This window comes from Calypte anna, chromosome 1 (genome assembly GCF_003957555.1).
Source record: "Calypte anna isolate BGI_N300 chromosome 1, bCalAnn1_v1.p, whole genome shotgun sequence".
Lineage (NCBI taxonomy): Eukaryota > Metazoa > Chordata > Aves > Apodiformes > Trochilidae > Calypte > Calypte anna.
Window position 1 is genome coordinate 60402525 of NC_044244.1, and position 72089 is coordinate 60474613.

Below are 72089 nucleotides of genomic sequence, written 5' to 3' on the forward strand. Positions count from 1 at the left end.
TTTATTTCCTCAGTTTAACTACTTTTCTTTGATTGTACCTTTTCAAATGTTTCTCCTTAATTCTTGGAAGAACCTCTTCCATCAGATAATCCTCACCACTCCAGTAGCTGAATGATTGCAACTCATATTCATGCCAGTCTTTCTTCTGTTTTACACTTTATTTTCATCAGATTTGTTCACCAAATAGTATGTAACCATTGTATAATGCAAGTTTTTTTTAATGTTTCTAGTAGATTTCATAGATGTCAGTCTCCATTGTGTGTGCATGCTGATTTTCCCATGAAAAACACTTTCATGAGTTCCACCACCTCTTCCATAAAAAATACAGATATAATATGATACATTCACAGTCTTACTGTTCTCTCTAATGAGCTCAAAACACCTTACTATATAGCAATTATATAATTTTCATTTATTTATGATGTGGAAAAATTGATACAAAGATAATTACTATTTAGGTTTGTTCTTCATATGCAACGTGGATAACATAAACACAAGTGTGTTTGCAAGTGTGCTGACACATGTATTTTATTATTTTATTAAGGTTGTTCCAGTCCAGCCTATTCTAGTTTGGTCTTTGAACAGAATTGCCAGTTCTTAGAAGGCACATCAATACTCATTATAAGTAATTCTACATAACCATGCAGCAATACCCTCTGGATCTGACAATATACTTTGGGTCAGTTCTTCAGTCCAAACTCCCACAGCAGCTTAGCAGCCTAAGGAATCTTTGGTTCTTCCTAATTGCTCTAAGACATTGGCAAGCAACACCTATAACATTTGGGTCCAGCACGTGGGATCAGGGAAATGAACAGGCTGCCAAAAAAAGATAGTTCCCTTACTGAGAAATGGCTGTAGTTGCAAAGTCAATATATAAACAGCAGTCTCTACACATTTTGGAGCTGCCAGCAGCAACGTGCTGCCCACCTAGGTGCATGCATGTGCAAGACATCTATTATTTTTTGACTCTTAGGTTCATGACACCTTCATGAATCAGTTGCTCATTGCATGGACAGCTAGACATTGGCAGGGAGCTTTAGAAAATATCTGGTTCAGTCCCATTAGACAGATTTGTCAGAGCATGCCTTTTCTTAGATCATCCAAGCAACTTAAAAAGCAGAGTGTTTCCTGCTGAGGATGGGCAGTATGCAAAAACAGTCTCAGTAATTACTAATCTAGTTGCTATAACAATCTTATGGCCCACAGTGGAGACTCTGCTTACTCTCTTGGGGCATGGTTACTGCAGAGCAAGGGAAACTAGGTGGAGAAAACATAAATTGTTTTAGCCCTGCCTCCCAAATTAGTCCCATTTCCACACAGTTTTCAGCCCTACCATTAAGCAGCTACTCTTGTGCCTTTCTATGTCAGTCTGCCAAAGCACACAGTATGTGCAAGAGGTCAGTGGAAGAGTTCTGGCTTCACAGAAGACGAGTAGCTGAAGGAGAAGGTTATGCAAGGGGACTTCAAGACTATCTTGGCCTGCGGCCTTCGTCACGGATGATGTTAATCAGGGGACTGAATCCAAGCACCTCCATGAGATCAGATTATGTAAGGAACTGGGAGACTACTGAAAGGGGAATCACTTTCCCCAGAACTTCTTGTTTCTAAAGTTACAGAGTATACTGCAACATCTTGATGCTTTCTAAGGCTGCTCTTATCTTAGAAGACTGAAACTCCAAATCGCAGCATTGGACTTATTGTATTGCACTGGGATTCATGTGCCTGTCTGAGCTGGTCATCTCTTCACAGTCAGTGGAGAAGTATACATATGTTAAGGGATTATTTTATATCATCTTAAATTAAATAAGTAAGAGAACTCAGATAAACTGTGGTACAGTGCCCACTTCTGTCCATAAGCTATAAATGGATGACAGATGAGATACATGCATCTAAGCTGTTAAATAAGCAAGTGGAAGTGTAGGCGAGATGTTTCTTACCCATAAATTCTTCTACAATTTTATTTTGTAGGCCTAGGCCTTAAAGACTTGTGAGATGTGGTTTCTAGCTGATCTTGAGCTCATGGACTGGCTCAATAGAGTCACAATTTGTTAATGTATTTTTTAAAAAGCTTTTAGCAATAAATAAATAAATAAATAAAAAGTTAAAACTCATCAAAACATGAATACAGTAGCATTCTAACAGCTAGACTTACAGCTGGCATCTTTGTAGACTCCTTTCTACTAAATAAAATTATGACTAGATATGGAGAAGATATTGGACATATTTTTAAAAATATGAGAGGTCACTCTCTACTGGTAGGGGAAATGTCTACAGTGCCATGCCCAGAATTCATGTAAAAGCATGAGTTTGTGAGAAAGCTTGCTTTCCATTTTTATTCCTTTTGCTTTAAAACCTGCATTTTTAAAGTTCAGCTTCTCAGAGATCTGTTCCTAAGAGCATAATTCACTGTTAAGAAAGGAAAACTAAACAATGTTCACAGTTATTTGGCAGTGGTTTTACCTTAAAATTTTAGCTTGATTTCTGAATTTTACACTGAATATGAAGATACTACAGTATCTTCCTATTAGAGTACTCCAGAGGTTTTTTTTCCAGTAAGTTAATATCTGACTGATTCAAATAACCATTTGAGATAAAGATATATTTTATCATTATGTTTATTGTCTTCAACTGTGTGCATTGTAAACCATTTGGGAAAAGCTCATATTTTTAAGAGAAAAAGTATTTGTGACAACTAATTCTGAAAAAATGTGGGAGTGTCATTTGCAGGTATAGATTTTCTCAAGGGACTTTACAGGTATTCTATGAACGACATACATATTATGACACCTTCCTGTAATGACACAGAGACAAGATATTAACAGAAGATGCCTGTGAAAGTTAGTGAACCACATGTTTTAGAGACTCAGATGTACTAGCAGACTGTTTGGCTCTGCCCACGCTCCTTTAACTTTGTGCCTCACCAGATTTTATTTTTGTATATTGTTCATATATCTCTACACAATGATTGAATGAAAAGTTAGAAATCCTGATATGAAATCTTAGTAAGAATATTCACGATTCATCCACATTTGAAACATGGGGCTTTACATGCCTGAGTTGTTACTATGGTTATGCTGTCCTGCATCCTGGTCTGTTCCTAAATCTGTGTGTACATCATAGGACTCCTATTGGTGTGGTGGACCAATGTGACAGAAAACTCCAACAAGCCAAAAACTCAATTTTTTACATAATAATTAAACAAAAACATAAAAGAAAATTGCCCTGTTAAAGACTTCACAATTATAAATAGTTGTGACCTCCTGTGGCAGGTTCTGCTGCTGTCAGTTTCCTTAGTGCTCACAGATTAAGTCAAGAAACTTATAAATATTGTACTTTGGGCTATGATATTTAATTCCAGATGGGTAAGCAGAGTTTGGGGTGGGACAGAGGAAATAATCTTTCCTGGAATTAGTGCCATTTGCAAAACTACAACTATTGTTTGAGGAGTCCACAAGGAAGGCTGACTTCCCTCTGGCTAAGAGAAAGGGAAAAGGCAAACCTTCAGAGAGGTCCAGTGAACCAGACTTCTGTTTTGTCAGTCAGGGCTGGAAGAAAATATGTGTCATGGCTCTGTGTGCTCCCTTCCAAACCCTTCTGGGGAACCATAAGCACTGCTAGCCCACACCCCTACCAAATTCTTCAGACAATGGTGTCCCTGATTCCTGTTTCTGGCTTTTTCCCCTGACTATAAATTAAAGGCAGAGCAGTGATTAAGGGCTAAGAAGAAATTCCTGAAATGACTGATTACACAAAAATGAAGTTGTGTCAATTGGAATTATTAGTGATTAGTTTCTTTCTCTGACTTAAAAAAAAAAAAATTAAACTAGAAATTGTTCAAAAACATCCTGTTAAGCCTAGCAGAAGTTATTTATCATGATCTAGGTGGGAAAGAGGCTCTCTCAGAATCTGCACATTATGTATCACTTTGTGACTGGGCATATCACTATGGTCCCATGATCTAACCAAAGTATTATGCATCACTTGTTAAAGTACAAAAGCACAGCAGGGAGAATCTGACTAATTTTCAGTTACCTAAGGGGACAACTTTGGATGAAGATAGCCAAGGAGTACTGCATTCCTGCTGCCACCATCAGACCTTCAGAGAACATACCTCACCTTGCAAATAGCAAACCTGTCTCATACAGTAAGACATGTCAGACACCCTGTGAGGACAGCTCTCCTTTCTCCCCAGCAGAATAAGGGCAGGTGGCAAGGAGAGGGCAAAGATATCAAGGGTGGGACTGATTCACAGATGTTTATTGGCATATGTTCCCTGTACATTTTCCAGCATCTGCTGTGAACAAGGAAAGTGAATCATGAGCCTCTGGTTAAGAGCTGAGAAATAAGCTGTTCTGACACAAGTGAACAGAATTTCTGTTGTGAGTAGATGGCATTGTACCCACTTAAGTGAAAGATGAATTTGGCCAGTAATGTATACCAAGCTACGAACCAGTGATGACAGAGATAATTAAGAAATAATGGCAGTGGGATAGAACAATGTCACAGGATAAAGGTCTCCTGCCTCTCAACAAATGCTGAAATGAGGCTCATTTATCATGAACGAATATTGAGGCGAAGCTTGTGTCTTTTAAAGCTTTACTCTTTTGACAATGCTGAGTAATAATTCTTTGTTTCTATTATGTGGAACTAAATGATTATTATACATGCAATAATTTTGGTTCCGTGGCTATTGGTAGCATAGATGAACAGGTGTTCATAAATAGATGATCTATTTTATCCTAATTAGCACAGACAGGAGATGTCTTAATGTATAAGAGCAAAAGAGTGTAGTTCTTCAAAACAAGTGTTTTTGCTGTGTTAGTATTACCACAAATTATTTCAGTGAGTTTTGTACTGCCCCATTAGGACCTAATTATATGTATTTACCAAAGAGTGTCACTGTGAGAGGGGGATATAACATCATGGGCCACAAAATCCTTAATTTATTAGGCTTTTAAATCACATATTTTGAAAGCAAAATTTGGAGCTGTTATAGGAGGCAATCTACCATGAAGTAGAGAAGAAGGCTCCGAGGAGACGTTATTGTAACCTGCCAGTATCTGAAGGGGGCCTAAAAGAAAGGATGGACTTTTTAGGATGTCAGGTAGGATGTGATAGGATTAGAGGGAATGGATTCAAACTATAGGAGGGTAGATTCAGATTAGATGTTCGGAAGAAGTTCTTCACCATGGGGGTGGTGAGACACTGGAACAGGCTGCCCAGAGAGGCGGTGGAAGCCCCATCCCTGGAAGGTTTTAAGGCCAGGCTGGACAGGGCTCTGAGCAACCTGATTTAGTGGGAAATGTCCCTGGCCATGGCAGGGGGGTTGGAACTGGATGGTCTTAAAGATCCCTTCCAACCCTGAAAATTCTAAAATTCTAAGTGATCAAGTACTGAGGAAAAAAAAAAACAGAACAAACATGATAATCACCAAATAAACTTCTTGTGGCTGGAATCAGATGGCGATAGCTTTTGTAAACCAATAATTATCATGCTCATAGCCATCTCACTAGAAGGTATGTAGAGACATAAATTCATCTGATGCAGATGAATAGTATAAATTCATCAGCAAAATCGGACTGCACCCAACTATTCTATTAGCAAAACATATCTTATTTCACTAAGGCTTATGGCTGGCTTAAATTAGCAGAGACAAGAGTATTCTGAGGAAGCTGGCTTTGAGGAAATATACTGAAAAGTCTTCTGAGAAAGAAAAAATGCATTATTCTATTATTCTGAATTCTTCAAATCCATCCATTTCCCAAATTAAAAGTTTGGTTCAACATGACTTCTTATTCACAGCCGAGGAAACCTTTCTAGTGCCAATCAGAACCCCAACAAATGAAACTAAGAGAAAGAAGGGAAGGGAGTGAAAACAACAACAACAAAAATACCACCTTGTAGATAAAAAGGAAACAATTCACCATGGATTTACAACTCTGAGACAACAAAAAAATGCACCATCCCATGTATAACTTACAAAGCATGATTCCAAATTAAGAGAACAGTAATCACTTTGCCTTCTGTCTATAACCAATTATTCTTGAAGAATTACAACATCTTAGATCTTTATAAATTGTTCCATGCTATACATCTTTTAAAAAACATCACACAAAACTGCAAACATCTGCTGTTGACTCTCTAAAGCTGCTTCATCTGTCTGTGCAGATCCTATAGGACTTGAGACAGACTTTTTGCTCAGACTTGTAGCCTTAAATATCAACTACAACAAATTGAGTGGGAAAAAAATAAAATAATGGTTAGTCAGCATTTCTACAATCAAGGAATCATCTGTTTGGACTGATGACTGGAAGGTTCTCTTTATGATTATGTTTTTTACTTATAGTGAATCAGAAGTTGGAAAAAGTGACCCAGATGAGGTCTTCATTGTACCTCATTGATACTATGAAAGTTTGGGACTGAGCAGAACAACTTGAGAAGGATGGTAGGGGAAAAAAAGAAAAGGAATTGTAAAATTTTTTGCATTACCTATAGGATTCCTGTTCATAAGTGTTCAGATCTTACTTAGGCAAGAAAAATAAAGGATACAAGAAAGAGTTACTATCCTGGTGTTATGGTTTGTAACTCGAAGAATTAAGGTTCTATCTCAAAGTCAGAGGCACAGTCAAAGACCATTGGACAACCGGAACACTCCATGGCCTTTCACTGCTTTAAGTATGAGGCTTCAGTCCTCTTCCAAGGAAGAAGTTCTGAATATTCCAAAATGCTGGAAGCTCTCTCACAACCTGTTCAAGATTTGCTCTGGTAGCAAAATGATGCCAAGCATTTACCTTTTCCTGTCACACGAAGAAAGGTTATGATTTCATGTGTTGAGTTCCTTTGCTAGCCTTCTAAAGGCCCAATTCTGACCAAAATTATCTTGTCTTCACTCAACAGGGATGCAAAGAACAGAAATGTCCAGCTGACATAATCTTTCAGGATGTTATTACAGGCCCCTTTAGATAGCTCATGGCACCCTTCCTCTATAATTTGCAGGTTAGGAGTGTTCCACTTTGACTATCTCCTGTCTCCTGGATTGCTTTATAACTGCAATAATGCCTGTCAGAAAGAGTTTTTTGTATTTATTATTTTATTTTGATTTTTTTTTATTAGGAGTAAAAAGTACTTCTTGCAGTTAGAGAGTTGAAAAGATGCAGCTAGAATAAAGCAGCCTTTAATCTTTCGGGGTTTATTTTCCTTTTTAAAAGGGATGTAAAAGTTAAGGAGATACTATCAGGAAAAACAATTGTAATTGTAACTTTGTTACAAATAAAAAGGATATTTGTTACCTGTGTTTTCATTTTCTGCTTCCACTGGTAGCTCTTAAAAGTTGAATGATTAAGTGTTTCTTTTCTCTCAACTCTGCTGCTGTTTTTATACCATGATTTAACTCCGCAGATCAAGAAACCAAGGCCAAACCCTCAACTGAGGCAAAAAGATAAATACCTGACAGTTCCAGCTAAGGCTGGGTTGCCATATTATTAAAAATACAGAATGAGTCTTCATGCAAAGGAGTGATAGGCACGATGCACAAGAAGCACAGAAGGGAGCTGTTGAAGGCTGCACAAGTCAGCAATGAATCATGGTTCCCCCGGGGTGTATCTACAAAGCCTCCATTTGGCCTTAGCAGAACCATCAGGGCCAGACTCTGTTTTGCAAGCAGAGCTACAAATGCACTCAGAGCTTACTACCTGTTGTAAAGGTCTTTGGTACTGTACACTTCTACTCCAGATGCATTTCAGGCAGGCAAGTGGTGAAAGGTTATGAACTGTGGAGTTCACCATTGCCATGGCTATTCCTATACCTGCTTATCATCACCTGCAGCAGAGACTACTTTTGAGTTTTGACTCTGATATTCATCAGAACAGCCCATCCTCCCTTTGTAAGTGGATCCTCCCTTCTCTCATATGCAGCAGATAAGTTGTGGACTTTATATAGTACAGCTTAATTCTATAAGATATCTGAACATATCTCCTTTAGGCTACCCATAGTGACTAAATTTCAAAAATCTTAACACATTTTTTTAGATGATAAATTATAAAACTGGCTTCTTAGCCTATGTTTTTCCAGGCCAAAGTGTAGTACCCTAACCACTGGTTGGACATGGCATAGACAATATAGGGATGTGAATACATGCAATTAATGGGGGAAAAAAGGACATTTTCTCCCTTAGTCAACATAAATTACTACAAAGCAGTCAAGCCAACATGACAAGCAGTCAGCATAGCAAGAGTGGGTAAGGTCTGGTGTGGTTCCAGCAGCTGGAACCCATGAGGCAGCAGTTCATTGTGTTATAACAAATCACAAGTGGTGAGAGCCTGAGAGCATTCCCAAAAGGAAAATGGTCTTTGTGGATACAAGGGCACACAACGCAACTGCATATTCATTTAAAAACCACCAGGCTATTGAAAATCCAAGCTGTGGGAGCTGAAGCTAGAAAACAAGCTTTTATATTCTTTCATAAGCAGAAGAAGTAGTTTTCCACTGAAAGAACATATTGAATAAAAATGCCATGAATCCTAGGCTGAATTTACGTTTCTGACAAAATTACTCAATTCAAAAGTGAACAATTTCCTTCATCAATAATGATGAATAATAAGAATAATAAAAAAAAGGTATGTTTGGAGCTGATTGAAGATGAGATAGTAAACATACCTCACCAGAAGAGTCATCTATCTCCCAGTGACACTCATCTCACAGTATTTAAGCTAAGAAAAAGTATTCTGTTGATGAATTAAAGTTTATATCCATGCTACATAGTAAAGTACAGAATTTAGAATGGTGATGCATTTGATAAAGTGCAGTGATATGACTGTGGCTGATATTTTCTGTCTGCCCAAAAGCATTTTAAAAGTACCAAAGACAGCTAAAAGAGGTACAGGTATCTATCTGAACATCTGTCTTTTTAGTTATTTTTTTATTTTATTTTAATATATAGCTTGTATAGAATATACCTACTTGTGTTTTCTGTATCTAGGTACACAATTATTACTTAGCCAATAATATCAGTAGTAGCAGTTGTGAGATGGAATGACCTTCATTGTAATGAAGTTCTTGGGTGCAAAGCAAACAATATAACAATGTGCCAAAGTCTCTCTGCAAAAGTAAACGAGCAGGGGAGTAAAAAGATCTACCTGTGAAATTTTGACTCCATTATGTTCAATGGCAATACTGCCAGTAGTTTCAGAGACAAAAAGCACTCATGGACTGCGTGCTACATCCATGGGCACAAAGGCAGACTGTAGAAAAGTTCAGAAATACAAGAGCTTAGGTCTCAATCTTTAAACACAGTCCTTCCTCTTGTTAAAACTAGTTCCTATTTATGACCCTTCTTTCATCAGCCTGCATATGTAGCTCCTGTTAGCTTCTGCTAGAGCTCTGAATATGTCTCAAAGATAAACAGACTGCTTAATTATTAGTTGGTAGTGCATGACAGAATTTTAGGAACAGGACTGTAAATGTCACATGAACAGAAAATATGCTCATATTTTGAAGTTTGGAGGTTGGCATCTATTGCTTTCATTGTAATGAAAATATGTATGTTTTTTGTTTGGTTTTTTTTTATTGCAAGCCTATTTTCATGAGGTAATTATACAGACTTAGGTCCCTCTGAGGGTTAAATGAGTCTTCAACTAGTACTACACAGTTCTGTGCTCTGACTAGTTAATAGTCTAAACACTGTAGGATTTGTCAGAATATTTTTGAGAAATCACAGTTTTACAGTGCTAGTCTCAAGAAAAGCATTGTGTACGGAATAATTTCTTTAACAGCATCTGATATTTATGAAATCCCTACTATATCTGAAGAAAAGCTTTATAGAGGAGAATTTCTGTTCCATAAAGCAGAGTTTATTACTTTACTATGGTTTTGAAACCTACATGTATGGATACATATGCATAAATGTTTGAGCCTGCAACATGCCAAGTGGTTGATTTTTAGGACTACCTTTTTTTTCTGCAAATATCTCTACTAAAAATGTATGAAATTCAAGAATTAAAACTTGAATAATAATTTCTCTACTGTTTCACAATTTCAAGTTACTGACTGATGTTATACAGCTTTGAAATGTTAAACTTCCCAATTTGTTAAAGAGTTATTAATATTCAGGTAACAAGAAAAAAAAATCTGGAGGAAAAAAAAAAAAAAAAAAGAAGCACAGCAGTACACAAGTTAACTCCACATGCTTATGAAACCAAGACACCCTAGCAGCAGCCTACAGGCAGTGCTGTTAAGCAAACTGCTAGCAGACTTCTTTTCAACTATGTCTAAATAGAATTAAGGCTTGAAAGACTACATATGCCTTCGAAGTAGATGCATTTTTCTTCATAACTGCAAAGATGTATCAGAATTTCTGTAAGCATATGAACAAGTTAGCAGCTGAAGTCTTGTTTGGCTCTACAGCCCGTAAGTGAACCCCCCACTAGAAGCATATGTTGTAGTGATTTCTAGAAGTATATTTAAGCACAAGCAGTACCTGGAACTTTTTTATGTATTGAAAAAACCCACAACTTTGGAGAACTTGTTGAGGAAGTAGACTGGACAATCCTAAGGTTACTCTAAGTCCTTTCCAAGTTAAAGAAATAGCCAAAGTCAACTAATCCCGTTGCCGAAAAGTGTAGGGAAAATGGTGATTTGGTTAATGAAGTTATCTGAGGTTGCCCGTAGACCAAACTGAAGATTAATCGCCCAGGTCACCTAAAAAAAATATCTAACGTTCCGGGAAAAAAATCGACCGGAGTGGCGTGGAATAACCTCCGCTTCGTCCGGCCGGTGCCATGCGCGACCGAGAAGCTGGGCACGAAGGGCACCGATGCTAGCGGGGTTCGGGGGTCCTGCTGTGGGGAGGGAGCAGACTGCTCCCGCCGGCACCGGCTCAACCCCCGCACCTCTCCGCTCCTCCCCGAGCAGCCGCTGACTGAGGTCACCCCCCGCCCGCCGAGTTCCCACCGCGACCATCACCCCAGGAGCCCTCCGGGGCGCTGCTACCCTTCGACAAACCGCGGGACGAGGGATGGAAAAGTTTCCCCGGGGGACGCGCGGAGCCCCCCCGCCACCTGCGCCCCCCGCCCTGGGCTGCCATTGGCCGAGGTGCCTACCGAAGCCCGATAGGCACAAACAGCGTTGCTAAGTGGATGCTTATTCCACCCCCCCACCCCCTTTCTTTTTATTTTTTCCCAACCCCCCCCCATTTTTTTTGTCTGTCCCTGCCCCTCTTCCCCCCCCCTCCCCCTCCCCCTCTTCACTACTTCTTCGGATGAGAGCGCGGGTTCACTCGCACCGTGCCCGCCGCTCCGCTACCGCCGCTCCGCCCCGCTCCGCCGCTCCCCGCGGGAAGCTGCGCGGGTCGGGCGTGGAGCCGTCCCGCGTCGGCCATGGCCTAAAGTGGGGCCGGGGCAGAAGATGAGTTTCCCCGCGGAGGACGGCGTGGGCAGCCTCTGCCACAAGGCGCTGCAGATCATCTCGGAGCTGTGCTTGGGAGGGCAGGTGGAGCGGGAGAAGTGCGCCGGCATCTTTCCTTTGGAGACCTCACGTCAGGGCATCGGCGGCACAGGTACCGGTACCAGACCAGCTGCCGCCCCACCGGCCGTCACCGCCAGCGGGCTCGTCCTGCTGCCGCGGCGGGGCGGGCAGCACCGGCGTGGGAGGCTGGAGAGCTCAACTTTTTCCTTTTCCTTCCCTACGTGCGGAGGGGGCGGAAGGGGGGGTGGGGGGAGCAGTCACACAGCCCGGTTTAAAATTCGTCTCCCTCTGGCAGCCCGCAGAGGCTCCCGCGCCCCGGAAGCAGCGAGGGGAGGCGACGGGATCGCAGAGCCCCATCCGCAGGGTGACCCCAATGCTTGGGGTGGGGACCAGCGCGCCGGGAGAGACGGGGTAAAATTTGGGCGGCGGGCGGGGGTGCAAACATGGGGACAGGGAGCGAGGAAAGGCGCCTAGGGGAAAGAAATCGCCTCCGACGTGCAAGCCCCGCCGTCGGCTGGAGTCGGTCCCTTTTCCCCACAGCTCCCTCGTTTTCCCGCCGCAGCTCCGTTTCGACAAGGTTTTTCCCCGCGGTGGAACCTGATGCAAAACTCAGTCCGAGGGCGTTGTGGGGCCGTGCTTGCGGGCAGCAGGGCGGAGGGCTGTGTCCCGCCTGGGTAGCATTTCCCTCGTTTGCGCCCGGTCGCCCTTTCTCTTCTTCCCCGGCCTTTCTTCTGTGTCCAGCGTGACGGGGCTGATGCCTCCGAGCACACGGCGAGAGTACGGGGCGAGGGGCGAGGTGATCGGGAAGGTCCCCGAGGGACGGTGGGGCCGGCGGGAGGGTGGGCGGGAGGGCAGCCGAACCAGCTCGGGGTGCACCCCGGGCTGGGGGCACAGCTCAGCACAAAGCCTGACTCAGCTCAAGCTTTGTGTTTCGTCTGTGAGATGAAACTTGACAGAAGGGGGTTTGAGATATTTTGTGTTTCATCCGTGACATGAAACTTGACAGAAGGGGGTTTGAGATGTGTTGCAGCCCTTCCCGTTAATCGCTGGGGACCGTGGAGGAGCTTTCTGACAACCGGTCGGAACCTGTAGAGTAAGGGCAGCCCTCTGGTCCGGTCCGGTCCTACCCGGCCCAGGAACTGTTTGGGAGAAGTGTTTGTGTGTGAAGAAGGGCCGTTGGTGTTACTTTACCTATTCAGTAGTCAGAAAAATTGTCGAAACCAGGATCTCGACCCCTAACGGTGGCGTCTTTGGACACTGGTTTCAGATTGCCAAGACCTTTCGGAGCGGCTCCGCGGTGTTGTGTTGTTCTGTGCAGTATTCTCTGGACCCCTTGCTTATTGGGGTCCTTACTGGGACTTATTTTTGTATGCAGTGTAAATTAAATACATTAACACCGTCATGAAAAGCAGCAGGTCCTCAGCGTGTGCCCTGTTGCTACCGCCACAACTGTTACTTTGTTTTTGGGGTTTTTTTTCCCCTCTTTTTTCCTCATCCTCTATTTCCCACAGATTTACAGAAAATTCCGGGGTGTTAGTAGTATTTCGGAACTAAAAACTGTTGTCTGAAACAGACGAGTCTCCTGTCAGTCTCCGGTACCTGCCTGGTTGTCCCAGGGCTTTGCGCTAGAGGCGAGTGCTGAATTTCCAGGCTGTGAAGGTGGGCGCGTCCCGCCGCTGCAATGATGGGGGGGGGAGGGGGGTCATTCGTCCCCGGCCCGACCCGGTCCAACCCACCCTGGAGACACTCCTCCCGCCACGGTGAACCCTTCCTCCGACGGGGCAGCGGGTGGGGGGGGTGGCGGGGGTTTAAGCGTGCTTCCAGCACTACGGACCTTGGATTTGTTGTGCTTTGTGATGCCGAGTGTATTTTGACCGTGTACTGTGTTGGTTGCCTTGGTCGGAGTCGTGGAAGGTTGCATGAAAATTAAATAACCGCACGGACCTGGGAAAACTGACCTCTGAAAAGATTATTTTCTCAATATTATTTTTAGAGAGTAAGGCACAAGGAGTTCAGTGTTATGTGTCATATTAAAAAAAAAAAACAACAACAACAAAAAAAAAACCCTCAAAAAACCAAACAAAAAACCCCTAAGTTGATTTATAAACAGGTGGGACATCAGGGATACAAAAATGTCCTAGGAGGTAAGCCAAGGTTTGCTGTTTAGAAAATCTCAATCTTCAGCTCTTGCCTTGATATTGCACTGTGTACAGTAACAGCATCTTTTTAGACTTTTTGTTTGTTTTCTTGTTGTTGTTTCATTTTCATTTGCAACCTAAAAAAACCTCTTATCTAACTTTTAATTGTTGTATTAGAAAAACTCTGGTATTTAAGAGAACAGGGGCTTGAGCCACTATGTTCCACATCTCAGCTGAGTTCCTAAATCACACTTTTTCCCCCTTGGAAGGCACCCTGGTTTGGGCCAGGATAAAGTGAATTTTCTGTCTTGTAATTTTGCTTTCAGCTAAGTCTCTCATAAGTAGCTGTACTTGCTAAATTTAACAACAAGTTTCTCAGTCAATGTCTACTTCCAGGACAGATAACACCCAGTGTTTATAGTTATGGCTAGAGACTGGTATGCAGAACCAAGGCCACTACTTGTTTCTGAGGAATATCTTATGGTCTGGAAAGAGAAAGTGAGTAAAGAGGTCACAACTGTGACCCTTCTCTAGGGAGGAGCAGACAAGACAATTGACCAAAATGGACCAGAGTATTCCATTCCAAACCATTATTAGATGATGGGTGTCAACTTTATTGGCACACATACTAAATCAAACATTAATGGCACTTCCAGTGAGCATCCATTAACACTTTCTGGCTCCAGAAGAGAACAGACACACTGGCATTGCTGATAATTGGCAATATTTGCTTATCTAAACACTTGGGTAGACAAGATAGAAATATCACTCACATGAACATTATGAACTGAAAGATTGTAAATACAGTGTCTAAGCTGAGAGGAAAGTGGTCATGGAAAGGTGAATCATGCCATCTTTTCTGCTCTTCAAGTGCACTTAGAGTTTCTTATCCTCCCTACGGATAAAGTTAATGTTGTCCACAGTGCTGAACATCCATAGTTCCTGGTCATTAAAGGCAGAAATGTTAAGGGTTCTCCACCATCATTCTGAGAATGAAGCCATAAATGTTTTCTTGAAATACCAGTGTCTCATACCTAAGGTGGTAGCATTTGGTGTCAGAGTCCATATCATGTAGCCCTATCCTTCTGTGACTGAGTAAATTCTGAACAGCTCTGGAGTCGTGTGGCTATAACTGTGTGGTAGAGAGAAGAAATGGCTAATTTAGCCCTACCGGTTTTGCTGTATCTCCCAAATGATAATGCAGGAAGCATTTTCCCAGCATGTGAGCACTCTGGGTGATGCGCATCATGGAACCAGTTCAGCTCTTTGCTCCCTGGGTCTCCAGCTACAGCAGTGCATTGGGAATTAACTCCTGCAAAAAGCACTGAAGTGAGGGGAGAAGAAAATACTGTAGTTAGGGTATGAAGATACTTGAGTTGTAAGAAGGACTTCTGGAAGATGCAGAGGAGATGAAAGACTTATACAACTATTACTGTGTGTTGTTATGTTATAGAAGAACATATACACTTCCAGTTAAAATCTAAAAAGCAAATAGTCCAAGAGGCAGTATAAAGAGGACAGAAAAGAAAGTAATAGTTGGCTCTATAAAGATAACATATTCTCTCTAAATAGTGGGTTCATTCAGTTTTCCTCATCTCAAAAAGATGCCTAAAACGTGTTACAAAGGAAGCATGAAAAGTCACTAATGAGGTTCCCTTGGAGAAAAGAAGTCTAAAAGATGAAGAGACACATATTTAGAAAGAATAGCACAAGTACCAGTTAAAAAAGTAGGAGTACATGGCAAAAAGAAGACCATTTCTATTTACTACAAGAATAAAAACATATTTGGAAGTTGAAAATATTAAAAAGACAACTAGGACTGCTTTGTTATGGTTGGTTATGGTGGTAGGTGTGACAATTGCTTTCTGTGCAGCTAGACTGAAAAGCAGCCAAGCTTCTCAGGGGAATGAGCAACTTGAAATATAAGATGCACCACCCAGTCACAGGCTCAAAGTAAAATATTGGCCTCATGACCCATTGGCATAGAGGTTGGGCACTGATTTTTTTTTATAACATATGTGTCTGGGTTTGAGAAAGAAGTGCAACAAGTATAACAAAAATCAAACAGAGAAGAGGGAGCCAGAAACACGATCAGAATGAAAAATGGCAAATACAGCTTTGGGAAGGCAAAGTAAAAAAAAATGGAGCAACAAAACAGAAATGTGACCTACTTAGTATTGCTGCTAACCAGAAAAATAACTTTTATGTGTTTGATTCCCCTTACTCTAAGAGAGATCAGAATTTGGACATTCTTTGTTGACAAACAGGATTTCATCAAAGTAATGGCTGATTCTTCAATAGTCTTTTTTTCCCTTTCAGTGACAACACCATCACCTTAGGACCCTCAATTACTGATTACTGCTTGGGTCAAGAAGGGGTAATCATATTTAGTGTAATGCATAATTAATCTATGGAAATCTAAGTAATGAATCTTAGTGAGATAAATAATTTTGCAAATTTCTAAGAGCTTTAAACAATTAACAGATAAGACATCTGCTGTTGTGTTTTCTGCCCTGGTAATTACATGGACTATTAATTCTCTCAACCTAGGGTAATGCTCAAGAGAAAAAAACTAAGAAGCTGTTTACATTTATAGTACTTTCATATAGTCAGATGACTATGTAAGCCTTCTTCTAAAGAGTAGATATTTTTGGCAAAATACTGAAATAGATATGCAACTGTTTTGTTTTGGTTGCTGGTTTGGAGGTTTTTACACCACCTTTATTTTTGGTATTTGGGCAAAATGATCAAGATGTTTGTCAAATAAAAAGAATTGAGGTGGAAAGTGGTAGCTGCATGTGCTGGATTGTACCTAAGAAAAATTATCAAGAAGTGTCCAAAATCCACATACACAGCTTGGTAATAGCTATATTTTGATTCAGGTTATCAGATTAATAAAGGATTCTAATTAATATTTGCCAGTTGGGTATCCCTCATTTTCGAAGGAACCAAGCAGATCAAAGCCTCACTTGGGAGCATTTCTGAAGGTTAAGTCATTAAGCCAATTGCATTGAGTGTAATGAGAGGAGCTTTTGCATCCTGCTCTGGGGACACATGTTTAAAATTAGTTATATGTCCTCTGCAAATGGTGGGCACTTTCTGCTGTCTTTGCTTTTATTTTTTTAGGCACTACTGGTCCTGTGAAACTTCACTGTCTCATTATCAGTTCTTGTGAGGAACTGATGCTTATAACAGAGCTAGGAATCTAGTTTCTTCCCTGCCAGAAGAGCATATTTCAGCCATCTAGAGTGGCTAAGAGAGTTCTAGAGAGTGACATTTCCTCTTTTTCTGTTGCTTGTCAGACAACAAATATTTTTAAGTTGACCATAAAAAGAATATCAGCTTCTACAGGATATTTTTTTTTAATTCATCTATATAGTCACAATTAATACTGTAAAAGTTTAACCTAGAAAGTTTGTAACCCTGCCCCTGACTGACAGTTTACTATAGAAATATAGAGGGACTAAGAAAACACTGCAGCATCTTGTGCATGGCCATTCTATAAATTAGTCTCACTCTTCCCTGAGGAGCAGGGAATATCTTGTGTTTGCAAGTTCTTCTCAACTGTGCCAAAGCAAATATGAAAGGGACCAGGAATGGCTTGAATGAATGTGAAGACTGTTGTCATCCGTGTAAGACTGTCTGACAAGAAAGGAACATTTTTCTTCATGAGAAATAAAGTAACTGTTGTGGGAATCAATTGAATATTCTGTTATGGTGAAATGTGATTAAAATCAAATAATAAACATTTGGACAGTTAACAGACTGATCAAATTATTTGTGATAAAGCTCATCACCTGGTCAGGATAAAGTTGTTACCTGAGGAAAATACAGGGTTGGAGGGGAAAGAGTGCACTGTTACTGAAAAATATGCTTTCTAAAATCAGCTTTAACAAGCTGGGAAAATCAGAAATGTATCTTAATTCATCAGCATAAAGGTAGAACAGAGGGGTAAACATACCACAGAGACCAGATGTATTTACAGTTAATGTGAAGGCAGTCACAACAATGCAGAAGTGTTCAACATGCAGACATTAGTGATGCACAGTAAAAGCAAGAGTTTTAAAAAACTGTCTTTTTCCATACAGGTTTTGCAAAGCAATACAAACTAAAAATACCAAAATGGTTATAACAGCTGGAGGATAAATCTTAATGATGATGATAGAGACACTGTTTCTGCTGGGTCTCATCAGATGTGTGAGATGTTCCTTACATAATGCTGAGTAAGAAATAACATAAGCGTGACAATTCGAAAAATGGCACTTGAACTGTGTGAACCTTGTTACAGCTATGGCTTGCTTATGAATAATGGCAGTCCAGTGAGTTTATGATGTGTTTTGAGTCCATTTTTATGTCTGAAAGAGAATAATGAGGTCTACTTGCAGAGACCACCTTGCAAGTGTGCAAGCAGAATGGGAGCAAGACAAAAGCTGATTTTTTGTTTTCTGGAAAGCAGGGGAGGTAGTAAAAATGTTGAGAAGAGATGGGAGTTACCTCCTAATGAGATTAAATTAATACCTAGGAAAAAAACTAGGGAGTTAACACCTAGGAAAGTAGGTAAGTCAGAAACAGCTTTGGAAGCAGAACCTAATTTATATTTGGTGTGTTAGAGGGGAAAGTCCAATGTTCAGTGAAACATCTTTTGTTTCCTTCACTCTAGGTCAAACATAATGACCCAATAAGGCAAAACTGACAGCTATCTTTTCTAGTTACATATAGCTCCAAAGTAATTAACTGAGATTTATGAACACACAGCTGTTGTGGCTAATTCCGTACGATTTCTGGAAAGTGAGGAGAAACCTAATAAGCTCTTGAGAAACACCCTGTAGCTGCTTTACATCATGTACTCTCAGGTCCTCTACATGGAGTTTGAAATGGCAAAGGAGAGCATTCCATTTGTGGTTGGACAGATAGAGATTATCAGATTCATTAATAAATTAAAAAAAACCAAAAAACCTTCAATAAATTTATTCCAACATGAGATTAATGTTTTTATGTGCTGTAACCTTGTAGTAAACCACAGTGGTAGCTGATTTCATTTGATTTCCTTGCTGTAAATGCTGTTATCATTAAGAAGTGATATACCAGCCAGTAGATGGTGATGGTATTTTAAACAAATTCAGATACCAAGTTGAATTAACAGCATAGGAAGGAACATATTCACGACAGGACTAGAGTTGAAAGACTTGAGGAAGACCTTCAAGGTATGTTTTTTCTATCAGAAAAGGAGAGGAGATCACTTGTAGACTTCTAAGTGATAGGCTGGTTATGCCATTTGAAATTTAAGTCAGGTTTTTTGAGAGGTTCATGTTACGAGAGAAAACCCAAGACTCTGCACCTGCTCCTTTCTAAGGCATGCTAGAGCATTATATTCCCATCTGCAGGGATTTAGATGAAACAGAGGTAGTTGTGAAAGATCTGCTAATGGCAAGCAGTAATGAGCACCAGCAACTTTTTATGATCTTCAGATTTCCCCAAGGAAAAATGAACAGCAGATAGGATGGGTTGGACCAACTAGGTCATGTACATGGGAATAAGGGAGATTTATTGGACCCAGACCTTTTATAATCGATGAAGCTCTCACTTCCCTCTAAATCCTAGAAAACCAGAGACATTAATTTGTCTGATTTAGCTGACTCCTTATATTCCAGACACAGGAGTTCCCTTTAGAGTGGTCGCTATGGAAAGGGTGAAGTTCCTTGTCTCTGATGAACCAGAGAAAAAATTTAAAAGTTAAAGAAAAATATGCTTTAAAAAAGTGACAGAGATATTGTACTTCAAATATTTAGGAGAACTAAGATCAGATATAGACAGAGAGGTGGGTCAAAAGAAAATATAACCCCCTGTTATTACAGGTGCTCCTTTTCCCTTGTTCCTTTGCTACCAAGAGTATCTTTTCTTTCACAGGGTTCACATCAGATGTGTGCCTGCCCCTTATACACATAGGCAGCTACATCTTAGCACTGTCTGATCCCTCTCTATTCAAGGCCATGGATTTGTGGAGTATGTTTTCCTTAAGATAAGCATTAAGGGCTATATGCTCTCACGGAGGTGACTGAAATGTAAATGAACTCAATTTATTTCAGAAATGGAAGCCTGCCAATGCACATGTTTGCAAATGGATTCGTGGGCAGAACTTTTCAGAGGCAAGTTTCAAACTGCTAAGTGTTGGAAGCCTTAGTACAGAAGCCATTGTTCAAAACATTCCCTAGCATCCAGACAAAGAAAGATGAGGTTGCTTCTGAAGTACTTGCCTAATATAAAGACTATCAAGGAGCCTCTTATGATAGAAATGTTTCTGAGGATATTTCCAAAAACTGCAGATAGATTTTGAGGTAAATAGAATTCATGTACTTCTCAAATTGACTTGCCTTTCTCAAACAAGAAATACAATTTTTTCCAAAATTCCATATCTTGAAAGTGTAGTTTTAAATAGAAAACTGGATACTTGCTTTCAGTTTTTATATTTTATCAGGACTATGAAGATGACATTAAGGCAAGAGGTCAGTAAATGAAGACCAATACAAGGTAACTCCATTGAAGCTGCTATAAGATTTCCCACTGGTCAGAATGGGGAGGTGAAAAAGAGGATTTTCTTCATATTCCTGAGTTTACCCAGCTTGAAAATAGGAATGGCCAAAGCATAAGCATGGTTGTCCAGATGAATACATAGAAAGATATCCTGATCTGTGCAGGTGTGTACTATTGAAGACAAGCTGCCATTGCCAGTTCACAAAAGGAGTTGACAAATGACTTCTTGTAGTTCAAGATTATTTTTCTCTTTCTTCTACTAGGACCCATGAGAACACCATTTACAATGTTGGCAATTAGTGTCCCAGCAGAATGCCTATATTCTCCTTGTGCCTCTCAAAACAAGCATCTTTGAATTTGTCACCAGTTATACTTCTTTAAATAATATGTGAAAAATTTGAAATATGTAAAATGCAACTCTGGCCTGATGACATTTCCATTCTTCTGTACCTATCTTTTTTTCTGAGCCAGGTTCAATTGGCAGGGATGTGAAGAAACTCCTAGTCTGCAGAACTGTCTCTTAATTCTTTGTATTCTTAAAACAAGATTCCTATAAAATGTTAACATCAGATAAATAAAACAATAATAAGATAATATAAAATGAATAAATAATAAGATAAATAACAAACAAAGGGTCTGAGATGCTCAATTTGACTGCTTTTCTGGAGATTATTTCGGTATTCATATACAGCAAATATCTTGTAATTGCTCAATTGAGGAGGAAATGAACCAATATGCTTTTTATGTCAATTGCTATTTAGCAATTATGGTAGTAAATGTAATTAAATACTTTTTTTTTCCATAATGAGCTGTTTTTTGGCCAAATTCCTGGCAATGAAAATATTTAATGTTTCACTTCAAGTATTCATTGTATTATGAAATACAATGTCCAAAGTTTGTTAATTTATTAGTAAAATTGCAAAAATTGAAACTATAATTTGGACACCTGTTTGCAGAATTAACTCCTTTTCTTAGCTCTTGACATTTCAGGTATGGTTTTTATGGTTGTGAGATATATTTTCTGTAAGATTCTGGGAATGAATTAGAATTGGAAATAGTTCAACGGAAATACGGAATAATAACTTAGAGAAAGCTAAAGTATGGGAGTAGTCATTGAAAGGAGACACCAATTTATTTGAAGGGTTGAAAAATGTCTTGCAGTGAACAACTTGAAATAGAATGGGATAGAGGTGCTTTGATGGAATGTTTTTTCAGCTGATAGTATCTATTCATCAAGTTGCAACTCTGCTGGAAGGGATCAATTTTTGTATTTCTGGTTTTGATATGTTTCCAGCATTTTCAAAGTTGTTAAAACATCCTGTTCCAACATTTTCTAAATGATAAAGAAACACAATTTTCAGTTTTAAAATCATTCCTCTCAAACTGTAACCTAATGATACCAACCACCTCTAAGCTGAGATGGAAATATTTCAAGTGACCCAAAATTGACTTGCTTTTTGGTGGGTGGGTTGGTGGGTTGGTTGGGGTTTTGTTTGTTTAATTTGGTTTATTTCTGATAGATCAGAGTTCTGCTTCTTGTCAGGCTTCGAGAGTGGAAAAATATTTTGCCTGGCTTGACTGTAAATTTAGCTGGTTCAATTTATCAGAATGGTTCCTTTATTATCTCCTCCTGTATTAATACATTAAAGTCCCTGATGACCTCTCTGGAACCGAGGCCATCTCATCTGTAAGAGCCTCTCCCCATGATCTTAAGGTCTGTCATCTGGTGAAACAGAAAGGCCACATCCAAACCAACCATTAAGAATTATCATTGGTGAATTGTGTTACACGATCCATGGTTAGGAAGTGGATAGGAGAGTATGAACTGGCTCTATTTAAAATTGTCCCAGAAACTGGTAGAGGCAAATGAGTTTCAAGGACTGGGTTTGTTTCCCGGTACAGTTTATTCTACTGTGTTTTGACAGGCTTGTCTTCTGAAGAACATTATGTCTTTTAATCTCTCAAACAGAGATAGGAAAGAAGCACTGACTGCAAATTAGAACTACAAAATTATAAATGAAAAAATACAGGTTTGCAGCTGAGTGTTTAACCATTAGAAACAAGCTGTAAACTCAGCATCTTTTAATGTTGCCTCTTGTCAAGATGGTACAGTTTGCTTTAGAACACAAACCAAGTAAAAATTGCTGGGCTCAGGAAGGATATTGGGGTAAATGGCAGATTAAAACAAATAGTCTGATAATCTCTACTGAGGACAAATTATCTAGAAAAATTATATGCAAAAGTATCATTTGCTTGTGTCACATTATTGGATATAATTATGCATCAATTCATTGTATGGAAACATCTTAAAACTTAATTTGCCATGTGAGTTTCTCATTAGGCTGACACGTATATCCCAAGGGCTACATTTTGACCTTTAACTACAGGCAGAAGAGGACACCTATCTCAGGACTGGAAGGAAATATTCAAGGCAGGGCAGTAGTTTGTGCCAAACTCTTTAAATCAAGAAGCACATCCTCTGCCAATTCCCTCATGACTCCAGCTAAGATGTATTTGAAGTAAGGCTGAGCAGAACTGTATCTTTCAAATCTCCAGACTACAAACATTTCATATTTCCCTTTGCCAGTTCTCATGCATTTTCATACTGAATGGGCCTTAAGATCAGTGTTTATTACTGAGACAACTATCTCAATATTATATATTAAGGAAGAAAATATTCCCAAATTCTGTACGGGAATCTTCACCTCTTGAAGGAACTTGTGAGTTACATTTTGTTGTTCCATGGAGATAACAGATACATAGAGGACTATTTTTCTTCCTTTAATCCACTGGGAAAAATATGCTCAGATTCTTATTGCACTTTTCCACTCGTTCAGTTTAGTAGCCTGAAGCTAAGGATACAAAATATTAGCTGCTAAACTGTCAAAACTTGTTGTAACAAGCAGCAGCAGCCATTGCTTGAGGGACATTTAAGCAGGGTTTATTAAATACTTTTAAAGCATGCAAAAGGCTCTTTAAAAAAAAAATACTTTTTTATTTATATCATATATTATTACATGGTACTGGAAAAATCAAACTGAAACATGTCATGTTGAATAAAACTCCTAATTAGGGCTCAACTGGCATTTCTTCTGATCCTTCATCTCCTAAAATACAAATGTTTTCACAGAATTCTGTTGGTGTCAAATCCATTCTCTTATCTTTGGCTGTGCTATTGGATATGTTAACTAATTGTGGCAGAAGAAGACAAATACAGGGCAGGAGAGGTAGCTAAGTGTATAGTATGGTCTCTGTACAACTCTGGGTGTTGCAGAGTATGCTCTGAAGTCATCCACATTTTCAAAGCAGAGTTTTAGATACCAATGTACTGATGTTATGTTTTGGTCTAAGTCAGTCTTGCTCCAGAGCATAAAATTTAACCTTAGAAATTTCTTATTTATGACAGACTACATCCTATACCTATTTATGCCACTTGAATTTTAACATGCTTCTGATGCAGTTAACACACAGAGTCAATAATTTGGCAAGTATTGAATAAAATTTTGAATTTTGTATCAGCCTGGCAGTTTAGAACTGGTTTATTTTCATGTACACTTATATGTGAAAGTGTTGAGTGCCTTTAATAATAATGGCTGGGGGTATTTGGGGCCATTTGAGTAGTCTTTTATTCCCTGGGAAGTCTGAGTTCATGGCTATGGGGGACAGACACTGGTTGCTGGCCTGAACAGCAATTGATGAATTATTTGTGAAGTAGGTATTAGAAAGTGATAACATTATAAAGATACAGGCTTAGATATCAAAAGAGAAAAATAAAACAACGCATTAAATAGGACTTTAAAGCTTCATGTAAGAAAATTATCAAAATGGTTCTATCTCCTTACCTGTGTAATTTTTAATATTTTTTCTCTCTCTCTGTTTGTCTGTCATGATGATCTTTTTTCTAATTCCTTGCAGACATCTCAGTCAGTCTGTTAGCAGTAGTCGTCAGCTTCTGTGGGCTTGCCTTGCTGGTTGTCTCGCTTTTTGTCTTTTGGAAGTTGTGTTGGCCCTGCTGGAAGAGCAAACCCCTCACTTCCAATGCCAGTAATGTCCCACAAAGCAACTCCAGTGCTCCTACGGAGGTTATGGAGACCAGTGAGAAAAAGGAAGTTAAAGAAAATGGGAAGCCTACAACCAAGGTACTTGAAGCTGCGCTGAAAATTAGCCACACTTCACCTGATATACCAGCAGAGGTCCAGAATGCACTGAAAGAGCATCTGATCAGACATGCACGCATGCAGAGGCAGATCACTGAGCCCACATCATCATCAAGGTAAGTCCGGGGTGCCTGTGTATGCAGCACATTCCCTGGGAACAGGTAGAGCCAGAACAGACTTCTGGAAATTTCCAGGATCCTGGATTATGCTTTGGGTTCGTAGAAGTAATAAGTGAAAGAGCCTTTCACTTATCACATGAAGGCAAAGCCTCTGAGTCCTTTCAACAGAACATGCTGAAATATACAGTGTACATATGAAGATCAAATCTGTCTTCTACTACTTTTTAAAATATATATGTTACTACTCTAAGTGTTTCTATTTTAGGTTTTGTTTATAGAAAGGTCTATTTCATTGTAATTTTTTAAAGTACTGAAAGTTTAGCTTTTCATAGAGAGATTTTTGTAGATGCAGCGATAGGTTTAGCAGACAAGAATTTCTCTCTTCACTAAATAAATGATAGATTTGTTGTTGATGGCACATTTCTTTAAGATATGGTTTGCCTTACAAAGGAATTAAAAATCCTAGTCTAAGAATGTAGATCTTTATGGACTGATCTTAAAGTAATAAAGGTTTATATAGGTCCTTAAAAAAATTGGAAACAAATAGTATTTCTGAAGTGATTTCTTTGTATTAAAGTGAAGGACACAAACTTCTTTTGTCTCAGTTACTGTTTCGTATTGAGAAGCAGTAAGAATGTGTGCTGTGACCTGTAGTTTCAAATGACATTTTCTTCAAATACTGTCAGCAGATTTAATGCATGGAAACCAATCAGTGAACTGCAAAAATCACTTTCTATGTGAGAAAAAAAATAAAATAAAATGGGAGAGGCATACTTTAGAAAAAAAAGGAACTGGAAAATGAAGGCTCAAGGAGGCACCTGCAGTGTTGCATAATGCTAGAAGAACACAATCATGTATAGGAAGTAGCTTTACCCCTCAATAGAACACTTGCTAACAAAGTAAAACAAAACAAACAAACAAAATAAAAGCTCAGAAAGCTCACATTAATAATTGCAGGCACAAGACTGGAGAAGACACCTGCTTTACTTTAGTGGACACCTACTTTTCTGGCATTCTGTGAGTTCCTAAAATAGAGTTCTGCCATCGCAGTGTCACTTGTGGTATTGAAGTGGTTTTTCACATCTATCCCGACACTGTGGCACAGCCAACAGGCAACCACAGGAGGGTCCCAAAAATGAGAGGACTCCAGCCAGGGCAGATCTAACTGAGTATAGCAGCTTAACCATCTCTGGAATGATGAGACTGTATAGCTGGCTTTAAACCCCATTGCCTGGGCTATGCCTGGCTTCAACTACTGTATCCATCTGCTAAGAGAGGGAGAACAATATCCAAGGCACTCTAAGGAACATTTCCAAAATACTGAGAAGATAACTTTGAAATTGTAACAGTTTACTAAATCCTATACACAGAGGGGCCAAAACTGATACAGCTTAGCATGACAAAAATGTTACACAACTTGCTATTACCTAGTAGAATATTAATAGGAAGAGTTTTATGCATCATTTAGCAACAGGTGAATCTGTAGGTAATCAGACTGTCTGATTTCCTGAAGAGACAAAAGTAACAGCTGGCTGATAAATGGGCTTTAGTACTCCCTGTTGTACTATAGGGGGGGAAGAAGTTCCAGGGACATGATCCAGAGCTACTTCAGCCTGTGAAAGTATTCCCACAGATCTTTAGAGTGACTTGGACTGGGACCTAAATGCACATAAGGTGTCTCTGAAGCCAAGGAGATTTTTACAAAATTAAAACATACAATCAATCCCACTCTCTCTGCACATCTTGGTAAATTTTAAAGGAGCTTTTTCTTTTTATCAGCTCTAGATTACTATGGGCAAATATGTCCTGTGAGGGATGGTTCCTTTGCTTTGTGTAAACATGGTTGTCCAACCTTAGCCAATTTATACCAGGGTGTTTGAATGCATCACCTTCATTTACAGTTTGCTGGAAAACTATACACCCTTACTACAAAACATTTAGAATGAGACATATCTTTAAAATACCCAGAAACAGTCCTTTCTGTGTTTATAAATGCATTTTTTCTATACCCCCTGCCTGCTTTAAGTGAGTCTTAACCTTCTGACAACCCATATTAATTATTGCTGCCAAGTATGTCACGTATGAGACAAAGACTCAAGATTCTGACCAGCTTTCCAAATTTCTCTTACACTGTGTTGCATAATGCTGGATCACAAACATACTAAAAACTGTCTCTGATGACCTTCATTGAGGACCTCTAAATAAAGGGGAAACATTAGCAGACACAAAGATAGAATAACTTTCTCCTGCACCACCCTGAATTCAGCACTGCCTTGTATATGCAGGAGTCCTGAGGGACCCATATGTACCATCTCTTAGCTGTATTCCACTGGCAAAGGATCTAAGAGAGATCTTTGCTGTCTGGATAGCCTGCTTCACACTGGTCTCACCTGAGCTGTGACAAAGAAGAGGGTTATAACCTGTTCTCTGATAGGGTCTCAAAGCCATTAACTCTTGATAAAAAAAGATAGCATCATGTTGAGTCATTGTAATTGAAGCACAAGGATTTTAAGAAGCCAATCTGAGCAATAATAAAATGTGCCTGATCACTTTTTATAGGCACTCATATCATGAAGTGTAGTTAGTAGTAGGGAAATGAAGAATCTTTGCTTAACCAAAACTCTTATAATTTTCCTAGTTTCCAATAATATGAAAAGACCTGCTTGTTTGGTTGGTTTTTTGAAAAAAAAACTCTTTAATCCTTGATCCCAGTTAACCAGTAAACTACAACAGAAGAAGCCCTGTATCAGTGATGCTCAGTTACAAACATTTTTGCTCTGTGTTACTGACAATCACTCTTCCCAGTACTTTATGAAAGTGTTCTGTAGCATAGTTCATTGCTTCTATGATATTGCTTCCTTCAAATATTCATCTGTCTTTTCAAAGGACATGCTTTCAAAGGAGATGAGCTTGTCATTCAGCTCTGCAAACAGTAAATCATTTCCCAAGAGGCACAAATGTAAAAGTGAGTGGTTCAGGAATGTTAAGGCTATAGAAAACGAAGCAGATCTGTTGACTTTAGTGATTGCAAGGAGAAGATAGCAGCTTCTGTTCTGTCTAAGTACTTCAAGTGTTGGTATCTGCTCTTTGATTTGGTTCAGAAGATTGATCTAAGTTCATCTTGGACAGCTAGTCCAGTGCCACCACTTATAAATATCAAGTCATATCATAAATAAGCAGTGTGTCCTTCTTTTTTGTCTTATATGTGGCAATCTTAATGAGTTAGAAATCAGCTTAATGTTATCATTATTCCTGTGCAAGCAGAATTTTTTAATTACATATTTACTTACATATTTACATACATATTTACTTATATATTTACTGTCCCTCAAAATTTATTTGTTCTCAGTCATGGAAGGCATGTCTATTGCAGGACTACTACATACAAACCAGTGTGAGTTTACATACCTGGATTTGGACAAGTTAGTAGCTTCACAGCATTTTCACAACCTGGTTGCCTGACACCCTTGTACTTCATTATCACAGTCATTAGTTCCTTTGTTACTGCAGAACAAAGGAAGATAAATATGTTGCCATGACAACTATGAAGTATCTTAATAATTAACAGACCAATTAGCTATCTTGGTGAAATGATGTGACTCAGAACAGATTCTAGGCACTATGTAATTAGGACCTGAGCTCACTACAGCAAAAGTGCTGCTGGTTCCCAAGGGAAACAGCCATCCAGCTGCAGTTTTACTCAGTGACATATTGCAACAATGACTGTGCTCACAATAGGATCTTATGTGCATAAAGTTCAAAAATTGAAAAGAAGGTTGGGACCATTTTTTTTTTAAAATATGTTACTTCCACAAGTATTATCTCAGTTCTTCACAGTTATAAGAAAAGTCAAAGAAAACAGAATTTGTTGTGTACCTTTTTTCACTCAAGATGATAATGTCATACATTTGTCTTCACTGTTTCCCCCACATAGGCAGTTTTCTCTACTGCATGTCTAGGGCAGGGCTTGAACATGATTATCAGGGCATCGCAGTACTACAGATGCAAATGCAAAGCCTGTCTGCACAGATTTCATTACCACAGATAGAAATAGCAGTAGTGTAGGTCTTCCTGGACTTCATTATGAGAAAAAGATACTTGAGAGCTAGTGCTTAAATTGCTCTGTGCTCAAAGTTTAATGCCACTACATTTTGGCTGGAGTTAAGTTTCTTCCCTGTGTTTAGCACACTTATGAAGCTGGACTTATCAGAAGACACAGGCACAGCCCTGAAACTCCCGGAGGACAATAATGTAGTTTTTTGACTAGTTTAGACCTTTCCTCTCCTCACTCCATTCCAATGTATACATTGTATACAATGAATTTGGAGAGTTTTAACATTTTAGAGAAAAGAAAATCTTTCAACTGTTCTTCCTGTTAAAAAAAAAAAAAATTGGGTATGTTATGACAGTGGTATATTGTTCATCTAAATTTGAGATCAAAACACCTGGATTTTTTTTGAGCTGCTTCAGATCTAGACTATCTCCCTCCCCTCTCCCTGTGTAATAATAGTAACTGCTCCCTGCACCTACCAGTACTAAAGAGTCAAAGTGGAAATGTTCTTGTCTGTTATTTAATGGCTGCTGATTGCCCTCTTGTATCTCTGCTCAGCTGAACTTCAGTAGTTTCTTACTTCATGCTTTCCACAACCACTTCACATACAGAAAACTACAAATAATATCTATGAAATGAGTCCTGGTTGCTTTCAAATGGACAGTTTGCATTTCTGATTCGAAGAAAGAAACACACAGCTGTGGCACCTCTTGTTTTCAGAACACAGCACCACAGGGAAACCAAGCAATAAGGCAAAGTTGCATTTGGCCTTAATAAGCAATTGATTGCAAAAAACAGAGGAAATTCTGACAATTAAATTGTTTTTTAATGGGAACTAAGCATGCTCACAGAAGGAGGTAGTGAGCTTTGCCAGTACAGATTGTTGGTGTACTGAAGTACCAAGGAAATGTGAAAATGTCCAAAAAATAATCTGGACAGTGCAGACATAATGGCTTCTTCTGATGATTAGTTCTATGAAAGCTTTTTGTCTGGTGTTTTTCTAGTATTGTAAGGCTCTATGGCATACCAGAGGTCTGATTTCACTCTTAGTAGGGAAGGAGAAATTTTTATCCATGTTCTTATGTCAAGATAAGCCCATAAATATATATGCAACACTGTATGCAGAGCTGCAAGGACTGAAGCATGTTTTTTCTTGGTAGGAGTATGGGAATCAGCTATCTAATACACTACACAGCAGAGTGTGAGAACAGAAGGAAAAAACACCTATCACAGAAAAAATGTTAAAAAAAATTTGAAATGTGTTGCAGCAAGAACAAACTGTTCCCAGTGTTACTGGAGAGCACAGTATGTACCCTGGTGTAGCAAATACCAAGCAGGTGTATATAAAATGTTGTAGGATGGCAAAGCACTATGCTGAAAACCTCCAGACATAGGTTTGCATGGCCTTTTCAGGTCTTTGATGGTGATCAAGCATGGTAAATATCTTAATGAAAAAACACCCAGGAATGCCTCCCAACCCCATGAAGTACAGGTGACAATTCTGCAAGGGATTTTTTTTCTGCCTCATTACTTTACTCAGACTGTAGCACAGTGGGATCAAGCACTGTTGGAACTATCAGCTTGTTTAGTGATTCTATTTCAGCTGCATAGGCTAAAAACAAAGTTATAAATATACATATTGCCAGGACAATGGGTGTCTTTCAGGCCAACAGGTTCTTCTGAATTGTCATTTTATCTCAAGGAAGTTTAAACGTTTAGAAAATATTTGGAAGGGGGGGCTTTTTTTAAAGAGAGGAATCCTCGATTATTTGTTTTTCTTGTACTTTCTACTTGGTAATAGCCAGGTCTTTTCCTAGAGATAACCATGGCTCATTTTGTGTGTGTGTGTGTGTGTGTGTCTGTGTGTGTGTGCAGGCACAATTCTTTCAGGAGGCACTTGCCAAGGCAGATGCAAGTGTCCAGTGTTGATTTTAACATGGGGACAGATCCGATTTTGCAAAGGGGAGAGACAACAACCAGCATTGGGAGAATAAAACCAGAGCTCTACAAACAGAAATCCGTGGATTCTGATGGGCAACAAGAAGATGTGAAAACATGTGGGAAGCTTAACTTCACTCTCCGGTATGATTATGAGAATGAACTTCTGGCTGTCACAATTATCAAAGCCTTAGATCTGCCTGCGAAAGACTTCACAGGAACATCTGACCCCTACGTTAAGATTTATCTGCTTCCAGATAGGAAAAAGAAGTTTCAGACACGAGTTCACAGAAAGACATTAAATCCTGTCTTTGATGAAACCTTTCAGTTCCCCGTAGCCTATGATCAACTCAGCAACAGGAAATTGCATTTCAGTGTTTATGATTTTGACAGATTTTCTAGGCATGACATGATTGGGGAAGTTATTCTTGATAACTTTTTTGAAGTCTCAGATCTCTCCAGGGAAGCCAATGTATGGAAAGACATCCACTGTGCCACCACAGTAAGTAATGTGTTCCAAAAATATTAATATGATATTTTCATTTCTCTTTTGCAGTTTGTGGAAAAACATACTGTTTGTCAGCAGAGTCTGTAAGAAAAGGAAAAAAAAGAAAAAAATAAACAGTTGTTAATATTTCAATATTTTCCTTTGAGCATAGAAAATAAGATGCTTAGGAAGCTATAAAATTCAATTAAAAAAAATTCTTTTGGGACTATACCATCACCTTTATGGCTCACTGTGCAAATATATATGACATTTCTAAATTATCACAAAAAATCATCACAAAAGTCACTGCTTAATAAGAACAATTATAATTTTCCTGTTAGCAAAATACCCTGTCCTTCAAAACAGACATACATTAAGGAACAGGATCCATCTTGCTCCTTTTAGCTGATTTTCCTAGGTTGTGAATCTTGAGATGTTAGAGAGAAAGGTTACAAATTCTTGAAGTCTAAAATGTTATTTGCTGGCTGCCCTGTGCTTAGGGTCCCCATGAGATGCACCAGTGCTGCTGCTGGTTACTAGCAAAATTCAAGACAAGTATGTAGAGTTAGGAAATACAAATTATTTGATTATAGTTTCAAGCAAGGAAGCCTGTGCATGGATGATGAGATGCATCACTGGCTACCAAGAGGAAAACCTTGTCTTTACTAACATTGAAATCCAAAATCATCTTCCCTGGCTGGACTTTGAGGGCAAAAAAATAAATTAAATGGTGAGGTGTGTTGGCTCTGTTTGTTTGACTTTTTTTTTTAGCAGCTGTGTCATATGTATAGAAGTCTTCCCATCCCTTTCTCTGTGGAGATATACAAAACAGTCTGAATCATCCCTGGGTTTGAGCATGGGCTGGATTTCCACAGCAGGGATGAACAGAGCAGTACTAGACACTAATTCAGTGACAGAAGGTTTATACCATCCCCTCAAGAGAGCCAGAGACCTCCCATGCCTCTTTTGCCAAATGTTTTCATTCTAGACAGGCAAGCATAGGGCCGCGTGACTTGGAGAAGAAAGAGGAGTGGTATTTCCTCACCAGTATGAGCATAAACAGTGTGTTACCCTAAGAAGAAGAAATATTAGAGACTGGAGAATAGCAGAGATGGTTTTTGAGTGTGAATTCACACACACAAGAAAAGCTATGTATTTTAACTGCTGGATCTACTAAAGTGGTTTGACCAGCTTCTGGCACACCCCCAGAAAGGCACATCTGTATAGCTGAGTTTGATCAAGCTCAGATTGCAGGTAAATTTAAGAACTGTGTTCTCAAGCTTAAAGCTGAATCCATGTTTAAGGTCTTAGAACAATAGCCCAGTAACAGTTTTCAAAGTTTATTCTAGCTTTGTTATTATCTTTAATACTTTAGTAATGATTTATATGCAGACTAATCCTTTGCACCAGATGGATGTGTGAAAGTTTTAGCTGATAACTAGAATGGTTTCAGCAAATTATAATCCATGGACAGGTTTTAAGGAGATTAAAATGCCTTCCAAATTTTGCAGTTGGGAGACTTATTAACATAGAACAGGATGAAAATGGTTGCTAATCTTGGAGATGAAATCTAATTCAAGTTTCTTCTTCACTAAGGGTTATTACATGCAGCGATAGTGATTAAATCACTCTGCTGGTGTTTTTACTGTATTCGTAGTTTAAGATAAAGCATGAAGCTTTTGGATTTCAGCCTTTCAGCCAAAACAGCTAACAGTATTCCATGTATTCCATAAATTATGCCCACTTAAACCATTAACAATAACCACGTACAATTGACATATCTTCTAGTATTGGGTGACTGCATCAGCCTTCACAAACCTTTACTCTCTTCTCACAAAATTATGTAAGAAATTGATTGAATTTATTTTTTTCCTGGCAACATGAAACCCTCCTATAAGATGTCTTGTCACTATATGTGCAATGTACTGCCTTCTCTTCTGCTGTCTGATGCAGATCAAAATTCGTTGGTAATAAAGGTCTCTAGTTCTGCCATTTCAGAACCTGTAAAATGAGGAAGTCAGTCTTTCACAGGATGAAACAGTGCCTTAGATGTTAATCTATGGGCAATTATAGTCTTAAGCACCAGACTTAAAGTTTACTAAAGTCCTAAACTAGCAGTTAAATAGCTAACTAATGCTTGCCAAAGTCAATTGGACTTGGAGTAAACCCTGAAAACAAAAGATTCAGCTGGTTCTACAATTAGTGAAAAATAGCTGTACTCTAGGTAAGTATGCTTTGGTGTTCATGAAGAACCTTTAAAAAAGAAATGTCTCAGTGTGAAGGTCCTTTTGTACACAGTAGAGCACAGGAACCAAGATGCCATTCAGCAAAACTCTTTCCTGAATGTTTTTTTCCTTCTTCACCTCCACTCTCCTTTTCTGTAAGCTCTGTGAATTTTTTTCAGCCTGTTGTTCAGACTTGTTTCTTACACCCAGTGGTTTGCTCATGCTTTTTAAATGATAAATAGCAGAGAGGGGTAGAAATGATAGGTGAAAGGATTATTCCAAAACTTACAAAACACAGCAGAAGCAGCACCCTCTTACCTTTGGGTCTTTTACATCTCTTCTATAGACAAGAATTTTCCATTCAGAAGTTAGAGTGGAGGAAACAACCATTCCTATTGCCTGCTTGGAAAGAACCTACATTTCTGACACAAGACTCTGTAGGCTTGGAGTTGAACATCTACAGGGCAGGATTCACCCAGGAAATGAAGTGTAACATTTTAGCAGTGAAAGAGGTTACTACAGGAGATCCAGACATTCTCTGCTATGCAAATGCTCTCTGCCAGTACCCAACGTAATTTTTCAGAGTTGCTTGCACAGTTTTTATTTGGTACAGGAAATACAGTCTGAGCAAAATCAGACTTTATGATCTCACCGAGTTTTTTTGACCATAAAACAAATTATTGTTTGGGAATCCACACTTTTAATACTTTTTTCTTTTTTCCCCCCTGTAAAAAGAATTTGAAACTATCTTATGCAAGTGCAGGACTGGCCTCCCCACTTGTCCACGTTGATTGTTACAATTTTGAACTTTTGATATTTACTAATTTTTTGTAGTTTGCATTTCATTCCTTTAATTTTTCATTCATATCATTGTTTCTTTGATATATGTTGTGTTCAGAACCCCCAGCTGTTATAAAAGACATAGCAGGTACTTGTTATAAGTGTTAAAACATTTTAATTTCTCAATGTTAAATTATCAAGGTAAATTTGGTATAAAAATAGTTGTGTAAAAGTAATATTGTAGATATGTGGTAGCACTAATATCCACAATTTTTCAATAAATAATCCATCATTTATTTCTGCTTGTTTGATTAATAAATAAAAGAAACCAAACTTCAAGCAGCAGTTTTAGACCACCTGTGAATTTTGGCCAGTATATGGCAATATTTTTATTTTTAATACACTTTAGGAAATTAGTTCATAGCATCAGAGGTAAATAAATAATATTGACTGGATTATTTAGCCAACATATCTAGCTTCTCTTTCAGCAAAGCTCTTGTGAGATTTGCATATCTTTCTAAGGTTTTGCTACTGTCAAAATATACCACATACTTTAAAAAAAAAAAAAAAAATTAATTATAATCACAAGCACGTAAGTGAAAATATTCAGCCTTGTAGAATTGTTTAGACAAGCAGACTACCTCTTGCTATCCAGCATTTTATGGATGTACAGATTTATAACTTCCTATTACATATTTTTAAATGATTGATTGCTTTGGAAATCTCTGCCTCTAACATTTTATTTCTAAACATATTCTGTGTACTCTTTCAGTGTGACCAATTATAGGCAACTAAACAATAGGAAAGAAAAAAAAATAAAGAAGGCTCAGAGTTTAGATGAAAACTGTTTCCAGCACAGTTGTAGTCTCTTGGGGATGCTAGTCATGGAGCTGTCAGGTATTTGTGGCCACTTGCATTATCTCATGTAGATGGATGGAACTTGATTATTATTCAGTTTTCCAACACCAGGCATTTCAGTGCTGCAGTTTTCTCATTTGTGAAGTGGGATATAAAAGGTTTGTAAGGACACAGACTTCTGTGATGGACATGATGTGTGATTGCTGTTTCTAAAGCACATGAAACATGAGTAAATAGCTTTGTTTGGCAAGACAGAACTGCTTAGATACCTTTTTTAAAATAAATGTTACCGTAACATTAGTCTCAGTAGATCTATCTCAAAACACTTGTAAGAGGGGGATCCTACACAGGTAATCCTGCTTGCTGTTGGCCTCAGATATGGGAAGAAAATCTTCTGACTTCCTAATCCAACTAGAATGAACCCCACACCTGCAATTCTCCCAAAGACATTACAGCATTGTCTTTGTTTTAATTTTCTCCATATTTTGCTAACGTGTAAGTGGAAGAAAAAAAAAAAAAAAAAAAAGGGCACATTACACCTTACTCTAAGTAAGGCAATAGTGGTTGCCTAGTGGAGCTGAGAAAGATTTGTCTAACAGCAGCCAACTTTGAGGCCACATTGTAAGTACTGTCTTATTCTTTAGTGTTCAAAGAGCTGTGCTATCAGGAAATGTTTTATCACCAGTAATGTAGGTTGGTAGTGTTCTTGGAGAACAAACCCTATGAGGAGTATCTGAGGGAACTGTGGTTGTTAAGTCTGGAGAAAAGGAGGCTGAGGAGAGACCTTGTCACTCACTACAACTATCTGAAAGGAGGCTGTAGTGAGGGGGAGGTTGGTCTCTTCTCCCTACTAAAAAGTAGCAGGACAAGAGGAAATGGATTGAGTTGCACCAGAGGAAGTTTAGATTAGATATTAGAAGGAACTTCTAAAATGAAATGGTAATGAAGCACAGGAATAGGCTGCCCAGGGGGGTGGCTGAATCACCATCCAGTAAAAGACATACAGATGTTGTGCTTAGGGACATGGTTTAAGTTCTAGACTTGATAGAGTTAAGGTGTGGTTGGACTCAATGACCTTGGAGGTTTTTCCAACCAGAACGATTCTGTGATTTAGGGGACTATGCTCTAAAATTACCCATCCTTATCAGAAAGGACTTAGCTTATTGCTGTTTCTGGAAAAAGTTTTGACATAATGCTAACATATGTGAAAGAATGAAGGCTTGTCAGCACAGAAATGTTTATCACCCACATAATGGGAACAGCCCCTTTAAAGCCAAGAATAGCTGGCACCTGTCATTTCTAATCAGGGCTGGTGATATAAAGAATTCACAAATCACCTGCTGAATAGATGAAAGAATGCTCTGGGTCAGTCTTCTCAGGAAACATGTTGAGGTTTTTCATTTAGGTTTGGGATCACTTAGAGTCTCTGTGATAACTAGAAAAGACTTTTGAGAAAGGAAGGGTTTCTGTCCAGTTACAGAAAGGATTCTATCATTATTGAATGTTTCTTTTCACTTGAAATGACACATTATTTTAATATTCTGCTTTGCTAGAGGTAAACTGCTACCTTGACTCTACCTTAAAAGAAAGATTAGATGAATGAAGAATATGGTTTCCTCAAGGGAATTAATATCTCTGATTCCAGGTGCTACTGCAGTAGCTATGCTAAGGTTCACAGCTTGACTGACCTGTTGTGCCTGAAGTTCTCTCTGAGTTTCTCACTGCAAATAGTCCCTCTGATGCTCAAGAAATGCATCCTGATATGGGAAGCCATATACATTTTAGTTTGTTTGCGTGCCTGTAGATACTATGTTTAGTTCACAGAATTACCTCTGTTCTGAGCTGTTCTGAAGCAGAACTGCTTCTTGCTGTCTGGCAAAATGAAACTGCATCTCTGGTGCATAAGACAGATGGTTAAATACAGACAGAGTAAAAAAAAGAAGCACCCAGGATGCTTCCTGGGATGCTATTGAGAGCCTTCAGCCTGCTGGACCCAGCGTGCTGTCTCAGGGAGTTCTCTCTATGCAATCAGGACTGCAATCAGTGTCTGTGCATACCCTGAGCAATCAGGATGTCAAGCAGAAAACAAATGTTAGGCCTCCACAAGCAGAAGATGCAGTCATTATAGAGCAACAGGCCCCACTGCTTCTGTTCTGTCTTCCACAAGATGCAAGAACCTCGTTAATTCATTTCCCAGGACAACAGCCCAGACAGTAAGTGGTGCTGGGAGGAAGAAAAAAACCAGCTGGATTTGCTATGCAAAGAACAATGTGAGAGCAATATAAACATTAGCTGCAGGGAAAAAGTTTCTGAACTCAAATGGCCTTGAGAGGTGATAGAATAAACTCTCCAGTTGAAGCTTCATGTAACTTTTGACAATTTCTGTGAGAGCATAAACACTATCAAAATCTAAATGCACAGATGATAAAACAGATTGGTTCTGTACTGCTCTTTCCTACCATTCTGTTGACTTCTAAACTACGCATTAAAACTAGAAATGCCTCAGTAGATTCTTAGCTAAGTGCCAGAGGGACAAGTTTTCCTCTTTTTTCCATCCAACCCCCAAAATGTATCATTATGCTTTATTTTATCCCTGATTATTGAAGCCTAAGTTCAGTATTTATTATTGGGAAATGGGAATATCATGTGTTTCTAAACAGAGCAAAAAATGAGAAATCTGTCCTTTGGGGGAAAATCTTCCTGCAGTATGCAAGGAATCCAAAGCTCTAATTGTAGCATTGCTTTTTCAGAATATCTGGGTTCTGTACAGAAAAGTAATTTACAGTGTAACTAAAGAAAGCTTCTAGAAGTCTAGGGATGTAAATGTTTGAATAGCTTATTTGATATCTAGAAAATTATTATTAGCTAATAGAGATGCTTACTCAAAATACATCATGAAAAGGAAAAGAAAAAAATTTATGGATAATTTGCTTAGGAGTCAAGTACAAAATAAATACATGCCACCCTTAGTAATTTTTATATTGTACTCTCATGCAATTTTTAAAACATCATTTAAATTACAATTAATAGGAAAGTAGTTCAGGATATTAAAATTGAAATTACTAGTTACTATGGTTTATTAAAATCTTAATGATATTGAAGGTAACAAGAAGGAAGTTTTTGAGATAATTTAATTTCTAATACAGTATTAATTTTGCAAAACCACTTTATTTTTACCATGAGAATAATGACACACTAGTAGCAATGAAAGTCTATAAATTTTTTAGTTCCAGTGATTTTACATAGTTCATTATAAGAATCCATAATGAGTTGTACTTCTAAGACTTTGAACTGCAGAACTTGAAAAACTAGAGGAAAGAAACAAACATAAAAAATAAAAAGCTTAGTGTTCATTTTTTATTAAAAAAAATGCAAAAGTGACACCTAACTTGACATATCAGCTCCCCCCCAAATTTTCACTCCTTCTATGTAGGAAACCAGTTAAGATCTAGGTGTATAGGGAGAGATAATCATGAAATTGCTAACACTGCTTGTAAAGAAATTTTCCAATTCAGTTCACAGCTATGAGTAGTGATATATTAGGAAAACACCCAAAACATGGAAGGATCTCTATTGGAACTCCCTCATCAAGTCTGTGGATGTTGCTAACTAAAACTTGTCCCTTCTATTGAATTTAGTGGAAAGAGCTGGGAAAATTAATTGGAATAAGAGACAGCAAAGCTTTCTCCAGCAATAATGATTCTAAAAACTTTTTTCAGTCTTAAGTGATGCTCCTCTACAAGGGCTACAAGCTTCTTCTCACATCTCTCTCTCTTTTATAAATATTGCACCAACTCTGTAGAAATGCTCCTACTTCAACAAGTATAAGCATGAAAAATAAGAACACTGGGGTCCATTGGTTCTAATAACAAAAAGAACAGAATAAGGGCTTTTTTTCATCTGACTTCACCAACCCCTGCCCTGATTTCCCAAGAGCCCATAAAGCACAGAACGCACACAGATCCTTAGTAAACTAATGGGAAAAAATATTAGCACATCTATTCAGTTGTGGCTGCTTGTGAGGGATGAAAATTGTGCTATTTGTAGAATCTATATATTATGTAGTTAAAAAGCACAAGTTCATCTGGATAGCTGACAAATGCATTTGAGGCCACTGTTGTTGGGGTTTTTGTTATTTTTGTTCTAGCATCACCGTGCCTGAAAATGGAGTGAAAATTGAGGTAAACAGGGAGCCATGCAAATAAATGAAGCTGGTGTAGTGCTTACCATGGTTCTAGCTCCTCGTTCTGCATGATGACAGAAATAAATGAAGAAAAGATATGCAATACCAATAAATGCTTCCATTTGCATTAGAACAGCTCTGCATATTGCTGTTCTTTCTTCACCCATTATTGGAACTCCATGTGGGGTAATTGTTAGAAGCATCTGTAAAGCTTAAGCTAGCTGTTAATTGAAATTTAAGTTTAATCTAAGAACAAAAACTCAAAATAGGCCTAGAACAGAGATAAAATTTCATGGGAGTTACTAATTAACGTGCTATTCTAGAGGACTATATGGCACACGTAAGACCATCTGAAGCACAGTTAAAAAGTTGCATGAATGCCAACCACTGGGTCCAGGCTTTTGTCTTCTGAGTTGTGCTTTCAGTAAGGTGGGCTGAAATACAGACATGATTGTTGAGTGCAGTCTGTGCCTTGGCTCCCTCAGATTTACCTGTCTTGAATGGTTCCTGTCAGATCACTTGTGTGAACTTAATTATCTAGTCTATTATAAAACAAGAAAAAATATTAATTTCTTAGAGCACTGGGATTCTGAAGTAATTTAAATCCTATTTTAAAATCTCAATTAAATTCAACAATACTTAAAGGATCTAGGGCATTTTAAAATGTTACTCGTGATAATCAGTGCCGTACACAAAGACTGTTGTGAGAAGTTTAAAGTCTGAGCCTTACTTTGTTCATTGTCTAGGGCTTAACCTGTGTTTTCCGCTCCAAATTCATGAATATGAATATGTATTACTCAACTTCATGAAAAAAGTGTGTGTGAAGGGCAAAATGTAGGTATTCTAGACATTTTACCCAATACCCAGTCTCTGAAACTGTCATATATATATATGTATATACGCATAATTATATTATTAATCTTTCAAAAGAACACATAGCCATTTTTAAGTTGTCTTTACCAGGTATGATTGACTTCCAAAGAATCTTTATTTTTATGATGAATTTTAATATCTTAATCCCATGACTTCCAGAAGTCTGAACAAAATGTACTTTGTTCACCTCAGTATGAAGAGCAATCACCAATCCTGACAGATACTCACAGTAGAAACTTAAGCACTTGAATGTATTTTACTTGAGTAAAAGTACTAGGACTTTATGTTCCTTACTAACCAAAAAGAGACTGTCTACCAAAGAGCAGATATCTCAGCTAGTACCAAATTAAATTAAACAGAAAAAAATCATTGTGCTTGTGTCAAAGGATTCTGAAAGAACTTGGATTTGAACTTGATCTGAGAACTATGGGAGCTTCTAGTCAGTGGTGGCAACCTATGACATCCAGTTCTCTCCACCAGGAGAAGAGTTAAATAGTGTCTACAGACCAGTGCAGGGTAACTACTAATTATATTTCTAACCTTTTGATCTAATGATGTGTGACTCATAAGTATCTTTGATATAGAAGAGCTTTTATTTGAAGTAATATAATTTACTGCAGAATTTATCTATTGAAATAGTGCATAAAGAAACATGAGTGTTGTTCTGCAAAATGAAAAGCAGACATTTCAATCCATAATTTTTTTGCAGTTAAAGGTCATACATATCAGAAAATGCATGCATAAACAGTGGAGTAGTAGAGAGCTTTTTTCCCAGTCCTAAAACTATCTCTTACCACTTCAGACTGAGTAGGCAGTTCACAGGTTACAGAACTCTAGAAACTCCAGTACATCTGCCCTTTGGACAGCCTGCTGTGCAGAATGAAAAAATTCCCCACATTTGCTGTTCATGCATCTTACTTATTGTATGGTCAAATACCAGGTTTGATTGCAGGGGCTCTTCCAAGCTCTTTTTAAATATAACTTCAGTACATGGTATTCAGATCAGAAAGAAAAAAAGACTGATCATAAGCATCAAATGATTTGTTAAGCACTGATGCTTTTCTCAACTCTTCAGAGAAGTAAGGTAGAGTAGCCACTATATGGAGCAATGTTTCTTTTGAAGTATTTAAGTCATGGTAAATAGTCTTGTCTGCCTGTACTTTTGCTTAGCATTTGAGCTCACACAAACCTTTGAGTGTCTATCCAATATCTCTTCAAAAAGAGGGAAGAGGATACTCAAGTCCATACTCCCATCTTGAAAAAAATTAATTTTTCTCTTTTCACATACACAAGTCATCTCTCTGAAGAAGGAAGAATTAATCAGCTTCTATGAGCTGCCCACTGAGCTGTTTGATCTAACTCATCTTCATTGTCTCCCTCAACACAGACCTTAACTTTGAAGCACCGAATGAGGAGGAACTATGTTTCCTTTTCAAACAAAAAAAAAGTGAGATCTCTCACATGTGGATATGAGGAACTCTAATCAGACTCTTCAATTCATAAAGTAGTGCCAGCTACAGAAGCTGTGCTTAAAGCCCATTTCAGATATGACAAAAACAGTAAAATATAACAGAGTAATTGCCAGTTTAATAAATGAGTGAAGAGTGAAAATTACACTTAACTTGTGAAAGATTTATTTATATTTCTAAAATAGAAAAGTGAGTTTGTTAGTGTACTCTGACACAAAACTCTGTGCTTATTGAAATCCTGAGAAATCTGAAATCCTGACAAGCATGAAATTTGTGTGAAGTGCATGTTCACATGCTTGTCAATCTGTTAATCCTAAGAACAGAATCCCTGCAAAAGGACTGAACATATGAATTAACCAGCCTACACAAAAATCAGTGCTTTATTAACAGTGCAACAGAGATTTTAAAGCTATTATAAAACCACATTCTTAAATATAGAGTCTGCAATGCACAAAACCAGAAAAAACAGAACACAACACAAAACCCCTGAAGCTTGTAAACAAGTCCCTCTTTACTCAAGAAAGATCGGAAGTACCTATTTCAATTTAGACAGAACATTGACCCAAAGGAAGTCAATAAAACTGCTCATATAAGCAGCTGAAAAAATGTGAACAAGAAGCCCTCATCTGTCTCATAACTGTAAGTGATGTATTTATCATCTACACTGCAATCATTACTTTAGTATGCATCATTTGAAAATATATCATGCTTGTCTTCTGATGCTAGAACAACTGTACCATAAATCTAGCAGTTCCCCAATACATACAAACTCATGGAATAGCTGGAGGTTTGACAGATAAAAATTGAAGCTGAGATATTAAAAATAACCTTTTAGTATTTGTCAGTACTAAGAGTCAAAGAAACCCCTTTGATATCACATGTTCATGCCTTGCAGAAGTGACTCCCTTCTGTGCTCCTTGCATGGTCATATTTAAAAATCCTAACTTGTTTTTAATTTACAGTTTTCTTTGGGCTTTATTTGCAGCATTTTTAAAATCTTAAAACAACAGGATTAGGAATTTGGAATATAAGTAACATCTCAATAACTAAACTTTAATGATGTTAGGATAATTATGTAACTTTGAGGAAAAAAAAAATAAATTGATGGAACCTCTCCTAATTTAGATTAAATTTCTTAAGTGTTGTAGTATCTGAACTGTATAGCAACATCCCACTGCAAAAATTCAGCGTACAGTGTCTCAACATAGAAACTATCTTGGGAGGATTATTAAGATGAACCTTATCCATCTTTCCAAGTAAATTTTCCTTCAAAAAGTTGTCCTTGAGTCAGGACTCCTTTACTTTGCTTTTTTTCTAAAACAGAACAGCCCCTCAAAAAGCAGTAAGAGAAATAAAGCTACCAGCTTTTACAAGCCCATTCATCTTTTCAAAGCACTTAGACTGTAGAAACTTTTTGCATGCACACGTGTGCAGAGATAAATCTCTTACATAAATTCTAGTGGCTAAAAGGCATGAAAATTTATGTGATCTAAGTATTTCCCCAGTATTTCCTTCTACTGGGGAGCATAGATTCTGAGTATTTTCAACATCAGAACTTGACTTTCTACTTTCAACACCTTGTTGTTTGTGAGAGTTCAACAAAAACATATCAGTAGTCCAAGAAAGTTCTGGTTCTGCTTTTGCTTCAGTTTTTTGGTTTAGTAATTCTTGTCACTATAATATTATCCTGTTGGTAGTCATTCTCAGTTTTATAGAAATTATTTCTGGAAATTGTTTATGGACTTCTCAAAAGCATCTGAGGCAGCAAAGAAGTCTCTCCATGTTAAAAAAAACCAAACCCAAAAACCAACCAACCAAACAAACCCCAAACCTAAATTTGTAGATTAACTGAACTGAATTGTTAATCTGGTTAGATTTCTAACAATTGCTTTTCTTTTCTAGGAAAGCATAGATTTGGGTGAGATCATGTTTTCCCTTTGTTATTTGCCTACTGCTGGGAGAATGACATTAACAGTCATCAAATGCAGGAATCTTAAAGCAATGGATATAACTGGTGCATCAGGTGAATTTGCTTTCTTTTTTTTATATGTGAACCTCGTGTGTGTGTATTAAGCATGACTGTCAAATGGAAGTAACAGGACAATGGGTATAGAACCTGTTGAGGTCCACTGACCATCACTGGCCTAGCAGTCAGTCTGTCTGTTCATAGACCTTTCTGTTGCCTTGACTGTATGTTGAAAGCAGTGTTTGCTAAAGTTACTAAGGTCTATAGTTTTTTGTCTTATCAATATGACATCCCTGAAAAAAAAAAAAAATTGCATTTAGACTACACATTTGAATGAGCCCAAATGCCCACAGCTGGCTCTCTGTTACTCAGATCCGTATGTCAAAGTGTCACTGATGTGTGAGGGTCGAAGACTGAAAAAGAGGAAAACAACCACAAAGAAGAACACACTCAACCCCATTTATAACGAGGCCATCATCTTTGATATCCCTCCAGAGAATGTGGACCAGGTCAGCCTTTCCATTGCAGTGATGGATTATGATCGGTAAGCACAGTTTGCTTTCTGAATGTTAAATCTTCAGGGAGAGGTTACCTTATCATTGCAAGCTTGCTACCTCCCTGACCTTTCAAGTCAATTCAGTGTCACAAAAGATAAAGCCTTTGGGTCTTTTCCTGAAGATGTTTAGGGCTTCTGTGCCTTTTAGAGCTCAGGTCACTTTATCTGCTTCATAAATAACTGATGAGGAAGAAACATGGCTTAATCTTCTCTTGAGCCACTGGAACTGGCATACATTTCTGTCCCCATCTGGTGGCTGGATTATGTAAAAGCTTTACAAATCAGGTATGTCTCAGTCTTAAAAAAAAGTCCCTCACACCCCTAATTTCTATTGAAATCCCAGGTATTCAAAATCAAAGAATATTTGCTTGACTGAAAAAGAATTAGATTCTAATTACCTCGTTGAATTAAGTCGTAATTAATCCTCTGGTTGACTCAATAAAGAAGCTTTGTAACCTTGGGGTTCGGCACTCACTGATGACACATCTGAGCCTCAATTATCTATGTCCTCACTGAGAACTGACAGGAAGAGACTCCTGCTTAGAGTAGCTCAAGGACTGCAGGTTAAACTAGACAGTGACTGACAGAATCATGCCTGTGCCAAGTCTGAATCATTCAAGTGCTATTAGTAGTGAGCTCTTGAGACTGCAGGGTAAATAAGCAGTGAAAGTCCAGTTGAGTAATATAAGACTTCAGATTATTTTTCTTCTCCATCAGATTTCTGGTCATTCTCCAAATTCTGTCAGGAAGACTTTCTCAGACAGATGTGAAAGGGGGACTGTGGTACCATTAGGGGAGAAGAGCAGAGTAGCCTGCACATTTTCAGTCCTTTTCAGTTACTCCTTTCACAGCATTTGATAACAGGAAGTTAGGAAATACTGTTGTAAAGATGCAATGTACAGAAAATTACTTTCTGGAGTCCCAACTCTGTGGTGCTGCCAGGAATATGAAGTATTATGGTATAGCCTATGACAGCTTTATCCTTCGTGTTCATATTTTTGGCTGAAGTTCCAATGACCATGAGATTTAGAGCTGGGAAATATAGTTCGAAATGACATCTGAAGCATTTGCATCAGGAAAAGTACTCCCTACCACCTTCCTTCACCTTTCTGTCCCACAAAATCTAAAGATGCTTTTCTAACACATCTTTTGGTTTATTACAGTTCTTTTCTGTTCTTGTACTGTTTGGGTCACAACCTTTTAATGGCAAGGTTAATGTTTTTATTGCCATTTTTATAGCTACTAGAAGCACCGTGGTAGTGGCTGGAGGTTTTTGATGCTACTGTTACAGACCTTAATATTGCTATACTACCACTAAAACTAATATCTCTAATAAATAATGGGAAGAGTTTGGGCATGTATTCTGTGCTGCACTAAACTAGTAAAGTGCATTATACATCAAACATTATTAAAACTATTTTTATTAATAAGAAATCTGCCTCTGCAATTCTCAGAGTCGGGCACAATGAGGTCATTGGGGTGTGTCGGACAGGAATTGATGCTGAAGGGCTTGGAAGAGATCATTGGAATGAAATGTTGGCTTACCCACGTAAACCAATAACTCACTGGCATCCACTACTGGAGGTAAGAAGCAGCAGAATTCTCTTCATTATTTTGAACTTTTTTTTCTCTCTCACACTTACATGCTTTTGAGAATCATGAAAATCGGTGCAGCATCTAGGGAGAAGCTAGAAGATCCTTAGCACAACCTATATCTACTTGCACCTGGTTCCTGATTATCTAAATGTACTACTTGAAAAGTTTCCATGATGTGCAGACAGAACTGTACCATTAAACAATTAAGATGTTTGAAATTTCCAGAGATTATGGTAAGGAGCTTACATCCACTTAGAAAAGACTCCAAGTAATTCAAAAGCAGTCATTTTTTATTAAAAAATCTTTAGCATGATCAGTTATGTTGTTAAAACATTGATATAAAACTGGCTTGCTTGTTAGGCTAAGTTGAGGCAACACACCAACAGCTGCCTCCAGAGTTACTCAGACACTTATTGCAATCTTATTGAAATGAGTAGGTGATTATATCTATATTATAGGTGATATACCTATATTATATAGGTGATACAAGTCCCTGGCCTTAGAATCCCTCTTCAGCCTGCTGTGGCCACGTGTTCTGGGTTTTCTATATACAAAATACTCACAGACTGGGGTTCAAAGAGATTCATATTGAAGCCTCAAGAAGCAGCAGGCCCTGCTTTGGAACAGAAGTCACATTTTTCAGCCCTCTCCAAATGAAATCTCTGTGTAAAAATGAGTTGCTGTCTGAGGCATCATGGGTCATATGTTTTTCCTGCTGTGTAGGACTTGTTTGCACAGCTTCTCCAGTGACAGGTAGGAAAGGCTTCAGTAAAACACCTAAAGCATGAGGACAGAGAAACTGAGTCAGTGCAGCAGAGAAAGCTCCTTTCAGAGGTGCATGGCTGACTCTGAATTACGTACCACCACTGCCTGGTGAAATAAAGTCACTCCTGTGGAACAAATCAGAGGCATTTATAGGAGCTCACTTTAGGAATTCTCTTTCCATTATTAGTTTGTCAAGAGACTTAGATCCAGAAAGGGTCTAGATGTGATTTGGGTTCCTTTTTTGAAAGAGTCTCATCAACTGAAATGAGTTCAGATGCATGTCCAGAAATGATGAAATTTATAAAACTAACACTTTTCTTGCAGTTACCTGGCCGAGCGACCAGTTTTGACAGCCAGGGATCTTGTTCATCACCAAAACCACCACTTACACCCTAGGGAACAAAAGTGGATTCATTGTGTTCAGTGTCTGAAGCTCACATCTACATAAACAGAAGGTTTGGCTTCTGCAGATGAACTGTATCCATATTTTTTTATTAAAATGCATTTTTCCTATTCTAGCTCTTATATTACGGTTTATAATAATTTCTTAATGTATGAATGAAGTTGACTTGAGCCAAATATAACCCTTTCTCATATAAATTCATTCACCTGTTTTCTTGCTGGCATATATCCAGTGTCATTCCCAAGCCGTGTTTTGATATTATCTATATATTTGCGTAGGCAAAGAAGTCAGAAAAAAAAAAAAAAAGTCCTTTAAGCAATCCAAAATGACTGTAGTTTGTAATGTCCAATTCTTTTGAGGGAGAGCAAGTAGTCACATATAGCTCTTGTAATCCATTTCTTCTAAATTGCACTAAATCCTGTGTGACTTCTGAAGACAACACTTTGAACTGAATGTTGCATGGAAAAAAAAATAACTGTTGTTACATTCTGATTGCTTGGACAGTCAGTTCATTCCTTGGGCAGGGAGTAAGGGCTCTTCAAAGCCCACTGAAGCTGATGAGAAGGACCCTATTGGCTTCACCAGGTTTTCCTTCAGCCTTTTTGGAACAGGATTCACAACTGGATCTATGCAGGGATAATCTTCCAGCAACCAAGATGCCCACTGCACCTACAGGAACTCATCAGCTTGTCCAGCAGCACAACCAGGCCTCTGCACCTGAATGTCTCTTGCATGACACTGAGCAGCACATGTACGGGTGTTGGTTTGGGAAGCAAATACATCTGCAGTGAGTTGTGAGGATGCTGATGTAGCTCCAGGGAGATGTAAGCGCCTGCTGATGAGGTGCATCCAGGCCCTTTGAAGAAGCCCATTTGCTGCTGGCATCCTGAAGCCCTTATTCAGTCTTAAGGCAGGTCAAAATGTAGGCAGAAGAATTTATTTAATGTATTTTTGCAGTTTAAAAAATTGATAAAAAAACTGCAGGATAGAGAATGTTTTTCTGATTCGTGATTTAGTGTGACAGTGTAAGATTTCTTTGAAGTTATTTTGACTTACTGAATAGCTCACATGGAGCAGTTTCTGCTCCCAGACTGGAAGTCTCTAGAATGATTTGCCAAATATGAATTTGTAATATATTTTTTGTCAATATTTGCAGAGAGAAATTGAAATGTAACTGCATTTTACCTCAGACAGTTATTTTTTTTGTCTGCGAAGAGCAAAGACTGGATGATTTGGCCTGAGATTTTGAAAACTGAACTACAGCTAGAAAAAAGTTGGGCTGGTGGCTCTTTTTATATTTTTGTAATGTATAAATAAAACTGAGAAGATAGTATTTTCTGAAGCAGAATTTTTACAGAAGAAAAGTGTCAGTCACAAGAAAAAAGCCAATGGAAATTATTTGGACAATAATGGAAGAACTTTTGAGAATTAGTGGAGTTATACTTAGTTATAAGGGGAAAAGGCAGTTTAGACTTCTGAAAAACCATTCTAACTTGGCTAGTTTGACCTGATTGACACTCAATATGTGATGAAGTCTCTCCTTTCCATTAACTAATTTCAAAGACTGAATATGCCTTTAAGAGTCTTAACTGCTCCAAGAAAGTTAAAATGTCTGGTCTTAACATTACAGGTGTTTTAAGAGTAGAAAAGAAGACAACTTTTTATACCTTGCCTTTTTTGCCTGCAAACACAGCAAGAAAATGAACTAACAAATCAATCTATCAGATGTTCTTTACAGATTAAAAAAAAAAAAAAAAAAAAAAAAGGCTCTGGCCCAAGTTTTTGAATGTCTGTTCCAGGTTGCTATTCATGGCCTCTAGACAGAAATACTTTTTCCCAGAGAGGGTTGGTAATGCTCAGTACTGATCCTCCCTGCTCAAGACTGTATTTTCATTCCCATAAATACAGACCAGCCTTGCAGAATTTCATTCCTCTGTTTGCTCTGGCTGAGTAATTTTTTTAATAGGAGAAGAATCTCTCCTCTGTGAGGTATCTTCCCTCCCATCATTGTTAATATCATGAGATTTTGTGGCCTAGATCACTTTCATCATGATTTTGCAAGGTTGATATAGAAATGTGTGTATATATATATGTGGAGATTGAAAAACTATTTTGTGTATAAATTTATCTTAATATAAATTATATCAGCAGTGGCCTTCGTGGCCTAGAAAATACTTTTTGTAATGTGGTACTGTAACAGTTAACTAAATATTCTTTGCACTTTTTTGCACTTAATATCCAAAAAGCTAAAAAATTTAAGATCAAATGTAGCATAAGTGTTCAGCAATGAGCAACATCTTTTTAACTATTTCATTGTTCTCGGAGTATCCTGTATTTTTCATCAGAAGTAGTAAAGTGTTTCAATATTAATTTTCTTTAATTTAACTTGTTGTCAAACACCAAAGGAATAATAGCTCAGTTTGTGCTCTCTTGTTGTGCTACTTTTGATATTGTTAATAATAATAGTGATTGACTTCTGTGTCTAAATTTTATTTATGGGTGCTCTGCAACTAGGAAAAATCAGGCTGCCAAATTATCAGGACATTTAACTATAAAATTTGTCCCCTAATTATTTATTTTTGGTCTTTTATCAGTAATTAATAGAATAAGTGAAAAAGATTATATGTTTTTTCCCCACTACTTTCTTAGCTATCTCAATATCAGGGTGTATATTTAGTATAGCCAACTGATTGCCTTTAGAGCCTGGTTCACAAGTAACTCTGAGAGTCCTCACAGAAGCCCCAGGTCAAAAGTTAGCAATTTTGGTAAATGAATGTGTTGATTTATGTGTCTTTTCATCAAAAAAATTTAAATTTTTTATTTGGAGAAGTTTTAAACTCCCTGCTGCTACCTGGAATGGTTTCTGTTGCTTATCCATATTTCTGCCATATCACAAACATTAGCCTAATTTGAATAGAATCAAATCTAGTAAATGGTTGGTGTAAAATATATTTTAGTAATTTTACAATGGTTTGAAAAACTCACATTCCTAATAGTCTGAAGTTATTTTTCTTGAAATGATTTACTGAAAACAGGAGCAGTACTTAATAAAAATAGTATTTTGCACTGCAGAAATTTTTTTATACTTACACAACAGTAAGCCACAAGACTGTACTGAGAAAGTACATGATGGATTATGTGGTAACAGAGGAGCTGTTAAATTTTTATATTTATTTTCAATAATGCACTGTAAAGTGAAAAAACCCACATACAAATGTATCTAATGAGCCATTCTAGTCTTTTGGGTAAATATTATTTTCAAGCAATTGTTTCCCTTGCCCACATTAAATAATTTTTCAGGGACCATTAGATTTGCTCTAAGCAACCATAAAATTCTTATTAGGTCTATGCAAAATGTTAAGCAGGACCCTAAACCACAGGTATATTTAGGACTCTGGAAGCATTGTAGACAGTACCATAGGGCAGCAGAGGCTCTGTAAGATTTAAGTCATGTATTGCACTCCATGACCTCAGATTTAGGTATCTGTATTGCGTACTTCTGCCCAAATAGCCCTTCCTCCCAGTTTCCCAGCAAATAACCATCTCTTTCCCCACCCTTCTTTGTCTGCACCGGGCTTGTGTTCAAGCAGAACTTTTGTCTGCACTGCTGAAAGATGACTCCTAGGCTTATAAAGTAATAATATGCTACTTGGGGGGTCTTGACCAAAAGGTTTAGGAGAGCTACATCTCCCATTTTCATTCTAGGAAGAGCTGGTGAGGAAGTAATCTGCTCCTCAGTCCCTTCTGATCATCGAAAGAGGTTCAGAATCAATAATGCTGTCTGGGCTTTTGCTTCTAGCAAGCACTAAGAAAGCAATATACATGTCTCAGGGATATGTATATTGGCCATGGACAAAGAAAGTGGCCAGAACCAGTAAGATATTATATCAGGACAAAAGTTTCTCATGCAGAATTGCTTCTTCTGCTATATGGAATTGGCTTGATTTCTAGGTTTAGGTAACAAATCTGCACATTTTTCTCAAAGACTCACAACCACATTCAGTGTTTTCAAGAAAAATCTGAGCAAACATGAGATGTTTTCATTAAGATGATTTTCTTCAAGAGAAAAAACAATTACTTCTTAATTTCTGTCTGTGGATGCATTTTTTGAACAATAGTAAGAAAACTTAATAAAAAAAAAAAAAGAGATCTTTGATTCATTCATTTCTCCTAATTCTCCTTTATCTCTTTTATATATTGGCTTCTATGTAGTCCTTTTGAAAGATTTTAACATGATGATGCACAAAAAATTCATGATTACCTAATTTCAAAATTATTTTGTGTTATGTTTTTACTCAAGAAACTGCTTATATCCTACAAACTTTTATGTAGGTATAAAATATATTATGTAAATATGCTTTTCATGACACCCCATTAATTTAACAAGTTTTATAAATCTGAAATAATTTGGCTACTTTAAAAGTTTATAAACATTTCAAAGAAGGCTGAATAACTCTTATAGAACTCAGTAATAGAGTTCTTCTCCATTTGAAAATGTCAGATTTTTCAGAGCTCCATAATTGGGCCCACAAAAATTAAAAGCCACCTTATTAGAACATGAAAAATCTAAAATAGACCATACAAGTATTTGCACTTGCAAAACATATAATCAGTATTGTTTAGCAGTTCTGTTACAACAGAACAACTACTCCTAACCAGAAGTATATTTCAGTTCATTATAAATACTGGACAAATGTTTACTCAGTGGCAGTTCATATGAATTTATTTCTATGAATGAATAATTTTTTGAATGAATAAGTTTGAAAATTCTGAAAGTGGTAAAATATGACCTACATGTTAACGAGACAATGAAGCAGCTTTTGGACGAAGCTCCTATGTTAGCTGTCAGACCACCCAAGTATGGATAAAATATAGTACATATGACAGAAATAATAGAGTATATTTAGGTGGGAACTTTCCTCTGTCATTAACACCCCATCTGAGACTCAGTATAACACTTTGCTCAAGATTCAAGACTACCACTTGGCTTCTGAGGCTTGTCAGTCTGAACTGAGCTCTCTGGTGTCAGAAAAGAACTAGATCATGCTAAAGAGCAAACTGCAGAGCTAAGAAAGACAAAGGACAATGTGGCAGTTGACACCCAGCTATCCAGTGCAACTGCAAACACTCTGAAATGAAAAGCCTGCTTTTAAAATTGATAATCATTGTAGCAATCCTATCACTTGTCCTAGCTCGCTGAGTGTAGTGAGAGAAGGAAGGGTGCTCCGGAAAACGAGGCAGCATTAGGCATAGGAGTTAATTGAGGTGCTGATCACAGATGTTTGCTGTTTCAAAGGCAAATAATACCTTAGCTTCCAAACTGGCTTTTTTTGACTCATCCAAATTATTAAGTGTCCCATACCCAATTCCCCTTTTCCTTAGCCCCAGCTGAAAACTGATGGGTTTTTAATAGCACACAGGAAACCAAGAGATGAAACTCAAAAAGAAAATGAAGCTTTAGGTGGGATTTAAACATCACAGGGGAATCCGGCCAAGAAAATGGAACTAACGCCTTCAATCTTGTGCTGAGTGCCAGAGGATGCTTAATGATAGCAAGTACTCAGGGCTGTGATTTTAGATTTTATCTGATGGCACCTCTACAGTGCTGCTGTTACTGGGAAACCTCTTGGAGAGAATACTGCTGGTATAGCTATGTTAAATTTTTCCACTCAAGTATAAACTGTTACTCTTAACGTGACATGGGACTGTGTCCTCTGGAAGGGCAAAAAACACAATAAACTTGCAGATCAGCAAAAATGAATTAAAGCTTTGCACTGTACCATCATGAGAATTATTCACTTTGTTGATACTAAGGATATTAGTTGATGCTTTGTTAAAACTATTCCTTGGTCTCTTACTGGTCCAAGAGAGAGCATTTCCCAGAATATTCTAGGAAGCTCATGTTGGTGAACTATGTTAGCACTATTGAAGACCCTCAGTATAAACACTGTCAAAATATATCAAATATATGAGTACAAGTTTTATGCATTCTACAAGCTCTTTCTAGAGGAAAAAACATACCAGCTCCCTGAGAAATAATTTAAGGCTATGTGTGCTATGTGTGTATTTAAGGCTATGTGTGCTATGAAAGTTGAATCTGCAGGAAGTCACAGAGGTGCTGTGATTAAAGTGGAGCTTCTCTGTAATAACTTATGAATACAATGTTGACTTGGCTGTTGGCCTCAAATTAAGTGAGTTCAATTTGTAGGCTTTGGGGAAAAAAAGAACAGGTAGAAAATGTTTGACAAGGGAGTGTCTCTTAGAAGAAAGTGATATTTCCAAATTGTTAATATCCATTCTAGTGGTCCAGGAGATTCTGCCAACACTACAACTGGTCCAAAAAATGCACCTGCTCTGAAGTGGTGAAAATCCAAGCAGAAGTAGGGAAAAAAAAAAAAAAAAAAAAAAAGCATAGGAAAGATTAAGAGATCTGCTTCAGAATAGAGATTTATGTCTTAACAGTACAGGGATGCAGGTTGTTACTATAGTTTATAGAGAAATTAGGCTCCTCTATAGAGGAATAGTCTCCCATTAATAGACTGGAAAGCTTGAGGCAGGACATGTATGCATATAGACTATTCTTTTCAAAGCCATTTAGCTGAAATATTAAAGTTTACTTCTTTAAGCTTAAATATTTAATTAGCATCCTGTTCTTAATGAACTAGAGTATTCACAAACTCCCTGAAAGAAAAGTTGAAAATCCATTCAGACTCTCTGGGCTCGCACAGTTACCACAGAAACAGTGTCCCAGAGCCCAGCATAATTATAGAATTGTGATATCCTGCATCTCCATTGGAGAAGTGAAGTCAGGAAGCCTGACATGAAGGAAGAGCTGAAGACAGAGCAAGGAATGGATGAGAGCACAACTATTTCATGACAACTTTAGAGCTCACAGAGACCTTTGCCACTCATTTATCACACAGGAAAATGCAAGAGTGCCAGGCACATATTTTCATAACAGTAACCTACCCTGTGCACATAGTTTTAAATGTTTTGGAGACATTTTTAAACTAGTTTAAAATATGGGGGAATCAAAACCTTCAGTAGAAGTCAGTAAGGCTCTAGAAAATATCTTAAATAGCTCTCCTCCTGTTTAAAGCAGTGGTGTAGATTTAAGACTTGATATCTTGAGACCTATCAGACTGAAAAGGTTGTTTTTCCTGTTGTCAAACAGTATTTATCTACAGGTACAGATTTCCTACTTGCCTGTTCTCTGTGTGATTCTTAATATCAGAGATGTTCTAGCAAATGCTTTTCAACATAACAGACAGACATTTGGGGCAATTAAGATTAACAGCACCAGAAAGGAACCTATTTTTTGGATGCTTTGTGTGTTAATTCCAGGGTTGGTTGTGAGCTATTAGCACTTTCTGTGAAGCAGATACACTTTTATAAATACAGTCTCCACAAGGAGAAAGATAAAAGGTGGAGACGTTTTTTTTCATTATACTATGAGCTGAGGTTGATAATTGCATCAGAAATGAAGAGGACTGACCAAGAAGTTATTTAAATTTTTTTGTGGCATCTGAGTTTTGGACATGAAAGGGGAGGGAGAAAATCTACTCAATAATTAAAGAGCTCTCCAGAAAAAAAAACCCAAACCAAACCAAACCAAAAGCAAAAACAAAAACACAAAACCAAGCCAAAATAAAAGACAAAACCTGTTATAAAGAAAAGTGAAAAATATAAAAAGGGGGTGAATTGAGAATAGTCAAAAATTTACATGTAGAAAATGTTTCCAAACAAGACTTTTGATGTGATTCCCCTACCTCATATCTTGTACAGCCATTTGGAAACTGCAAGGGTAGTGGGAAGCCATGTCACATAGCTTGGGTGTGTTCTTAAAATAAAGCCAGCCCTCCACCTCACAGATTCTGACTCTGGAGAATTCACAGTGCAAAGAGCACTGGTAGTTGCTCTTGGCACATCCTCCCCCTCTGGTCTTTCTCTTAGAGCTTAATTGAAGCAAAAAAAGGCACATTGCCAACATGCACTCAGGTGCATTCCTCTCGAGGTGCTGTAATGGTCTCCAATTTATTGGCAGAGATTGGAAAGTCTCCAAATCACTTCTTATAATTCTTTGCATCTTTTCAAAGCTTATGACAATCAGTAGTTGAATTACTGACAGGAGCACCCCTGAAAATGCTGCTGTGATGCACTGAGTTCTGATTGTGTTCCCAAGTCAAGCCTAAACTAATGGTGGAAAAGTCATTGGGTTGTTGCCGGTGCTAATTCTCCAGTGACTCACAAAACTGAAGTAATAATGATGCTGTATTTCTTATTTAACACCCTACAGGTCTTTGTGTGGGTCCTGGAACTGATGTTCCAGGCAAATCCCATCTCCTCCTGTTCTTCCTGTTCATGCAGGTTCAGAACAGGTGAATAATGAATTCTTACTCCTTTGTCCTAAATTGTCACTTACTTACTGGGTGTATTGTGATCGTTTCACCTTGGGAGTGGCTGCCTCATACTAAAGAGAGCGGTCAATAAAAGGACCATTATTTCCCTCACCACAGTTTTCTGAGGCTTAATTGCATAATAATAGTTATGAGGGGAATGACTGCATAGCTGATCAAGTAATAGAATTACCAGTTGTAATTATTTTTGGCAAAGGGGTATGTGTGGATGGGTGTCTTCTTTCTGTAAATGGAGATTTGGCTACCACAGAAAATGAAAATGGAGACTTTGATAGACTCTCCAAAGCACTTTACACTCTTACATCTATAAGTAAGTGTTTAATGATCTTAGTTATCCTTATTTATACATAAAACCTTTTCAGTTCTTATTTCTCCAAGGTAACTTTGGGCTAGAGAATCAAAATCACTAATGGAAAAGCAGAGCTTTCTCTTAGCCAGCAACTAAATCTGCAGAGCTAGACCTTTACTGTATTAGGCTAAAAGAGATTCTGGCACTATTGCACTTTAGCTACTTGCCAGTAGCAGACAAAAAATTGTAGATTATAGCCAGGTTTCAGAGAAGCCCTGAGTATTAACTTCTTAAATCTTGGGTCTTATTTTACATGCCCTCCAGAAACAGGGCAGTCAATGAAGTCAAAGAGGTACCTAATGAAGGATTGATAATGAGCAGACTATGCTAAGGAAAGAGATTTCATTCAAAATATTCCAAGGCAGTTTTAAAAAATTTTTGCATTTCCTGTTGTTAAAAATGAGAAAACTTTAATATCCAGCAGGGCAAAAAAATGGTACTAAAGTACTAATCCACTCATGCAATGAAAATAATATTGAAGCAAAAAAAAAAACAAAACAAAAAAAAGAAGCCTTTTAGCAAAAATATATGTGGCAGAAAAATATAAAAATGCTGATGAAAAGACATTTTGCTTTTTCAGTGGGTTTTTTCCTTCATTTTTTTCTAAATAGAATTCGAATAATTCTCCCTTTTGGGGGGTCTATGTCAAGAAAAAACCAAAATGGTAAATATATCTACTGTAGCCTTAATATTTATTCAAATAATATAGTAAAAAAATCAATTCAATCTTGACAGTGTACTTCTAACTATACACCTTTACATATTTTGCATTACTACAAAAGCTTAATTAAATCTATTCATTCCCTTGTTTCCAATACACAGAAGTTATAACATGCTTGCAAAAGAATCTTGGTTTCAGGTCTGTCACTTTCTACTTTACATGGTGATTGTTCTTGTGTTAATTAAAAAGAAAATACTTTTGTTAATATCATGGCATTGGACCATGAAATATATCCACCAAAATTACTCCTTTTAGTATGTCATTTCACTTCAAACACAGCCTTATGCACATGATCAGCCCCCCACTGAAGTCAAGCAGAAGCACTGCGCTTGGTTTCAGTTGGCTTTACATCAAGTTGAATGTATTGAGGCATCTTAGGAAATGAAACCAGTCAGGAGTCTCAAGAATTAATTCTATATCCACCATGGATATCTTGACTTGCTGAAAATTTGTACTATTTTAAAATAGTCCCTTTTTTTTTTTTTAATTTGGACTATTTTAGGGCATCTCTAGGGTGTCAAGTATTATTGCAAATGCTGATTTAACTACTGCTGGTAAGAAATATGGGCTCAGCTGCCTGATTTGGTAAATAAAAATATCTGGTCTCTATAGTCGGGTGTGGAGTCAAATGTATTTTTACTGAGTTTTTCCCTTTTAATAGTGGCCTACACATTTCCACATGATGCCATTTTGCTACTAAAGCTCAGAGGTTATCTGAACAGAATAAATCTTTAATATTTAACATTCAGATAGCCCCATTGCACGTCAGATACAGAGCACTTCTTTTCACTCTATATTTCTACGGAAAAATATTGAACAAAACTTTACTTTTGTTAAATAAGCAGAGAACTATTTCTCAAGAAAAGGAAAAAGTATAGATATATATTTCATATTGTTTCTTTTTCTTCCAAGTGTGAGTCTAAATTCCTCCTTCTCTATTTACTTGAGTAGTCTCAGTGGGATATATTGGACTATAATGCATATGTTTAAGGACAGCTTATGGCTACTTCTCTACTCTACAAGTAAGCACCATTGGCATCCTGATTTGGAGATGCACTCCTGACTTGTGCTTTCTCCCCTTTCTGATGGAGATCACAGGAGCCTTTGTTCAGCAAGCCCTGTGAAATATTTTCTAAATGTTATCTACTAGTTGGGTCCCCCTGAAGTCTTGATGACTTGGGGATAAACTCAGAGCAGAGCCACTCGGGGGCTTTGCTGGCTAGCAATGCAGTGATGTGAGAAGTCTCCTGTCTAGGCTGTGCTAAAAGCACATCTCAACACCCTCCATGCCAACATGGCCAAAGCAGCAGAGAAGACAGTGAGAAAAGCCAAATTGCCTTTCCTCATTGTCCTGCTCTGCCCAGTCCTCATCACCTGAGGTAGCAGGACTGCAGTGCTGGTCCCTCTGTGGCCCAGCCAGATGTTCCTTTAGCCACTGCAAGTCCCCAAAAGTTTCTGCTTTCTTCTCACGCACTCGTTGTCCACACTGCATTCAAGGTGGCTTCAGAGCACTCCTCACAAGAACTGAAGCTCGGGGAGTAGAATGAAGAAATTAGCTTCATCTTTTCTTCAGCACAGAACATCAAGTTTTTCTACTGTATGCTTGTTTATGGGGAAATAATTCTCCAGAGCACACGCTTCAAAAGGTAGGAAGTTAAATTGCAGTTCTTGGCCATAGGAAACATTGACAGATATATATAAAAAACCAAACAAAGCAAACAGAACAAAAAAAAAAAACAAACAAAACCAAACAATCCAAACCACTCAATTTTTATAAAGTACTTTAAAATCTTAAAAGAAAGCACCCAATAAAATGCCTGTCAGAATAAGGATCTTTGCTGTGAAAGTATGGGGTTCTGGATTAGGCCTTTACAGGCCCAAACTGCGAGAGAACTCCCTACCTTTAGAATAATCATTATGATAAGATCAGAAATGTTGCCAAGTCTATGTAGCTTACAGAGAACCGCAGAGTTCTCCAAAGATTTTGTCTCTTCTTGCTATGTGGTGTTGGCTGACCAAGATCTAATATTAAATACCTGACTGTTTTAGTAGCCTTGATTCAGTGTTCATGATGTGACTTTTGAGAAGAAGTCTGTGATTTGATCCCTAGCAATTGTTCAAGTCAATATCCTTGGCTTCTGCGTTACAGAGACAAGAAAACAAAACTTTTTGAACTTGTGTTACTGGCTTTTTGTATGCGCTAAATGGCCATTTGTGAAACTTGACAGCATAAAATTGTACTACTGATAGTAAATGGATTTTTTTGCACTAGCCTTTGAGAGCTGTAACACATTTCAGTATTTTTACAATGTATTCTCTAGGAAGTGTGAATTTATCTGTCAGTTCTGAAAAAAAATGTAACGATCAAACCTCAAAAGATGTTATGAAGTGTACAGTTTGTGATAATTTTATATTAAAAATATAATGAAAAGAACACATTTGAAATAATTTTATTCTAATTGTTTCATATGTATTTTGATCAAGAAATAAAGTGATTAAAATTATTCACTTTTTTGTCTTTCTTATAAAATCAAAATGTTCAAATGGAGTTCAGTGGGTTATAATTTTTTTTTTCCCATTCAGTTTACCAGAAAACAGTACTAGACAACACTGGGAAAAAAAACACTATTTATCTACTCCACGTTCATGACTATAAGTAAGTAGACGCAGGGATCATCTTTTACAATTTATTCTCTCTTTTCCATGCCAGATTTTCTTGCACACCTGCAGGATATTGCTGCTGACTTGATGCCTTAAGATCAACTCTAAAAAGAAAAAGTCTCTTCACTTTTATTTTCATGGGTGAAACTTTCTTAAATTTTTGGTCCCAGGCTGAGCACCTCTGCCTATATCTAATTATCATTACAAACTGTTTTCTTCGTATTAAGGTATTTTAAAAATTCTTTGTCTTTAAAACTCTGCACCATGAAAAAGCTGTAGGATATTTTTGTCACTAGCTTTGCAAGGTTGAACACGTGATATCTTTGAATCAAAATAATTTAAAAAAAAAAAAAAAGCAGCTTCAATTTTAACTAGTGCTTTGTTTAATGCTTTCCCCATTAGCTTCCATATCCTGCCATGATATTGTTTACTGTAATCTTCAAAAGTCAGTAAGATGTTTTAAAAATGGGTTAATTATTCAATATAAAATTATGAAAGTATTCAAGATTATTGAAGTATTTCACCTCAGAGACATAAACCTAATTTGCAACTTCTTGTGCCTTTCTTGTTGCCTAATCTTTTAGATCAAACAGACAAGAACTTACAGCCATGCAGAGGAAAAAATATCAGGTTTAGACAGGACTTATGTTTAAGATGAATTGGTGCTAAAGACAGTGAATTATGAAGCAATGATGATCCAGAGTAGAAAAGCTCAAACATGTCAGACACTTAATTGGTACTTAGCAGGACAGTTCTGTTTAAAGAGGAAACATAAACTGGATGGTTCAGCTTCAGCTGGATGTGATTTTTTTTTTATCCTACCATTCTTGGGAGAATTTTCTGATTCTCCTAAAGTAAAATTAGATATACAGTCTTGAGGTTCCAATCCTGTTTCTGATCTCTGATGGCTGAACATTAATCTATGCTAAGACAGATTTCTACTAAAAAGTTCAAGGACATGGTTTACATCTGTGATGGAAAGATTGTTTTTTAAAAAAAACTTCTTGTCTTTAATTACCAAGGGTAATGTCATTACAGTTTACCATTGCCTTTAATCCCATTTTTAACTCTTTAATATACAAAGAACTCAGTTTTATTACAGGGGCTGGTTCTGATGGTAGCACAGTTAATTTTGGAAAATTAGCTGAAATTCACATAGAAATTTCACCTTCTCAAGCATTTCAGTGCAGTCTGTGCAATGTTATTTCCTCTTAAAATTCTAATTCTTCTACTTCAGTCATTACTGAATGTTTCTGCATCCCTTACAAAAATCAAAGTCACTATCCACAGAGGACCTGGAGAACGTGCAGCTTCTGAAAAACAGTGCAAGAACCAGAAGGGAAACCAAAATCAGATTTGTAAGGAAAGGTGGACAATTAAAGAGGGCAAACAAAGCTCAGAGATTTAGCCTATTAATTCTGCATTAACCAAGAAGCAAGGAATAGGCATTCTCCAGAGCAGTGTGGTGGCTTCTGATCCCTCGAGAGAGGCTGGATGGGGAGGGGGGTTTTGCTGGGGTACAAATGTCTCCCCCTTCCACAGTGCCACATTCCCAGCCTGGCCCCAGAGCAGAGCCCAGTTGGTACTGCAAAGGAGGGAGGCTTTGCTTCTCCCCCTCTCCTCCCCCTGCTCTTCCAAGTGAAAGGGCTCATGATCCACCACAGTATGTTGTTTCCAGATTTCCTTGCATTTTCAAAACCTTATGGTTTGGGGAAAATTTTGGTGGCTGTTACCTCCCTTTCCAGCTTATCTCACAAACACATTATAACAAATCCTATTGACTGCAGAAAAAGAGAATGACTCCTTGTCTATGGTTAGGCAGTTGTTCTAGGGGCCCCTCCTCACTCAGGGTGGGGAATTGGGAAAAGAAAGAAGACAGATTTTAAAAAAAAATAAATAAAGAACTACCATTAATCTCAATGCTAATAAGAAATGTTATATTCCGTCCATATAGGGGTCACAGGCTCTGCACTCCCAGCACTCCCAGCACCATAGCTCCAGAATATCATGACAGTCACATCAAATGGGAAAGCAGACTTTCAGGGACAGAATGACAGGGGAGATCTTCCAGGGACTGAAGAAAAGCCCTGTCCCAAACAAACTTTCCTCTTTATAATAAGACTGATGCTTATTGGTAGGGAACGTTTCTGTTGGGCAGCTTGGGTCAGCTCCTTTCTCCCAACATAGCCCCTGGCTAGCTCAAAGCTGCCAAACACCTTGATCTCTATGGAAACCCACATACCACGGCTGGCCACAAACTAAAACCAAGCATCTTATCAACAGTGTTCTCAGAGAACAGAGTGATGCAGTTTACTCAGAGATCTCAGCTTCCCCGAACAGAAAATTGATTCTAGAATTCTATCACAGCAAAGCCAGGACACTCCTGTAAAAAGCTCCCCTGTGAAAAATAAACATGACATAATTTCACAACTTGTTAAACATTCTAAAGCAGAGAGAAAAACACTCTGTTTCAGCCAAAGCACACTCTTTGCACAGCATTGAAAATGACAGAGAGGAAATTGGGCATCAGAACTTAATTCATATTCCTGTCATCTAGGACACAAAACTACCATTCCTATGGATGGATTTGTACTTTGCATCAAATATATGAAAAATATTACTTTTTCCAAAGGAAAAGTTGTTATGCATATGCAGACAGAAAATAATTTAAAAATATAAATATGATGTATTTTTGTATAGAAATATATCTAAACTATATATATATATAAATACATCATATCCCTTTTATCCTATGAAAACACATTGGTTCAGACAAGGAAACAGAAATATTATTTTCTCACAATATAACCTGCCATGTCACCCTGAGAGTTGAATAAAAGCCCTCCTGCTGCTTCTGTTTTAGATAACAGAGTCTGGTTTTCAACTCTAATGACAGACACACGTATTTTTAGAACAAAAGGTCCTTCATGAACTCCATTCTCTGTGCTGCTTTTATGCAGCTCAGTTGATCACAACGCTAGTTAAAGTCATACAAAACTGAGTATTTTTAAAGCTTTGTGTCTATGACAGTATAAAGACACAAATTTTTATCACTTGTCATGTTCTGAAGGCAGTATTTTGGGAGCAGTGTAAGTGTTCTGATTTGTACATGCACTAATTTTGCCAACATACACACCATGCCTAAATTGCTCCATTAGGAATTTTCAAAAGCAGCAATCACAGCCTTAGCTCCTCGATTGATATGGTGAGCATAGTCTCTCCTACTTGTGTGCTTTTTTACCTTCACCAGCATGTATATTTTATGTCCTCAGGCTTCACACTACACCTCTTCACAAACCGTCAGTTCTGTTTGTGTCAGTCTCATACATCCCATGGAGTAATCAATTTTCAGTTAAGATGACCACATCTATTTAAAAGCCTATAACAGAATTTCAACCATAGAGCCTTTGAGGATCAAAATTTTCTCTGGACTGACTGAAGAATTTCTGTAGGGTTGACTTCTATGAAAAATTTACTGAGATTCAAGAAGCAAGTCAAGTTCTTAGACTCTATCTATTAAATACCATGTCATCAACTAAATGATTTATAAAGTCTTTATAATAGTGGTATTGGGTAGACATTTTTTATGCAAAGCTGACTGTGTTTTATTCATACAATATTAATTTTGTGAGTACACAAAAAACCTTAAAAATGTTAACATATTATAATAGCTTAACTTAGCTATACTTAGCTATACTTAAGTATAGGTGAAACTAGCAAAACAGAAGTATGTGCAGATTTATTTAACTTAGAATTTGCATTTGTGAATTCTTTACATTTGAGCTCTTAATTTCTGAACTCTGTCTTCTTTAAGTCCAGAAAGGAAGACGCCTAATAAACATCTCTGCTCTTTAGTCTTGTTCTTTAGAATGTGTTTATTAAAGCCATCTTGCTGAAACCAAGCCTAACAGTTTCAGATATCCACAAATTACAAATAACAAAATAGCTGTTGTTAAGGAAACATCCTGATAAAGTCCCTCTGAGACCAAATCAGTTTGACAGGAACTAGCTAACCATCTTGGGTACTCATCTACTGCCTTCTACACCATTAAAAAATTACAGCCAAACAGAAAGGTACCCGTGCCCAGGTCCTTAAGGACCAGTACCCTGACCAGTACAGCATCAACCTCACAAACCTGGAATCATAGAATCATAGAATCATAGAATTAGCCGGGTTGGAAGGGACCTCAGAGATCATCAAGTCCAACCCTTGACCCAGCGCAGCAGTTGCTAGACCATGGCACTGAGTGCCACATCCAGTCTTTTTTTAAATGTCTCCAGGGACGGAGAATCTACCACCTCACCGGGCAGTCCATTCCAGTGCCTAATCACCCTCTCCGTGAAGAAATTCTTTCTAATATCTAACCTAAACCTCCCCTGGCACAACTTAAGACTGTGTCCTCTTGTCTTGTTGAAGGTCGTCTGTGAAAAGAGTCCAGTTCCCACCTCGCTACAGCCTCCTTTCAGGTAGTTGTAGACAGCAATGAGGTCTCCCCTGAGCCTCCTCTTCTTCAGGCTGAACAGCCCCAGCTCTCTCAGCCTCTCCTCATAGGGCCTGTGCTCGAGTCCCTTCACCAGCCTGGTTGCCCTCCTTTGGACCTGTTCCAGGACCTCTACATCCTTCTTAAACTGAGGGGCCCAGAACTGGACACAGTACTCGAGGTGTGGCCTAACCAGCGCTGAGTACAGGGGAAGAATCACCTCCCTGGACCTGCTGGTGACGCTGTTTTTGATACAGGCCAGGATGCCATTGGCCTTCTTGGCCACCTGGGCACACTGCTGGCTCATGTTCAGTTTCTTGTCAATGCAGATTCCCAGGTCCCTTTCTGCCTGGCTGCTCTCCAGCCACTCTGTCCCCAGCCTGTAGCGCTGCATGGGGTTGTTGTGGCCAAAGTGCAGGGCCCGGCACTTGGCCTTGTTGAACCTCATCCCGTTGGAATCGGCCCAGCTCTCTAGTCTGTCCAGGTCCCTCTGCAGAGCCCTCCTGCCTTCGAGTTGGTCCACACTTCCTCCCAGCTTGGTGTCATCTGCGAATTTGCTGATGATGGACTCAATCCCTTCGTCTAGGTCGTCGATAAAGATATTGAACAGAACTGGGCCCAATACTGATCCCTGGGGGACACCACTAGTGACCAGCCGCCAACTGGATGCAGCCCCGTTCACCACCACTCTCTGGGCCCGGCCCTCCAGCCAGTTCCTAACCCAGCACAGGGTGCTCCTGTCCAAGCTGTGGGCTGACAGCTTTTTCAGGAGAATGCTATGGGGGACGGTGTCAAAGGCCTTGCTGAAGTCCAGGTAGACCACATCCACCGCCTTCCCCTCATCCACCAGACAGGTCACCTGATCATAAAAGGAGATCAGGTTGGTCAGACAGGACCTGCCCTTCCTAAACCCGTGCTGGCTGGGTCTGATCCCTTGCCCATCCTGCAGGTGCTGTGTGATTGCACTGAGGATGATCTGTTCCATGACCCTGCCAGGCACTGAGGTCAGGCTGACGGGCCTGTAGTTTCCCGGGTCCTCCTTCCGGCCCTTTTTGTGGATTGGCGTGACATTCGCCAACTTCCAATCGTCTGGGATGTCCCCCGTGAGCCAGGACTGTTGGTAGATGATAGAGAGAGGCTTGGCGAGCTCTTCTGCCAACTCTCTCATCACTCTTGGGTGGATCCCATCCGGTCCCATAGACTTGTGGGGGTCCAAGCAGCTCAAGAGGTCACTGACTGTGTCCTTCAATATTACAGGGGGGCTGTTTAGATTTTTATCACCTTCTATAGGCTCCAGAAGCCTGCTGTCAACAGGATAACCTGTCTTTCTGTTGAAAACTGAGGTAAAGAAGGTGTTAAATACCTCAGCCTTTTCCTCATCTTTGATAACTATATTCCCACCCATGTCCAGTACAGAATGAATGTTTTCCTTGCCTCTTCTTTTGCTATTGATATATCTGTAGAAGCATTTCTTATTGTCCTTCACAGAAGTAGCAAGATTCAGTTCATGTTGTGCTTTTGTCTCTCTGATTTTCTTTCTACATGATCTGACTATATTCCTAAATTCCTCTTGAGAAGTTAGCCCTTTTTTCCATAATTGATAGGCCCTCTTCTTAATCCTAATTTCTTTCAGAGTCTCCCAGTTCAGCCAGACTGGTTGCCTTCCCCGCCGGCTCGCCTTCCGGGACTCTGGGACAGCCTGTTCCTGTGCTATCAGAATATGCTCTTTGAAGTATGTCCATCCCTCCTGGACCCCTCTGTTTTCAAGGGCTGTTTCCCAGGGTATACTCTGAACTAGTCTTTTGAATAGTCCAAAATTTGCTCTCCGAAAGTCCAACACAGAGGTTTTACTGACAACCCTCCTTGTATCCCTGAGTATTGAAAACTCTATTATTTCATGGTCACTAAGTCCCAGTCGTCCATCAACCACCACATCTCCCACCAGCCCCTCTCTGTTTGTGAAAAGAAGGTCAAGTGGGGCTCCGTCCCTGGTGGGCTCATTTACTAGTTGGAGCAGGAAATTGTCTTCAATACACTCTAGGAATCTCCTAGACTGCCTCCTCTCTGCGGTGTGGAGTTCCCAGCAGATGTCTGGCAAGTTGAAGTCACCTACGAGAATAAGGGATGATGATTTTGAAACATCCTCCAGTTGCTTGTAGAATATTTCGTCGACCTCATCATCCTGATTGGGCGGTCTGTAACAGACTCCCATCACGATATCGGCCTTGATGACCTTCCCACTGATTCTAACCCACAGGCATTCTGCCCTATTATTGGTGGTCTCAACTTCTACAGTGTTGAGAGATTCTCTAACATATAGGGCTACCCCTCCACCTCTCCTACCCTGCCTGTCCCTTCTGAAGAGCCTGTATCCACCCATGGCAGCACTCCAGTCATGGGAGTCATCCCACCACGTTTCCGTGATAGCGACTACATCATAGCTTTCCTGCCGCACGATGGCTTCCAGCTCCTCCTGTTTGTTGCCCATGCTGCGTGCATTGGTATACATGCACTTCAGCTGGGCTGCTGATTTGTCATTTATCTCAGGTAGTTCACCTTTAGGTTCCTCTCCGGAGAGCTCAGTTTCAACCCTCTCCCCCTTCAAACCTAGTTTAAAGCCCTCCTTATCAGCCCCTTCAACCTATGACCTAGAGTCCTTTTCCCCCTGTTAGTTAGATGAAGTCCATCAGACCTAATGACACAAGGCAGTTTGGGATTTGCCCCATGGTCGAAGAACCCGAAGTTCCGCCGGTGGCACCAGTCCCTTAGCCACCTATTAATGAGATGGGTTTTCCTAGTCCTCTCCTCATTCAAGCTTTCTACTGCAGGAACTGAGGCGAAGACTACCTGTGCTCCTGACCCATCGACTAACCGACCCAGGGCCTTGAAGTCCTTTTTAATCCCTCTTGTACTTCTTCCAATAATGTCGTCACTGCCAGCCTGAACTACCAACAGTGGGTAATAGTCCGAGGACTGAATTAGCTGAGGGAGTCTCTTACTAATATCCCTCACCCGGGCGCCAGGAAGGCAGCAGACCTCTCTATGGGATGGGTCAGGTCGACATATAGGGCCCTCAGTTCCCCTCAGAAGAGAGTCACCAACTACAACTACCCTTCTTCTTTTCTTTGTGGGTGAAGTTTTAATCCGTCTGCTAGACAGGGGGTGAACGGGAGGCCTTATGGACAGATCGTCCTCTTGTCTGTCCTCTTCTTGATTCTCTGAGTCCAGGGCCTCATATCCGTTCTCTATGGGCACCTGGGGGAGTGTTGGGGGTTGGGAGAGAATTCTTTTGCCTTTTCGGTGGGGGACCTGTTTCCATTCTCCCCTATCCACCTGGTCTGCATCAGCTGCCTGATAGGAGGAGGGGCAGGACTTCACCGTCTCCTGTTGGATTTCAATTGTAGTTGAGAGGGTGTGACTCCACCAGTCAATTTCCTTTTCACTTTCCCTAATACTTCTTAGTCGCTCCACCTCCTCCTTAAGCTCTGCCACCATGCTCAGCAGGTCGTTGACCTGCTCGCATCTCACACAGACCTTATTTTCACTGTCCGCCGGTGCCAGGGCGAGGCTTAAACATTCTTCACAGCCAGAGACTTGAACAGCAACGTCCATTTTACTGTTCTTCTTCAGGGATTCTGTCTGTACGGACACACCCTTTTTCTCAACAGCAGCAGTTTTTGCTTTTTTTGAAACCATTGTTATCTGTGCCTTTCCTGCTTGCTCTGCCTGCGCGAACTGCCTCGTTAACTGCCGCTTCTAATTCCTGTTTGCCTGCTCCTGTTCGCCGCGCTCCCAGCAGGCACTTTAAATCCCTCGTGGTCCGGGTGGGTGCCGCCCCCTTACAGCTGATTGATTGGTCTCGGTAGAAACCCACCAACAGCAAGGTTACGCAGCACGCTGCCGGTAGCCGTTTGAAAGGTATCCAGAGAGACAGCATAAAAAAATTCCTCCCTTCTTTTCCTTTGTGGATTGTGCTTCTGACTTAAATATGCTGAGATTAACACAAACACTGTCAGACCTTCTAACTGGTGATACAACCATGAGAAACACCTGGGTGGAGAACATCATCTCCACATAGCTCACTAGCAGCTTAAATAGTTTTTCCTGTGTGCACAACTAGGAGAGGTGCTTTACAGGAGGAAGTTGTAGCAAAATTTTGGTTTGGAGTTGTGGTTGCCAGCTAAGAAGTGGAGGTGGGAAATATTAGCCTGTTCTTTAGTGCTAAAAATTTATCCCTAAACTGTTTATTCCTAACTCTTGATAAAATGAATCCACTAAGGTTAAGGTTGGGAAATGAGCCTGTTGCACAAGCACAGAACAGTGGCAAGAAAAAATATTCCCTGCTCTTCTTCCCAAACTCCATGAAATTACTTACGTATTCAAACTGACCACTCAGTGCAAATAACACAGGAGATCATTCTCATCTCACAAATATTTCTGTTGGCAGCAGAAAGTGGCTGATGGGCTCTAGCTGTGGCACAAATGCTCTTTAATGAGATCAGCATAACCATAAATTCATCCTGTTTCAGAAAAACATTCTTTGGGGTGAGGCAGAAGGAAGAAATTAAGGATAGATAAAAGAAAACAGTATGTATTGTCAAGCTACACAATATTTTGTTGCTCTTAGATGACTCGCATTAGTTCTCTCAGCCTGATTTTAATGTCACTACACAAAAATATTTCCAGCATCAAAACACATCAGTCAGGCAGATAGAACCATTTATCTGAATGGCAGTAGAGCCTGGTTTCTAATTCTTTTAAATGAGAGAAGGAGAGCTGTCAGAAGCTACCCATCCATGCTGCCACACAGCATCATAGCTACCTGATGGTGTGCTCAGCTGCCTACAGTGTGGAAATAAAAGCTAATTTTGGTAACTATTTTATTGCATAAAGAATCCACAAGCTCATATAAACTCTGATTGTTTTCCAAGTGCAGTGAATTTCATGTAATTTTGACTGACATTGTTTTCTGGTAACATTTATCTGCATGCTTGCCTGCTAGTAATAATTGGATTTAAATATTTACATTGAGTTCTAATTGAATTTGGATATTGAAGTTATATTATGCAGACAAATACAGGCTGCATACTCAAGTAAAATGATACTAAGCATAGCTTTCACAAATGTAATTGAAAACCTCTAAGTAATGTTTTAAAAGTGCATGCTGAATGAATGACTGTGTGAGCATATTATAAAACCAAATTCTTTTGAAGTGTTTCTTCTTTTCTCCTACCTCAGGAACAGTACATATCTAGGTTCTATCCGAAGTAAAAATGAATATAAACTTCTATTTTGCTTCAGCTAAAACTCTAGTATCAAAATAAACTATGGTATAGTTGCCTTTCAGGAATGTCACTTATTCACCCCAAAGTCTTCTCTACCGTTCAATAGGCTCCTTGCCTTCAGCCTTCATGATTGATATTTGGGTAATGAGCTTCATTTCTCTCCCAGGAGGCAGAATATGTAAAATCCAGGATCAGCCTGGACAACTGGGTTCTGTAACATTTTATTGTCTTTATGGCCTTTCTTTTTGCTTTAGGAAAGAAAGCACCTGTGATGACTCTCCAGGCATCAGATTATTCTGTCCTCACTCCAGGTCATTTTAATATGAAATGATACTTTGAAAAATGTCAAAGCTTATCTCTTTTCTATCTTCTCTAACCCCCTACCTGCATGAAGAGGAAAAATATGACCTGAAAACCCCAGTTTCTCAGAATGACTGCAGCCCTGATGTACTAAAGTTGTCAAAGATAGTGTGAGATGCTGGTCCGTCTTCCTCCACAGAGTAAGACCAGGTCCTACCCTCAAAGCAACTGGCTGCTCTCAACTCCTCTGTTCCACACAGAGTTGAAGTCTCACCAGCACAGTCCAGAAACCTTGTTTCCCACCAGCATTTTTTTCAGCTGCAAGGGTGACTATCTGCCTCACCCATCAGTATCAGCAGATATTTCTAAAAAAAGCAGTTTGTTCAGAGACAATGAATTAAAAAATGGCCATCTTTCAAAACTGATTGTGCAAGATGAGATGCTAAAGGGTAAGAATAGATTGTTTCATATCTTCAAAAGCTTTCAGAGTTACAGCTGATTGTCTGGTGAGTGATGACTCTTGACAAGTGCTGGCTTCAGTCTTGGGCTCAGGATAAATTCACTCAAAATATTTTTCTATATTGAATTCAGGCTGCCTGCTGCTGACAGTATTGAAGTAGTCACCAGAATATGTTATTCTTCATGTGGCCTGCTAGCACAGGGCTTGATGCTGTCTATATTAATCAAAATGCCCTAGGGCAGGATAGAGGAAAACAGACACATTTCCTTCAGCTGTTTACCTGGGTAACAGAAATTCTCAGTGAGTTTTATCATCCATCTTCAGTAGCAATGCTAGGTGACAGCAGTTGGACAAATTACTTTGAGTCTTTAGTGTCACATTGTATTATTTAGATTCAATAAACCAATGGAGCTGTTTCCCTTAATTTTGGAACATACATTCAAATTGCAAGCCTTTTGATTCAAATATAACTATGCCTTCCAGAGAAACAAATGAGATACACAAGAAAGAGATAATCTCTCTCCATACAAATGTGTATTTTCCCCTGGAAAAGGAGTGTTCTCGTTCCTTACACTCAAAGAAGCATTCCTGAATATGCAGGTAGATTCATTATATTTCACAGCCCTGACTGTTTCCAAAACAATCCTGTTGTCTTCTGTAATAAGGCCAAAATAACATTGTTCAGTTCTTGTTCCTGAAGAGTGTTGCTACACTGACAAACAGCACTGGCTGTATGTGCAATCTATAGAGGGTTTTCTAACCTTGATAGATTTACTAATTGTCTATCAAGATTACTGCAGATTTTGTTTAACCTCGGTTTAGGGCTTTTGCTGTACAGCTTGCAAATGAAAACACAGACCTGGTCCTTCTGAAATGGCATTTGCCAAATATCTTATGTTTCTTAAGAATCCTACAGTATTTGTTCTGAGCTTTTTGTTGTTGTTCTTGTGGGGGTTTTTTCCCCAAACCTCAGCCTTTAACCCCCCAAGAAGGTGCTAGGTTATAAGGTTTCAATAAATCAAATATTAGCATTATTATTGTGACATAAATTTGAAAGTGCAACTGAAGTGTACCTGGAAGACTACAAATTCAATTACATGTCAATTTTTCAACATTCCCCATCGACAGTTCATACCACATACATTTTGAAATAGTCCTGTAAATTTGTGACTCTTTGGATTGGGAATACTGCATTTACACTCCAGAGAAGTCTGTAGTTTCCTTCACTTTTGATTTGTCAACTAAAGCCAAGGATTTGTTGGGTGAATTACTAGAGAGGTCATGCGCAAGAGATTGCAGGATAGCTCCTTCTCTATGAAAAGCAAAATTAAGCTTCTTGAGCTGTGAACAAAGCCAAGGCTATATTTTTCATTCTCTCTCCTACCCATCTGCATAGATGAATATTTCCTGTTCTTCTCATTTCTGAGACTCTGAAACTATTCCTCATAGTAGTAGTGTCCAAAACCTCTCAGTCCCCTTCTGCTTCCCTCAACCGCCTCAACTTAATATTCTTCAACCTGCTGTGTACTTAGCTCACAAATATATATTTTGCATCCTTCTATTCTACCACAGAAAATGGAAAAAATTTCCCTTCCTTTGGATCTAAGGCTTGGAACACTTTAAGGACAAAGCTAGTTGTCCTGAAAATTTCCTCATGCACTACAATCACCTGAACAGGCATGTGTAGATGAAGGTGACTTGTGTCATGCTGTAATTAGGATAAAGAAATAATTCCTTGGGTTCCTGAGAATATTTGTGTAAAATCAATCCACCATGACAACTCAGGGAATGGGTTTTCCTCTAGTTGTCCCCACATGATGACAACATTGTGCACTACATGTTTATTTCTGAATATGCAGTACTTTTATCTGATGTTCTTTATGACCTCTTACTGTTTATAAGTTTACTTTGTCAAATCTGAATAAACATCAGAGCTGAACAAAACTCTTTCAAACTCCTTTTTTTGGTCTCATTTAGCAAAATTACAAACTGCTTGTTACTAGTAAATAACCACGTTTCCTTCCTTTCACATTTGCTTAGAACAATTTGTTTCCATTAAAATTATTCTGAAGGTTCATATACAGTAAATCTCAGAACTCTGGGCATGAAATTGTAGCCCTGATTATTACAGATATTCCCTTCTGCCTTTACACTAGTCTTCTGCCCAGTGACTCCAGACATCAAGGGTTACAGGACTAGGTAGGGAATACTTCATTCTTAGTTTTTCTCATTGTTACACTTCACAACAGGCTGCCACCACCAATGAAGCCCACGATCTGCTTTGTCTTAAAGGGTCTTGACACCTTCACAGTGAATAAATGATTGTTTATGCTTAAGTTATTCTTCTATTCTTATGACCAAGCTACTCTGTGATTCTAAGGGACTAACTAAACTCTTCAACTTACTCTGACACTGATGTAAGTTGTGTTTAACTTATGCTGACTCCTACGCTCACTTACATACTGCAGTCATTAAACATATTCTGAACACTTCTTATTGCTTTTCTTCTCTATATTTCTTTCCTTTCAGTACAATTTTTGTTCTGAAAGTTTCCTGCAAAAAAGAGTGAATTTGAGTTTAGCTTAGAAACAAGCCCATCTGGACAATATATAGTGAGGAACTACTTGCCACCTACTATACCTGATGATGTCTCCACCAACTCAAACAGCCCTGTGATCAATTTCGCCTGCAAAGTTGCACCAGAACAATAATATGGAAATAATTGCAAAGCATAAGATTATCATTTTAGGAGGATAAACCAGAAAGAAAAAACCAAAAAACTAACATAAAACGAACCGAACCAACCAAACAAAAAAATTCACCAGAAATACACAAAAATAATACTAAAAAAACAACTCAG

At 38.6% G+C, this 72089-nt stretch overlaps 1 protein-coding gene across 1 annotated transcript; it reads left to right on the forward strand.

Annotated features, from left to right (window-relative positions):
• Positions 1-11400: 11400 nt before the first annotated feature.
• On the forward strand, positions 11401-46600 carry SYT10 (synaptotagmin 10). Its single transcript, XM_030459413.1, has 7 exons — positions 11401-11551; positions 24045-24402; positions 30332-30896; positions 43172-43292; positions 43608-43779; positions 45246-45375; positions 46477-46600. The coding sequence occupies exons 1-7, from the start codon at positions 11401-11403 to the stop codon at positions 46546-46548; spliced, it is 1569 nt and encodes a 522-aa protein (XP_030315273.1). The 3' UTR covers positions 46549-46600.
• Positions 46601-72089: the final 25489 nt, after the last annotated feature.

Coding starts and splice junctions, on each gene's coding strand:
- SYT10 (XM_030459413.1), top strand. CDS start 11,401: ATGAGTTTCCCCGCGGAGGACGGCGTGGGCAGCCTCTGCCACAAGGCG. Junction 43,780..45,245: donor GCAGTGATGGATTATGATCG/GTAAGCACAGTT, acceptor TGCAATTCTCAG/AGTCGGGCACAATGAGGTCA. Junction 45,376..46,476: donor ACTGGCATCCACTACTGGAG/GTAAGAAGCAGC, acceptor CTTTTCTTGCAG/TTACCTGGCCGAGCGACCAG.